The 72089-nt window shown below is 46.8% G+C and overlaps 2 protein-coding genes across 2 annotated transcripts; one reads left to right on the top strand and one right to left on the bottom strand.

Moving 5' to 3' along the window:
• The first annotated feature begins 7827 nt into the window (after positions 1-7827).
• On the top strand, positions 7828-8394 carry LOC135372470 (tigger transposable element-derived protein 6-like). Its single transcript, XM_064606078.1, has one exon. The coding sequence runs from the start codon at positions 7828-7830 to the stop codon at positions 8392-8394; it is 567 nt and encodes a 188-aa protein (XP_064462148.1).
• Positions 8395-13582: 5188 nt separating this feature from the next.
• Positions 13583-62171, bottom strand: LOC135372422 (uncharacterized). Its single transcript, XM_064606037.1, has 5 exons — positions 62064-62171; positions 50171-50458; positions 23825-23880; positions 22287-22432; positions 13583-13801 (listed from the first exon to the last, which is right to left on the bottom strand). The coding sequence occupies exons 2-5, from the start codon at positions 50292-50294 to the stop codon at positions 13696-13698; spliced, it is 432 nt and encodes a 143-aa protein (XP_064462107.1). The 5' UTR covers positions 50295-50458; positions 62064-62171; the 3' UTR covers positions 13583-13695.
• Between the last annotated feature and the right edge of the window lie 9918 nt (positions 62172-72089).

Below are 72089 nucleotides of genomic sequence, written 5' to 3'. Positions count from 1 at the left end.
CCCGAAAAGTGACCGGAAAACACCGAAAATTCGGTTTAAAAGTCACTACATCGTCAAAACAGTAGACTACCTCAGACAAGGCTTAACTGGATAGACTCATGCTGGAGTCACCCTCTACTAGAGTCAAAGCATAGATTCAAACCAGGAAAACAATCAAAAATGCCCAAGATCAAAGAGGATGATAAGGGAAGGAGGCAGGAGTCCGAGGAAGCAGGAAAAGAAGCCACGGGCACGGAGGTCGATGGAGACTCCAGTTCGGAGGAATCAGGAGAAGACCCGACCACGACCACGCACCAACCAAAGACTAGAAGCAAGAAGAAGAAGAAGCATAAGAAACAAAAAGCAGAATCAAAGGAGGAAAAGGAAGACCACTTCCCCCCTCTTACCCAAGACCATACTGAGGAAATAGAGCAAATAAGCCTAAACACGCAAGAGGAAAACACTAACTCTGCAATGGAAAATCGACCAGACATCAACGACACCCTAAGAGACCTCCGTGACAACTACATTGACGCGGAACATGAACTACCAAAGGAAAAAAGACCCGCCATGAGAGCAGTTTTTCATAAGTATGAGGCTCTTATACGCTCTCTGGATCTCCAGAGGGCAACAGAAAAAGCCAGACGCAAAGAGGTTGAAAGAGCAGCCCAGGCACTCAGCCAGACACTACAGAACCTAGAGTCCCAGGGCAGCAATGTACCAATCTCATATGCAGAAATAACCAAAGGAAACAACGACAACCAAAAGAATAAAATCTTCAAAATCTCATCAGCAACCATCAAACCTAAACCAGGGAAAAGTTTGAAAAACCTCTCCAACACGCTTAAACAAGAACTCACCGAGACAGAGGTTCTTCTAACTGATGCTATGATCCGACCAACAAAGGCAGGACTACTCATTGTCGCAAGTCGTAAAAAGAAGATATAAACAAGATAGAAAAGATCTTCAACGGCAGCGACAATCTGACAGAAAGCGGCAACTTTAAGGTCAACAGACCACCACAGCCAGAAGTTAAAATCAAATTCATAGAAGAATGCATGGAGAAAAAACACAAAGAACGAACTAGTCTACGGTAATGACCTCCAGGAATACTTGGACCAGATCGATGTTAAATATGTTCGATCTGAAAGAGATGGAACGCAGACTGTATTCATCTCACTACCCAAGGAAGCGTATGACACACTAACAAAGGAAGGAACCATTAAAATCGGTTGGTCTAGATGCATTGTAGAGGAACACTACAATGTAAAACTTGGCACCAAATGTCTAACATACGGACATGTGCCGAAGTACTGCAAAGCAACGCAAATATTCTGCCCATTTTGTGGTAACAACCACAAGGAAGAAGAGTGTAAATCAGAAGAACCTAGGTGTAGGGCCTGTTTACAAAGCAACATGAACAGCCAAACCCTAGTAGACTTTGACCACAAATACTATGACAGGAATTGTCCAACTTACATAGCTCAGGTACAACGTATTCAAGAACAATGGTAAAGACAGAATACCACAAACCCATCACTTCAATAACACTTCAATGGCTTTATCCATATTACAATCAAATCAAGCACACTCAAAAGCAGGGGCCTTTACTCTCATAAAGACCTTTGCACAGAAAAATCCCAACATTGTTTTAATTCAGGAACCATATTATCATGACACAAAAATCCTACAATTGCCAAAAAAATACATAATATTACAAACAACTGAAAAACCAAAAGTAACCACTCTAATAAACACAGACTTTTATGACATTTTACCAAGACAGTCCAAGACAGTCTAATAGCCATAAAATTAAAAAACAAAAATTGTTCTATAATTATTATAAACCTTTATCTTTCACCAAGTAAAGATATCAATGACTTACACACTGTCCAACAATTAATCTATAAGAATAAAAACACAGAAGTCTCAAGGTATACGAGCTGTTACAAAGTCCATTTTCATCAAAATTATAAAAAAAGAGCTTTTTCGTTATTCCAGAGCAAAATTCATTAATGCATCGTTTGCTGCAACTTTTATTCGAATGCACCCACCCGTTTAAATCCTACGCCCCCTTTTCTCACATCTGGCTGGGATTTAAATTTCCGGAAGTGATACCGTAAGTCGCCGTTTTCTTACCATATTTTAGAATTTCGGCAGCATTTTTTGTAATGCACGTTATTATGATAAAACGGAGCTTCATCTGGCAACACGCTTTCCTACCTAGGGGGCCACAAGTAGAACACATGGCGGTTTGTTTAGTCTTTGTGCTCGCTGCGTAGGTATCACGTTGTGACTGTTTTTCGTGCTTATCGTGTGTGTCTGCACATAGAGAAGTCTAATTCTTGCGAGATAGCAATGAAATACCGCTCAGGTAGACCCAAGAAAAGAAAATTTCATGGCAACAGGTTTGCGACTGCGAAGAAAGCACAGCGATGTGATCTGCTACTGCAAGATGATGCTTGTGCATCGACAGCAAGCATGCGCAAGCTTGGTGTTCCGCTTCAACCATCATCAAGACAAGGGGAAGAAAAGATTACCGGAAACCGAATTATGAATATGGAAATACTCGCAGACATCTTTGCTTCCTTGAGGTGTGCAGACTGCATGAGTTGTGATGTTGAGCTTTCGGAAATGGTGAGGCACGGTCTGTGTTCTCAGCTGTTGCTCGAACTGTGGCTTTGAGAAGCGATTCGACACCAGTGAGAAGATCGGGAGAGTTGCCGAAATAAACACACGATTTGTTTACGCACTGAGGCAAACAGGAAAAGGACGCAGTGCAGCCGTTCGTCTGTGTGCGACGATGAACATGCCCCCACCTCTGAATAAAGCTGGCTACCGACTTCATAAGCGCAAATTGGAAAAAGCGCTTTCAGAGGGAGCACAAGCCTCTATGAGGAGGGCTGCTGAAGAAGTGAAGCTGTCAAAGCAGCCAGATAATGACGGCTTTGTTGAATGTGGAGTTTCAGTCGATGGAACCTGGCAAAAACGAGGATATTCATCACTAAATGGTTGTGTTACAGCGCTGTCAATTGAAACAGGAAAGGTACTTGACTTGGAAGTTATGTCGTCCTTCTGTAATACATGCCGCAAGCTTGAAAGGCTTCCAGAGGACACCGAAGAGCGCCTTGAACTAGAACCTCATCAGTGCTCATCAAACTATAAAGGTTCTGCTCCAAACATGGAGCCTGTAGGAGCATACCGAATTTTTGAAAGAGCTCCCAGCAGGCACGGTATACGCTACACGGACTACTATGGTGACGGCGATTCGAAAAGCTTTCTTCGGGTGAAAGACGTATACGAATGGAAGGAGGTAAGATAGTTGGAGTGCATTGGGCATGTGCAGAAGAGAGTTGGATGCAGACTCCGCAAATTGAAGAAAGCCGTGAAAGGACTGGGGGGGAAAGGCAAACTGACTGACATGTTCATTGATCGGCTCCAAAACTATTATGGCATAGCGATAAGGAGTAATGTTGGAGATTTGAATGGAATGCGGCAGGCAGTAATTGCTGCATTTTTCCACTGTGTCTCAAGAAGAGACAAACCACTTCATGTACAGTGCCCTTCAACCACTTCAAGGACAGCTGGTGCAGTTATCAGAAGTGTAAGGCAGATGGGTGTCTTGAAATGTACAAGCCAAAAGCAGGACTGCCAGATGCAGTGATAAATAAGGTGAAGCCAGTATATATGGAGCTCTGCGAAGAAAAACTTCTAAGAAAATGTCTGCATGGCAAAACCCAAAATGCCAATGAAAGTTTCAACGGTGTATTGTGGCAGCGGCTCCCAAAGAGCAACTTCGTGGGGCTAAACACATTCATGAAAGGGGCATCTGATGCTGTGATGCAGTTCAACAAAGGTTTCATCGGCCTTCTGTGTGTGTTTAGGGGACTAGATATAGACCCAGGTTATTACACGGTGCAGGGTTACACCAAGCTAGACAACGAGCGAGTCACAGAGGAGAGAAGGCTGTCAACACCTGCTGCAAAGCGTCAAAGGAAAATTTGCCGGGCCCAGAGAAAGAAGAAAAATTGCACAAATGAGACTGAAGAAGGGTTGACCTACAAGAGTGGTGAATTCTGACTGTCTATTGTCAGTATTCTACAAGCACATTAGGAATAAATCTTTCAAATGCATTTTTCTCATTTCTAAGATTTGGCATCACCATGCACGCAACAAACATGATTACTCGAAAAGTATTAAATACATGCTGCCTATATTTTGCAGGTGTGTTACCATATGAGTGTAGCACGCAGTGAACTAATGATATTGTGCTGTCGGTAATATTTGTGAAGCAAACTTATATCAATTTCACAAGACACCAGTCAAAATTGCAATTTTTCTATCAATTCCAATTGAAAATTCATTTAAAAAGAACTGCTTTAGTTTTAGCAATTTCCCTAGTTCACTGCACAGTAGGTGGGTGAAGTAACAATTAAATAAAGGTTTCGTATGGTTCCGACAATTTGTTTCTGAGAAATCATGTTTGACATGGCACCCTGGTAAAACAACAAAAATGGTCATAAATTCGCTTTCTCAATGAATTTTTTTAAAAGAAAAAGCTTCTGACATCACGTAGATAGCCTACAATCATAGGAGTAGTGAAATTTCCTATCACAGAGTGTGAAGAAAATAGTTAGTGTTTTTCCAGCTCGATTTTAATGCCAAACATCCTCTATGGGGTGGTCTAGATGCAGATCAGCGAGGAGAGGATCTTATAGACTTCATTTTAGCGAACAATCTAGCTATTGTAAACAACCCACACTCTAACCCAACATTCTATGGACCAAGAGGCCAATCCTGGATAGACATCACCGTAACCACATAAAAAATATATGAACACGTTACAGATTGGACAGTACTTAATATAGAAACAGGAAGCGACCATAACTATATAACCTTTAAAATTTTCAAACAAGAAATATGCAAAATAAGAAAACTAACTAGAAAAGGACAAATCGAACTCAACAACATAATAAAAACAGACCCGTGGTTCCAACACATTTTAAATAAATACACAACCACTACCCTAAAGGTCAACAAAACAGTCACAGAATTAAACAAAAGAATTCAACACTGGACCAATCCCTGCAAAACAACTATAAACAATCAGCATCAAACCGTTCCCTGGTGGAACGAGAATTTAACTGAATCGAGGTCAGGAGTATGACTGCAACACTTTCTAGGCTACCACATGGTAATACCCGAATTTCATGACGTATGCTGGGTCTGATATGCCCCATGATGACGTACAATGTTTCTTCTATACGTACTTCCTCTTTGATTAAACTTCACTTAGTTGAGAGTCTGCAGGTGGTTTGTCCCTTTTATGTTCTAACTCCTTTGTTCGCATCTACTGCTGCAGTAAGCCGATATGAACTTGTAACAACTGCCCCGATTTGTCCCTCTTGTGAAACCGATATAGTATGGTTATTAACAATATCGGATTTATGGCTGTAAAACCTTTCCCTCATAGTGTTCAAGGTTTCTCCAATATACTACATACAGCATTTAGTGCACATAAAAAAGTAACATATATTAAAAGAGTTGCAGTGCAATCCCTGTCAGATTTCAAAAGTAAAAGAATTTGAGGTGCTAGAGATAAATGTACATGGACTGATGAAATGACATGTTTGACAGCGTTTGACACCACAATGGGAATAACCAGGATATGGTCGGAATAGATGGGATGAACCTAGTAAGATACGAACGTCACATGATCGGAATGTGATACTGTGGGCAGCAGGAAATATTAAGTCTTTCGTCACCGTGAAGTATGTTGAGATGGCAGGTGAAGATGGATCCTGTGCTACTCAGCGCTTTGTTACGAGCCGTAACAAAGGATAAAGCATTATGTTTCTGCCATGGAAGGCGAGACATGCCACGGTGGGAAGAGAAGCAAGGACCATCTGACACTGTTATGTGCGACCAACATGGATGGTTCCGACAAACGGAAGTTGGTCATCATAGGGAAGTCAAAGAATATGCGATGTTTCAAGGGGATTCAGAGGCTGCCAGTCCAGTAGTACAGCGCCAACAAGAAAACGCGGCTCGCATCACAGCTGTTTGAGCAGTGGGTGATCGCATTTGACCGCGACATGCAGAGACAACACAGGCAAGTGCTATTGCTCTTGGATAACTGCGCAGCCCACAAAATCGCAGCGCCGTTACTGTCTGTTTGGCTGCTGTTCCCTCCAATGAATTCCATGTTGTTGCTCCAGACTCTCAACCAGGGCATAATTTGGTCCCTAAAAGGCTTTTACCAGAAACGACTTGTCTCCAGGATTTGACATGTACCAGAAGCAGGTGTCTAAAGCCATAACAGTAAAAACAGTGATAGAGATGTTGTATGGAGCATGGAACGAGGTCACCACGGCTACAGTGAGGAACTGCTTTGTGAAAGCTGGTTTCGCACGTGACATAGCGGCTAGAGGAAGAAAACCAGCAGCAGCTTGAAATGGATGCGTGGAAACGTCTGCAAGTGGAGGACGTTGCCGTCGATGAGTTCGTGTCGGTTGATGCCACCGTCATGGTGGTGCCCGCACTGACGAACAGTGACGTTATTGCTGGCATCAGCACCAGCGGCGTTGAAACACAGTGTTGACGACGGAGGCGCCGACGACAAAGGTGTTGCCCAAATCATGCTCCGCATGAAAAACGAAGAAGTGCTCAACGTGGGGCACACACTGAAGGACTTTGTCTTGGTGCACCCGACAGCGTCGGCAGAAGCCGTTTGCGAAGCCTTTCATGCTGACAAGATCAGACTGTTTATTAGATGACTGTTAAACAGCAGAAAATAACAGATTTTTCACAGTTTGAAAAGGCCATCATGTACAAATTATCACATAAATATACCATCCATACAGCGGCACAGCATTCCTGAGTTCGATGGTCGTCTTTTGTCCTTCTTTTACAGTGAAGTTTGGATATAAAGAACAAAGTCGTAGTTCCCAAGACACTTCGTTATAACGAGGTTTGACTGTATATATGTGCCTGTACCATGTACATATTTTTGTGACCTGAAGAAGTGCAGTCTTGTGCACGAAAGTCTTGTTTACCATGTGTAAACAGATAAGTTGCTGCTACCATCTAATATCACTCTTTGATTTACTCACCACCTGCAACTTGACATCGCCCAGTTTTTTTTTTTTTTTTGCCTTCGCAATTTGTAGTACAGTCGAGCCCGATTATAACGGTCTTCAATATAACGATAACTCTGATAATACGATCCATTTCTCGGTTCCTGTCAGACCGCCCATTGAAACACATGTAAACAAAGCTTTGTTTTGACGACCATCGCGAAAGCGTCTGCTCGGGTACAACGTTCGGAATTCACTCGTGTCACTGATAACATCACTACAATCAAGAACCTGTTTTGTTCGGCAGTGACACCAGCGCAGCCTGGAACGCTTTTATGGTTCACCTTGGCCGCGCACAATGCATGAGTCGTTCACAGCACAGGAGATAAACCTTGCGCACGCGCTGCAAACCGTGCCAAGACGAGGAGAATCCTCCCTCCTCGCCCTCTTCCTCGAGAGTATGTACTGTACGTACCACTGCCACTTGTCGACCTGACCTGCCCCCACTGTTTTGGAGTACAGCTGTTGTGAGCAAAACATGTTGGCGGCAAATTCGGGGCATGTTGCGAAGAGGAAAGGCATCAGCTTGGAAACGAAGTTGTGCATCCTTGATGACCACCGATCCGGTGTTTCCGTGAAGCGCCTCGTGGAAAAGTACAGTTTGTGCCAGTCAACCGTCTCCACAATCATTAAGAGCGAGCAGAAACTTTAAGCCACAAGTGATGCAGCCTCCACGAAACGAAAGCGACTACGCGGTGCGGCATTGCTTGACATGGAAGAGGCCCTCTGCAAGCGGTTTGTGGATGTACGAGGCAGGAACATTCCGATAAGCGGCGCGGCGCTCACCTCGAAGGCAAGACAGCTGGCTTTTTTATTGGGGCACGAAGATTTTAATCCGGGAAACGGCTGGCTGCACCGCTTTAAAGCAAGGCATAACATCAAGTTCGAGAGGATAGTCGGTGAAGCTGAAGCGGCGGCGGACGATGCGAAGATCGAAGAATGGATGGACAACAGTGCCGCAAAGATTGGGTCGTACAGCAAGTGCAACATGTATAACGCAGACGAGACGGCGCTATTCTTTCAACTGTTGCCCTCACATACGGATGCAATGAAGGGCCAGACATGTGCCGGCAGAAAGCACAGCAAAGTGCGTGTGACGGTTTTGTTGTGCTGCAACATGGACGGAAGTGATCGTCGAAAACTTGTCGTCATTGGCAAGTCCGCAAAACCCCGGAGACTTTCGAAGCCTTTACAGCCTTCCAGTGCGGAATCGCAGCAATACGAAGACATGGATGACAAAGGCGTTGTTCGAAGAGTGGCTGCTCGAGCTCGACCATGAAATGGCTACAAAGCGGCGTAAGATCCTGCTCATACTGGATAACTGCAGCACGCATCGTGTTAACCCATGGTTAACAAACGTCGAACTGCTGTTTCTGCCAGCCAACAACACTTGCAAAATGCAGCCACTCGACATGGGCATCATCGCAAACTTCGAGTTGTGCTACAAGTGCAGGGTTATAGAAAGGATACTTCATGGTCTTGGACCCAACCCATTGTCAGCAGACGCATAGGTGTTAAAGATCGCACTTTCCATGGCAGTGCAAATGATGTACGCATTGTGGCACGAAGTAAAAGCCCAAACAGTGCAAAACTGCTCTGCAAAGGCAGGCATACTTGTTCCGCATGGAAACTCAAATCCGTGTGCCGATGCCGTGGACGCTGCTTCGACAGAACATGTGAAAGCAGTGTGGAAACAGTTAGCGACAAGTGAACGAGTTCACAGTGAAAATGACTCTCTTGAGGACTTCTGATGGCAGACGGTTGTCCCCTGACTCGTGAAGAGCTGTCTGATTCAGCGCTTGTCGACGAGGTGCGCCATCATGAACCAGGATCTGAGGCTTCCGACAACAGCAGTGATGACGAGGACGAAAATGGCAACCAAGTGACTCTACAACGTGCTATGAGCGCGATCACTGACCTCAAGCGATTCGTCGCATCTCATGGCCTCGGGGAAGAGCTCGTTCTCTCATTGGACGCACTTGAAAACGCCTCTTTGCAAAGCAATCCACAACTGAAACAAGCTAAGATATCTTCGTTTTTTTAAATAAACATGCGTGTTCTGTTCTACTGTGCTTGTTGCTGTGTGATTCCTCGATAATGGTGATGTCGATCGCCGATTTTGCTCGAACTTCAGTATAACGATAACTCTGATATAACGATAGAATTTTGCGTTCCCGTCAATATCAAACAGGCTCGACTGTACATTGATGTTCCATCACCGGCTGTGGTGCGCAGCTACAATAGTTGCATGGGTGGGGTGTGGTCAACTAATTGACTACCACAGAATTTCACTGAAAACAAGAAAATAGACATTGAAAGTTATGCTACATCTGTTACACTTGGCAGCTGTCAATGCCTGGCTGACATACAGAAATGACACCAGGGAAAACAGCATGAAGTTCTTGAGTCACCTCAATTTCAAGTTGAGCATCGGAGAAGCCCTGACAGCTTTTCTCAAGAATAAAAGGGTACCCTTACAGCATGGTGAAAACGTCCCAAGCCCTTACAAGCCTGCAAAAGTACCATGCGTATATAAGCGCCTGTATGGATATGACCACTTGTTAACCTTGTTAACCTTGTTAAACTTGTTAAACTTGTTGGCCTGTGGCCGACAACATACCGAGTGCACGGTTTCGCAGACTGGAAGTCTGCAAGGGAAGAACCCACACAAGATGTGAGAAATGCAATGTGTCCCCTTGTTTGAAAAAAAAAAAAACGCACGTGCGATGCACGATTTTCGTATTTTTCCGATTTTGTGGGTCCGTGCTACCTTCAAGCAACGCTGTGGTGCCATCTAAACACGCCTTATTGAAGCCTTTGAGAAAAGGAAGTGGAGATAAGCCATGCTTACTGAACAGCCTCTACTTCAGGTACAACCATCCAAAATATGCACGTAAGATATAGATTTTCACACGGCATTACTAATGTGGATTACCGTACATCAGTTATAATCGTTCAGTAGTGGTATGCTAATGTTCTGAACGTTACACTGCGCACTACACGTTGTAATTGGTTGGTACCAACTTTCGCGCCCCGTGTGACTACACCATTTTCTTTGTTGCTTTCAGTGGAATGCATCGTTCGATGTTTTACTCGCGACATCGAACTGCTGTTGTGAAACTACCACCGGATAAAAGTGATGACTTGAACTTGGATGATTCCGACGCGATGATGTGGACTGTAAGTGAATGAGCACGTTGTTTACAAATTATGCGATAGTTTGTTGATTATTTACTGCAAAAATGTTGGCATAGGACAAGAGCACATTGTGTTCCCTGTACCTATCATGATTGATTTTGTTTGATTTCTTCCACGTTGTTTCATACGTGGTATTCATTACACGTGTTACAGATGTACCCAAGCCCTCTGCAGCACGCAGTGTTCCCGCTGCTCACGATTTGTCATCATCGGATACGGAAGCACATGACTGCGACGAAGAGCAACCCGCAAGTCAGGCTACATCATCCACAAAAGCCATGCCAGAAAAGAGGAGGTTGCAATGGAAGCACAAACATTTATGTGTGCCACCACAGCAGACACAATTCACAGGATACTCTGAACTGCTAGCTTTGGTGAAAGACCTGAAGACACCATTGCAGTTCTTCAACTACCTGTTTCCTCCCCCACTTCAGAGTGAAATTACTCTGCAGACAAACCTGTATGCCACACAGAGCTGCATGGAAAGGCAAGCTTCAGGGAGCCAGAAATCAAGGCATTCATCGGATCTCTCATGTGGATGTCACTGATAAAACTTCCACGCACACGACTGTACTGGAATGCAAAGTTCTTTGTTCCACAGATTGGTAACCTGATGACCCTCAAGAAGTGGGAACAGATACAGAAATATATACATTTCAACAACAACGAAAGCCAAGCAGCAAGAGACACCACAGTATGACAGTCTCTTCAAGATACGACCTTTGCTCAACTCTGTGCAGGGGCGCACGCTTGGGGCACACATGAAGGAGAGGGAGGGGTGTAAAAAAAAGACAAAATAGAAGTTACCGAATCTCGTCACTAAACTCAGGTGATGCACTGTTGATAGAAATAGACTTCGTTTAGCATGACCTAAGAAACCATGCTTTAACATATTGAACATATGCATCAATTCTTTTCTCTTCATTTATCTGCTTTCATGTTTAGAGGTAATTTGCTCAGCAGAGCTTGAAACCCCTGAGTTGAGACAGCATGGCCAAGAGCTGCAACCCACTATTCAGAGTAGACAAATGCTGTGCAGCCTCCTTCTGGATTCCTCTTTGCAGCATTATCTTGCCTACCATTCAGGCTCTGTATATTGTTCACAGTTTTTCTTTAATTTTGCAATTTGATTTCAGTTTACCTTATTATATGCACAAATATGATATTCAGGGGGACATTTTCTTGCTGACACCTGAATAAGCTAGGTTGCTTTTAAGAGGTACAGTAAACTTCCGTTAATTCGACCCTGACGGGAACGCGAAATTTGATCGAATTATCCGAAGGTCGAATTAAAGAATAGGCAGAAAAATTGTAGAGGTCAATGTCACCTTTGTGCATTCCTCTGCTGTCGCTCACGCTTGAAACGCGCATCTCGACACATTGCACATAGAGCGCTCTCGCGCGCGCTACAACATCGGTGCCAGGCGTTTCCTGCCCGCGCAAGATGGCGGAAGCGAAACTGTAGACGATTTCGCGGAAAGCTCGCAGTGTGCGTGCGTGCACGCACCCACCCACTGAATGCGCTCGGTGACATCGTCTTCCGTTTCGCTTCCGCCATCTTGCCCGGCAGGACACGTCTGACGACGACGATGTCCACTTCCACGAAGTCATCGAAATTCGAAACTCGTCGAGCGCACGTTGTGTATCGGACTCTTGTTGCACGAACAGTTTCCGAACGAAAGCCCGGTGAAACGTAGAACAATAAACGGAAAGCAAAAACGAGAAAAAGACGTCTCCTCCTCGCACGGCACGAACCACCACCCACCACCACCAAATGAATTCGAGTTTTAGTGCATCGTACGCCATTGGCTTTGCGTACGCAAGAGATGCGTGGTGGTTCTGCACAATGCGCGAAGCTCTATGTTTTGCGCGTGCGCAGAACCACAAACGCTATCGCTTACGTACGCAAATACGATAGCGTTCGGTGCACAAAAACTCGCGGTTATCGGAACGGATCGGTACTGTTCAATCGTCGTCTGCCGATCTGCCACCTGAACTTCAGGGCGAACTTTATCTTGTATGTGCGGTGCGGGCGACGCGGATGCCTGGTTCGCGGACGCATCGATCGAATTACACGATGTGCACTGATTTCACGTTCGAAATAACGAACTTTTTTATGAGGAGGAGGAGGAGGAGTGTCGTTGGGAGGAACCCGAGAGGTCTGCCTGCCTGATTAGGCGGCATGTTTCTCGGGAAGGGAAAGGTGGTGGAGAGGAGGAGAGGAACGGGTGATGTGGAAGACCGAGCGGAATCCGCTCGGGGGAGGATAGCGTCCATGGGCCGACTTCAGGGGAACTGTGCCGGCATACGCCTATTACACATCTGAGGGAAACCCAGGAAAAACCCCAGACGGCACAGCCGGCCCGCGGATTCGAACCGCGGACCTCCCAGTCTCCAAGCGCACGCGTTACCGCTGCGCCACCGGAGCTGGTAACTTTTTTATCAATAGAGGCATACGGGCATTTGACGGGACCTTCGAATTCGATCGAATTAAGCGGAAAATCGAATTATCGGAAGTCGTATTAACGGAAGTCTACTGTACAGACTTTTGTTCCTTATCTTATAATCATTACTCAGGTGGACTACATCCATTTGCATTCACTGGAACTGGAGTTGCATACTGTGTTATTCATTTTCTTCTCTCAAACCAGGGAGGCCCATGTGTATGGCAGTTAAAGTCTTTCACCAGGGTAACAACGCCAGAACAACTCCAGCAATTGCTCTGCAGGTCACCTCTAATTAAAGAAACTTAGGTTTGATGCACTATGTCCTCAGGAGATTTTGTTCCTGCTACAACTCTGCACTTTGTTTCATGTTACCAAAAACTAACCTTACCAACCATTACCATATCAGTAGTGTACTGCTGTGTTCAACCAGTTCAACTTATTCTGGGCATCCTGTAAAGCCTGTGCAGCTACTCCAGCCCTTCTTTGCTGGTAACACTAGTGCCAATACGGTTGTTAGATGAGCTGTGTGACAGTGTATAAAAGAATACATCCAATGTTTGCATATGAATAAAAATTATGCATGTGTAGCATATAATGTGTATATGTAGATGTTAGGTCTTATATATGTTAGTTATTGTATTATTTGAGCTAAATGTCGACATTTCAGCTGTTTGAGCCTAGTGCGCTCATCCTTGACAAACATACAAGTGTGCCCACACCCTCGGTGGAGCCCGTACAGCTGAGGACTCTCTGTCCAGGTGGCAAATGGAAGAGTTATTTCACGAAGAAAGCAGATTTCCGCCAGAAGACTAAAAAGCAGTTTATTTGAAATAGTACCAATTACTTGTCGTTTTTGTAATTGCAAAACATAGGGCATGCTACGTGACTACTGGGGCTTCTTGATTCTTCAGTTACCTGAACTCATGACTTCAGACTTATGTAAGAGAATAATATAAGGTGACAGTGACGCAGGCGAACTGGTGTCGTTGGATTGTGTCCCTCAGTCTCAGGGTTTTGGATGTATTGCACAGTATTGGAAACCTGGTTGAACAATAAATGTCTTAAGCAAACAGTTATTAGAAATATATACAATGTGCAGAATACTCTTACAGAATACGCTGAAGTTGAGTTTCTGTAGGCATGCTGGTGTTAATGCTAAATGTTCAGATTTACGACAAGCTTGACATTGAATACCTCATAAAACATAAATTCTTGCGTGAAACATATTCTTAGGCAAACAACAGGTCCTTAGGAAAGAAAGGAAATACAACCAGCCGGTCCCGTCTGTAGACCAAGCAATGCAGAGTAAATCAGAATCACTTGAAGAGGCGAAGCTGCTCTGAATAATAATAGTAATGATGACGAAGAACACGGGTTGAAACAAAGTAAAACAAAACATTAGGCCACCCGGTCTTTTACAACAATTTGTGCAAACAAATTGAGCAACAAAGGGGGACGCCTTCCAAATATCACAGTCTCACTTCACAACGCACTTGTTGTCACATTGCCAACATGTAGATATAACTGCAACGCCAAGCAACCACCAGACAGTTTCCACTGGTGACGACGATACAACCAATACAACGTTACGGTGAATCGCTAGAGGCCCACGTAACGAGTCAACAAAAATCTCATAGCCACAGAGATGGGTGCCTGGGTTCCTTATTGTGAACAGCCGCCGAGCAGAAGACGATTTCACTGATTGAAAAAGTACAGCTCACATGCCATACCTGCCAGCGCAAGTGTAGCACACGATTCACACACAAAAAGCTGGTCATTATCATATGTTATCCGAACGCTTTCAACAAATGAGGAGAAACTTCAGTTCTCAGACGCGACCAGAGACCTTGTGACCTTGTAGGTACGACCAGTAGGCACCAACGCCACGAACGGGTGAGCATTACTTGGCCTTACGCAACACCGGTGACGTAACGGGAGCCAAAAAGAGAGCCCAGGACAATGTGCAGGACAATGCGCGCGGGAGAGGAGGAATGCGAAACAGACACTTCAAATGCGCGCTTCTCACAGAGTGGAGCGATCTCGCCCGGAAAAATTTTTGGCATACAGTTAAACCTCGATGTAACGAAGTGCAGTGAATTTCTCCATGTAGCGAAGTTTCTTGAAGCCCGCGTTTAGCTTCCATACGGTGCAGTGTATTCGGGTGACCTGTATAACGAAGGTACTTGACCCAAGCTCTCCATGTTACGAAACCTCCCGCGCGGAGAATAAAGAACAAGAGTGCGCCTTTGTACAGCGGATACGACGCCTCTTATCATCCAAGGCGAAAGGCAGAGGAGGAAAGGGCGCTGCACTCTGTCCTGCTTCCCCGTCCCCGCTCTCCCATCTCCCCCATGTGCATTCTTTCTTCTGGTGTGACTTACTCCACATCGTGAGATAGCTCCCGGAGACGCTAGCAACGTGCGCAAGCGGAAGACGCTTTCAATGGATGCGAAGGTGGAAATCATCAACGCTGTGGCCAACGGGAAAAGGAAGAAGGATGTCGCTGTCAGGTATGGCATTCCAGCGAATTTGTTGTCTACGATTTTGAAATCCAAGGACGGCAACTTTGCGGCTGTTGCTTCGGGAACCAGCAGTTCACGGAAGAGACTGAAGCTTGCAACGTATGAAGACGTAGACAAGGCAACCTTCGCGTGGTTTATGGAGATGTTGGCGAAAGGGGTTCCACTTACAGGAGCCATTGTGCAGCATCAAGCTATAAATTTTGCGAACATGCTCGGCTCCGATAACTTTAAGGCTAGCAGCGGTTGGCTGGAAAAGTTCAAGAGGAGGCACGCGATAGTGTCAAGGGTTTTGTGTGGTGAGGCTGCGTCCGCTGACGCCTCGGGGCCGCATCGTGGCTCGAAGAGCACCTGACTACTATCCTAGGAAAATACGCCCCGGAGCACGTCTACAACGCTGATGAAGCAGCATTGTTTTACCAAATGCTACCAAAGCGTACCCTCATGCTCAAGGGGGAGCGTTGCGAAGGCGGAAAACACAGCAAGCAACGCTTTTCTGTTTTGCTCTGTGTGAACATGGACGGAACAGACAAGCGTGCTCCTCTGGTTATAGGGAAAAGCAAAAACCCGCACTGCTTCAAAGGAAAAAGAATCCCGGTGAAGTATACTTCCAACAGTAAAGCATGGATGTCTCAACGATTTTTCGGGAGTGGGTGACGGACTTCAACCGAGACATGGCTAAGAAAGGCAAGTATGTCTGTCTGTTGCTTGACAACTGCTCCGCGCATCGAGGACGTGAGTCTCACGCACGTGGATATCCGTTTCCTTCCCCCGAACTGCACTTCCCTTATCCAGCCCTTGGACCAAGGAATAATAAACAGTATGAAGTGCGGATACCTTGCGCGAGTCCTCGATAAACTCCTGTTGGACATTCGCCGTGAAAGGGAAACGAAAGTGAATGCGATCCAGGCCCTTGAGATGCTCGCAGTAGCGTGGCAGAGCGTGAAACGCGAGGTAGTCGTCAATTCCTTCCGCAAGGCTGGATTCTACCACAGATTCAGTGAAGAAAATAGGGGCTCCGACGAGTTGGAAGAATGCGAAGACGCCGCGCCTGCCCTTGTGCACCAGTGGCAGGCACTGAGAGAAGGCGGCGGCGTACCCCTAGACATCGAGCTACACGACTTCCTGACCGCAGATTCGTCCGAGGTGTGTACAGAAGAGTTGCGGGATGAAGACATCGTCCCAGGCCTGCGTGGTACGGCAGATGACGGGAGCGACAACGGTGGCAGAAACACCAAGGAAGTGCTGTCCGTGCCGACGGCGCGCGAAGTGCTAGACGCTATAGATGTGCTACGTCAGTACGCGGGGTGCAAAGACAATCAAGAGGCAGCACTGGAGGCTCTGTCAACTTATGAAAGGAGCATTGTGCCGACGTTCTGCAGTGTTCAAAAAAAGCTCACAGACTTTTTTGCGAAAAAATAAAGTCATTTCCACAAGCGGTAAGCGACATTTCTTTGGCGATCTATATAACGAAGTTCTCCATGTAGCGAACTTTAGCCATGGGTTTATCGACTCTCGGCAGGAAGAACAGTTTCCAGCAAAAAAAAGATATGGGGGTTCGGGAAATTTCTTAGTCCCTTTAATCATTGTACAATGTGGTAAGCGGCGTCCGCTCATTGGTGGTAACCAAGGTCGTGTTGAAGAATGGGAGGTGGTGGGTTCGAATCCTACCGCCGGCTGTGCTGTTTGAAGTTTTCCCTGGGTTTTCCGAGGACTTTCCAGACGAATGTCGGTACAGATCCCCCTGAAGTCAGCCCAGGACGCATACTAATTCCCCTGTCCCCCACTCCTTCCTGCTGTTGTGGTTGTGAATCGGGATATCCCGAATCCCGAAATCCGGGGATCCCGGCCAATTTTTGACATCCCTTCTTCCAAAAAATCCTGGGATTTCGTGAGAGCAATTATGACAAAAAAAATCCAACACCTGTAGGCCATCAGGGACAGACTCACTCTTCGTAAGCAAATGACGCTTTTTAGGACTGGAGGTGCCACAGGACCTCTTCCTACACGTGCGTACAGATATTTGCTGACTGTCGTTTCCTCTGGTGCAAAAGTTGAACGGACCTTCAGTTTGGCAGCCAATATTTGCACAAAAGTTGGCTCCGAACTCAGAGCCGCCACCCTCAACGCTCCGTGCTTTCTGAGGACGTGTGTTGATTAATGTACAATATGATAAGCACGCAGCGACAGTGTTGTAAATGTTTAGGTTTCGTATCTTTCCAATCGTTTGTATTTTTATTTTTCATTTTCTCTTTTCTTTTTTTGCTGTTCCTCATTCAAGTGGAATGTCACACCACTTGAGGTAATTATAAAGTGATATTTCCTGGTACTTCAAGGGTAGCGGGACTTGCCTTCTTTTCACGTGCAACAGTGAAGTGCACATGAATAGGAAAGGAGTGGCATTGTCATAGTAGAAAAAAATAAGAATAAAATGGGAGAATTTTGCCGTCACTATTTTACCGATGTGGTTATGCTGCAAATTTTCGACTGCTTACCTTCAGGAAAAGGTAGAATCGACAAAGCGCACATCAACTGCGCACAACACGCCGATATAGTCACCGGAGTTAAATGGACTTGGTGAGATATTGGCGAGTTAGATAATTCGACCCGCGCAGGACTATACTTCGAAGCACCACCTGAACTCATCACAATCCCGAAATCCCGTCCCAGGATCCCGGGATTGACACCAAAACATCTCATAATCCTGAGACAGCAAAAATGGCTCGAGATTGACACCGCATCTGTACGCCGCTCATAGCCACAGTTGCTTCGCAGAGCTAGCACACAATAAAAAATAAAAAAATAACAATGTAGTAAGCACCTAGTGACTGTCTTGTAAACCGTTTAGTGTTCGTTTCTTTCCATCATTATTATTTGTTGTTGTTGCTGCTGCTGTTCTTGCTGTTCGTCATTCATGTGGAATGTTATACTGTTTGAGGAAATTATAGAGTAATATTTCCGGTTACGTCAAGTGTAGCGGGACTCCCCTTCCTTTCGATTGCAACAGTGAAATGCAGAAAATTAAAAATAGGGTGGCATTATCATAGCAGAAAAGAAAAAATTTAACAAGATGTAACCATTTTGCCATCACTTATTTATCAATGTGGTTACACTGGGAACTTTCGACTGCTTCCCTTGAGTGAAAGGTAGAATAGACAAAGCGCACATGAACCACACACAACACGCCGATATAGTCACTTGACATAAATGGATTTGGAAGTAGAGTCCTGCACGGCCTGCTGACCTGCACGTCCTTGCGGGAGGCAGGTCTATGCTTTCAGTGTGGTGCAGGTAGTGGGTCGGGTGTAGGCATCACTGTTGACAGCGGAGCGGGCAGTGGGTCGGGTGTGGTCGGTGCATTTTACCAAAAAACTATTAGAAAGCGCACCGAGTTGCTCAATTTCTTAGGTGTCTGTACTGCGGTCGCTCGAAATATGACGTAAGACGTTGCTTTTTTATTTTTTTTAAATAATAGGGTGTTTACGTCGTGAGACAATTGAGATCATGAGCGACGCCACAGCGGTCGGTCTGTGGATTGCTTTTGCCCACCTGAGGGTTCTTTAACATGCGATGAAACCTCATCACACGGCACCCCGTATTTAACGTCCCTCGCGGAAGACGGCGTGTCTAAGCAACTTGTACCCTGCCACAAAATTGCTGGCGTCCTCGGCCGGGTTTCAACCCGTGATCTCGTGATCAGAAGGCGAACATGCTACCGACTGAGCCACCGAGGCCGTAAGACGTTGCTGACAAGGGCGAAAGAAATGCTCACACCATTAGGGTGCAACAGTGCCTGTGGGTCCTTCTTTATCCATGTCGCTTTTCGTATCATCTTGCCTCAAGTCACAAAGCAACACGCATTTGCACCTTTTTGCCCCCTGCGCTAATGTCGTGCAAGAAGCCATTCACATCGACACATCTAATCATCGGGCGTAGACCAGGGAGTACCCTCATTTTACTCGTCAACATTCATCACGTTGCAGGCAGCAGGTCGGGTGAGCTTTTCGAAAAAATATGTGCGCTGCGAGCGGATACAGGTCTCAATTTGTAAAGAGGCGCGGGATGCGTGTCGGGTGCGGATTTGGACCTGAGGGTACAGGGCGGACGTGGGTGAGATAATGCTGACCCACGCAGGGCTATACTTGGAAGCACCATCTGAATTCGTCACAATCCCTAAATCCCGTCCTGGGATCCCGGGATCGATAGCAAAAAATTCCAAAATCCTGGGACCGCAAATATGGCTCAGGATCGACAACCCTACGTGCAACCTACTGCAACATTACACATGGAAGCTCTGCTCCGCTGCACTCATTTATAGTCAAACTCTTTTAAATGGAAACTCAAGGAACAGCAGAAAAAATTCTCAGTAAAGGTATTTTCGTTAAAAGGGATGTCCATTATTGGACCTGTAGGGCTACAGTGGGACCGCAAAAAAATTGCTGTAATGGTATTTTCGTTAAAAAGGTGTTCACTGTATTTTATGCCACACCTGTCATTGCAAAACTTTAACCTTCAAGCAAAATGTCATCTGGATCAGTCCTATAATTCGTGTACAGTTTGCGGTGGTCAGTTCAATACATGTTTTCTTTTGTGACATCACATGGTGATACTTCTTCGCTGGGAGCCTCCCATTTATTAAAGTAAAAATCATGTGACGGGCAGAACACCAAACAGGATCAGCGGTAAGACACACAGTGAGTCTGTGCATTTTATATCACCAAACATAACTGTCGCGATGTCTGCTGTCACCTGCACAAGACACTGTTATGGTAGTGAGGTGAAACTATTGGTAAACTAACTACAGTCGAACCTCGTTAAAACGAAGTCGGTTATAGCGAATTTTCGCTTATTACGAAATTTTTTCTTTACTTGGTTGGCCATGCTTTGGTTCTATGGGGATTTTTCTTTCTACAACGAAGTAATCTCCTCTATTTCAACGCATCTTCGGTTATTGCGAAGTTTTTGCCCCCGAATTTCTTATCGCGGAATGACTTATCCACGGAGATTAGAGACGCCGCGTACGTGTCACCAATGAGACGAATGATCCCAATGAGCGATCGCGTCCTGGCCTGGCGGTCCGCCAGCATTCTCTAGCTTCCTCGTCGCCACATCTCCACCTCCGCGCCTAGTCCTCCTCCACCCACGTGACCACGCGTAACGTGATTCATCCCCTTCTGGCATTGTGGACGGTGTGGACAACGTGGGTGCACTTTCGGCTGGTACGCCATATCTCGCAAACGGAAAGTGTTGTCTTTGGAAATGAAAATGCGATTGAGACGTTGTTTGATTGATTGAGGCGTGGAACGACGTCACGCACACCACAATCCGAAACTGCTTTGCGAAGGGAGGGTTCGCGGCCATCGCGGAGGAAGTTGACACGGAGGCGACATCGGTAACAAACGAGGCAGGCACCAAGTGGAAGCCACCGTGTGGAAGCGTCTGCAAATGGTGAAGCAGGTGCGATTTTGTGTCGGCCGACGACGAGCTCGTGGTGGCAGCTGAGCTATCAGACAGTGACATAATCGCTGCCGTCACCGCGCAAGCACGATAGGTTGGAGCTGACGCAATCAGTGATGACGACTGCTGTGACAGCGAAAACGAAGGCACGGAAAACTCTCACGTCACCAGTGCAGAGGCGCTTAGCATGGTGCGAACAATAAAGGACTTCCTCTTGGAACATCCGACGGCGTCAGAAGCACATGTTTGCAACGGACTTCGTTGTCTCGATAAGGTGAGCGACATCGTCGTGCGCAATGCTATCGCGACGAGGCAACAAGTGATTACAGATTTTTTCAAATAAATATGCTTTTTTGAGTGCTCATTTTGTGTTGTAGCCTCACTGTATCATACCACAACGTGGTGTACGCACTGTTAGCAGCTTAGTGGCAATCTCCTACAATTTCTGGAGGTATTCTTTTAGTACGAATTTCGGATACAACGAACAAATTCGCGGTTCCCGTGAGACTTCGCTATAACGAGGTTCGACTGTATAGCTATAGCACGAGAGGTGTAAGGAACGGCCAACAGCGGCTTTTTTCTCTAGCCTTGGCTAGGCACACTACAAACTACAGATAGTTTTACGGTAGCAGACTATGGATAGTAATGTCAAATTTTTGTTTTCTTTTTTTTTTGCAAGATTTGGTTTTCACTATCGTCGGTTTTGTACCTTTCTTCATTTTTCTACTCTCGCATCAGCCATCTGTCCTAACACAAGTGCAAAGCAGAAACTTACAGAATGACTGAGAGACCAGGTCCTGACCTGATACTTTGTTTGGACGAGAGTTGGCATACTTCTTCATCACTTCTTATTAGTTGCACTAAATTATGATAGTTCTGTCGCAAGTTTCCAATTATTTTGATTTATAACTTAATGGTAGTTGCTTTTTGTAATGCTTTCTTCGGATTGCCTTGCGACAGGTACTGTCGGAGACAACTGGTATATAGCTCTGCGATATTCCACTGGCGATAGTACTACACCAATAGTCTTACGATAGTGGACTATTGATAGTACTATAGATAGTTTTTTGCAACTACTGAACATGTAATGAACTCTCTTTGCCAGTCGACTTCCCTTTGTTTGTGCAGAGCTACGCTTTCCTCGAACGTGAGATTTTTGCGAGGACCCATTTGACAGTTTTCGAAGGCGTACACAAAGAAAAAAAGGAGCGGTGTCCCTCGTATGTATTGCGCTTTCAAACGTGCACCAGCATGCACCTGTCTTTGCAATCGTATGGCAGGAGAGACAACGAGAGGAACAGAAGAGGCATTTTCTTGAAGGCTCCCCCGAGACGGGGAACAGACACGCAGGTCCCGAGTACGTCACTTCCTCCCAGCGCAGGAGGAAACCAAAACAAATAAATTTTTCGGACTGTGCTGCCACGCCTTCTCGGGAGCTAATGTAGCTTGATCGCGTGAGTCCGCCTTAAACACATGCGTGCTTAAATTTCTTATGTTTTGGAGACCCAAAAAAGAAACCTTGAAGAAATCTTACATGAATTTGAACTTACCTCAATTCCACATTATGTCTCAGTGGCACAAAACATGCATGACTCTCCAACGTCTTGGCATGCTCTTCCAAAAATACTCTAGGATGGTTGTCCATCCAAGGCAGCACAACAGATAAAGTCCATGCTAAACTGCACATTGTAACAGACTGAAAAAGACAAATTTTGAAAAACAACAGATAGTCGATCTCACAGCAAAAAGCTACAACCTCTGCATCTTTCGAGACTCCATCATTTATGATACTAGTCACTGGTATATATATATATATATATACAGGATGTTTACAGGAACATGTCCTCCTCTCCGCGCATCTTTGGGACTGGTTGGCTCGCCGTTGAATACCCGAAACTTTGAAGCCTCAATTTCGGGACTTTTTTGGGGCAGTTCCATTTGCAATATTGAGCGGATTTCTTGGTTGATCTGACTAAGTTCGCTACTGGTTCTCTAATTCTGTAAAAAAAAACGTTGGGTTGACTTGGGAAATTTTGGAGTTTAATTAAAAAATTCAATTTATTTTAATTAAAATCAAATGAAAATATTTTTGCAAGATGGCAAATTCAGTTGCTACACAAATGCTGTTTACCCCGTATTTTTCGGTCGCCCCATTTTTTCGAAGTCCGAATGACACGTTTTTTGAAACACCCTGTATATATATATATATATATATGTACCATGCATTATATATACATATATATATATTACATGTGCATGCTCATGAAACAACAGTAGTCAGCAAATGCTTGAAATCGTCACTTTCCAGACGAGGCGATAGAGAACAACTGTGGACCACAAGGAAACATTCTTTAGGAACATCTCACGAAGTTGCTGAATTGTTCTTCTTATGATTAATTTTCGTCCAGTAAGGAATGGAAAACATTTGAATGTTTACTAGACTTTGTTCAGGGATAATACCCTTTAGCAACTCATACGAAGAAAAATGTCAGGAACGTGCATCAGCCACGCATCTATCAGAACTGCACACTTTGGAAAAACTCGAACAAATGCGGGGATGTTTCCCCACTCCTGGTAGCAAACCAGATATGCAACCTATAGAGTACTGCGCATAAAAGTGTCCCCGCAAGTAATCTCACCAACTGAAGGTTTGAGGATTTAAGCCAATATCTACCAGCCAACCCAGCTACATTTCAGTTTTAGACAAATTTAGACAGTTTTAGACTTTGCCAATGCCACTTCAACAGCTACCTTCACTAGTAACTTCTGCCACTTCATGAGCTACAAACATTGAGAAAAGCATATGAGGGTGCAAGACTAATTTTACCAGTTGTTCCCAATCTGAAAACTCAAACGGCTTACTAAAAAAGGTTCTCTGTTCATTTACATGCAAGACTAGAATAAATGACTTCACTTAGTAAGTATGTTAAACGGTTTAAGTAGTGATGACAAAAAATGACAAGTTAACCGCAATAGAATACATACAGTATCTACCAGATGTCAACACATACAAATAAAATAGAAAACCAATCTCTAAATCTGACAAATGCTTGCATGTCTTAAAGGAACTATGAAGTGAATGGCAAACCTGTAGAAACTGTATGCTTTTCTGAAAGCTTCTAACTTCATGGTTCCCACTGAATTCTGGAACGAAAATTGAAGGATCTTTCAAAGACCTTTCAAGGTTAAGCCATACGTTTGCCTGAGATATAAAACATACGTTATGGCAGGGTTAAACATTCCACAAAAATACGTAAAAAAAGGAACATTACAAATATGTATCACAGGAAAGGATCAGTTTCTGAACGGACAAACTTGACTGCTAAGTCCTGAGTATATATATATATATATATATAAAGAAGGGGGAAAAGCCATTAAAAAAATAAGTAAATGATGCTAGACGTGTTTGAAATTCAAACTTACAGATTAAAATGGCTTCTATGGCTGCACGTAGAGAAACAGATACTCATTGAACGATGCGACAGCACCAGAGGACACGTGTTTCGCCGTGTTTGCGGCTCGTCGGCCCTGGGTAGCTGCGCATCGTTCGGGATTGGCAAACCAGGGGTCACTCAGCGAGCGATATACACCTGGGAGGGTGACTGAGCACTCCTCAATGCCACAGTGCAAGCCAGTGAATTACAAAGAAGGGGGAAAAGCCATTAAAAAAATAAGTAAATGATGCTAGACGTGTTTGAAATTCAAACTTACAGATTAAAATGGCTTCTATGGCTGCACGTAGAGAAACAGATACTCATTGAACGATGCGACAGCACCAGAGGACACGTGTTTCGCCGTGTTTGCGGCTCGTCGGCCCTGGGTAGCTGCGCATCGTTCGGGATTGGCAAACCAGGGGTCACTCAGCGAGCGATATACACCTGGGAGGGTGACTGAGCACTCCTCAATGCCACAGTGCAAGCCAGTGAATTACAAAGAAGGGGGAAAAGCCATTAAAAAAATAAGTAAATGATGCTAGACGTGTTTGAAATTCAAACTTACAGATTAAAATGGCTTCTATGGCTGCATGTAGAGAAACAGATACTCATTGAACGATGCGACAGCACCAGAGGACACGTGTTTCGCCGTGTTTGCGGCTCGTCGGCCCTGGGTAGCTGCGCATCGTTCGGGATTGGCAAACCAGGGGTCACTCAGCGAGCGATATACACCTGGGAGGGTGACTGAGCACTCCTCAATGCCACAGTGCAAGTCTAGCATCATTTACTTATTTTTTTAATGGCTTTTCCCCCTTCTTTGTAATTCACTGGCTTGCACTGTGGCATTGAGGAGTGCTCAGTCACCCTCCCAGGTGTATATCGCTCGCTGAGTGACCCCTGGTTTGCCAATCCCGAACGATGCGCAGCTACCCAGGGCCGACGAGCCGCAAACACGGCGAAACACGTGACCTCTGGTGCTGTCGCATCGTTCAATGAGTATCTGTTTCTCTACGTGCAGCCATAGAAGCCATTTTAATCTGTAAGTTTGAATTTCAAACACGTCTAGCATCATTTACTTATTTTTTTAATGGCTTTTCCCCCTTCTTTGTAATTCACTGGCTTGCACTGTGGCATTGAGGAGTGCTCAGTCACCCTCCCAGGTGTATATCGCTCGCTGAGTGACCCCTGGTTTGCCAATCCCGAACGATGCGCAGCTACCCAGGGCCGACGAGCCGCAAACACGGCGAAACACGTGTCCTCTGGTGCTGTCGCATCGTTCAATGAGTATCTGTTTCTCTACGTGCAGCCATAGAAGCCATTTTAATCTGTAAGTTTGAATTTCAAACACGTCTAGCATCATTTACTTATTTTTTTAATGGCTTTTCCCCCTTCTTTGTAATTCACTGGCTTGCACTGTGGCATTGAGGAGTGCTCAGTCACCCTCCCAGGTGTATATCGCTCGCTGAGTGACCCCTGGTTTGCCAATCCCGAACGATGCGCAGCTACCCAGGGCCGACGAGCCGCAAACACGGCGAAACACGTGTCCTCTGGTGCTGTCGCATCGTTCAATGAGTATCTGTTTCTCTACGTGCAGCCATAGAAGCCATTTTAATCTGTAAGTTTGAATTTCAAACACGTCTAGCATCATTTACTTATTTTTTTAATGGCTTTTCCCCCTTCTTTGTAATTCACTGGCTTGCACTGTGGCACTGAGGAGTGCTCAGTCACCCTCCCAGGTGTATATCGCTCGCTGAGTGACCCCTGGTTTGCCAATCCCGAACGATGCGCAGCTACCCAGGGCCGACGAGCCGCAAACACGGCGAAACACGTGTCCTCTGGTGCTGTCGCATCGTTCAATGAGTATCTGTTTCTCTACGTGCAGCCATAGAAGCCATTTTAATCTGTAAGTTTGAATTTCAAACACGTCTAGCATCATTTACTTATTTTTTTAATGGCTTTTCCCCTTCTTTGTAATTCACTGGCTTGCACTGTGGCATTGAGGAGTGCTCAGTCACCCTCCCAGGTGTATATCGCTCGCTGAGTGACCCCTGGTTTGCCAATCCCGAACGATGCGCAGCTACCCAGGGCCGACGAGCCGCAAACACGGCGAAACACGTGTCCTCTGGTGCTGTCGCATCGTTCAATGAGTATCTATATATATATATATATATATATATATATATTTAAAAAATTATAGGATTGAAAAGGAAGGCCGATAAATACAATGGAAGGTGATGTTCATTTCTTGTGTTTCTGTTTTCTACTGCTGATTCCTATTGCGCTGAGTGCTAACTCCTCCAAGTGTTTGTGTCGTCCCTAATTGTGGTCTGCCTCGGCCAAATCTCGTTGTTTACGTTGCTAACTCCTGCAGTTTCAGAGCTACCCCAGCCCCAGGAAAGGCCCCAGGTGAAAAGAGTCACCTTGCACCCTAACCTTGTGGGATTTCGAGGCTGGGCCTAGTCCCAGTCTGACATCTTACCAGAAAAAGGACATCTGTTGAAGAAAATTTATTGTTGCGAGGCATGAAATATTGATAATAATCGGGGGTTTACGTCGCGAGACAACTGAGATCATGAAATGTTGCGAAAGTACCAATGCTTCTAGAGTTATGTTCAATGAATGGAATGCAAAGACACACACACACACTACAGTCACTATATAAGCTTCGCTTACAGTATCGGCACGCTTTTCCCCCATTCAGGAAGCCGGCGGCGGCGTTCATTTGCTCCGGCGTGTCACGTGTTCTGGAAAGTGCCGTGCGCACGAGAGCGCGCGCAGACATCTTGGGGCCTTCGTTTGGCGTTGCGTTCGAAGTTGTGTTTTGCACCTAGAAAGCCGCGAAATCAGTGATATGCCGTGCTGTGCGGCACTGTATTGCAGTAACAGAAACATCGGGGAAAATAAACTCTACAGATTTCCCCTCGGAAAGAAAGACGAGCTTCGTCTCCAGGCTTGGTTGCGTGTCGTCAATCGCAAGGGATTCAGAGTGACCGAACATTCACCACTATGCCAGGTACGTGGTACTGCATCACGCTAGCAACGTTGCGGCAAAGTCTAAGTTAATTAGTTTGTCATTTTTGGACCACTTTGAACCCAGCCAGTTTGAGTGCAACAGGGTTGACGGGAGACGGCTCCTAAAATGGGACGCTGTGCCCACGATACCGGGAAGAGAGAAGAGCGGAAGCAAACCCCGCAAGAAGCTGCTGAAGGCGCTCCCTGTGACATCCACCCAAGAACCAGGAAACAAAGGTTAGCTAATGTACTAACAAATGGTGTAGAAAACGACGGCAAATCTGTATGAGCTGTCACATTTACGTGGCTGTTCAAGGACAGTCGACCATGCGTAATTATGATTCAGTTGACAAAATGAAAGCCATAATAATAATAATAATCTGCTCCATTCCTATGCACAGAAATCCCACTGCCAACTGAAAGTGTTGAGCTCTTGCCTCGTACTACACAGGAGTGCGTTGTGGTGGACAAGTCGACACCACATCCTGGTAAGAATACTGCCATCATGGTTGCATTCGTTCGCGAACATGCTCTTATAATGCAAAGCGTAAAAGTCAGTCACTCAGTTAACTCGTTCGATTCCTCCACACAGAAGTCCCTCTGTCTGAAAGTGCAGATGTCGAGCCCTCCGCTGTGCACGAATTAATGGTGATAGATCCGTCATTGTCAAATCCTGGTACATCATCATCTTACTTTCTATCTATAGATGGCTAAGAGATTGCAGTGGAATACGACACATGAAATATGTTTTTCATTAGGTCATGTGGTAATCGGTGAGCCCGCTGAAATGCAGGATATCACAGTCTGTACAAGTGGTATGTATTAAAGATGTTGAGGTGTAAGAAACAAGTTGAGTTTGTTCCTCACAGAGCTCTCATAACACGAAAAGAAAAAAAGAAAGATAGCCATTTGGTAAAATTGCTTTATTCCTCCACACAGAAACTCCACTGGAAAATGGAACTGTTAAATTTGAACCTTATGTTGCACAGGAGTGCATTTTGGTCAACCTGGTCAATCCACCAGTGCCGCTGTTTGGTAAGGGAACTAAAAGCTACAGATTAAGTAGTTTATCCTCTCTGAACTGTCTTGACCTGAATCAGAGTAGGTAGCAGGGATGGGTAGTATTTAAATACATTTTCATTAAAATACTATTTAAAATATAAATAAATGCATTTATATTTTGTATTTAAATACAGACTCAAAAATATATTTATAATTATATTTAAATACCAATTTCCGGGTACTTATTCTTGTAAATACTTTATAAATACCTCTAAATACCGAATATACTGACTCATGTCTTAAAGTTGCCGTGCATTTGACCTTCCGGGAAGAAGGGAGAGTTTGGGACGCAGTGTTTGAACTAGCTAACATATAAATGCTATTGTCCCTTGCCGATTTATTTTTACGATCATCGTTATTTCTGTAATTCCAGATGACATCCTCCTCACAGTATTTATGGTAGAAGTTACGGTAGTTAAGTACTCATATTGTAAAGTATGTTATGAAGAATATTTAAATACCCCTTTCAATAACGTATTTTGTATTCATATTTAAATACTCAAAAAATGTACTTATGCCCATCCCTGGTAGGTAGAACAGGTGATTATAGGATTGAAAAAAGAGAAAACACTTGACAAGATGACATGAATGTGCCTTTTATGTTAGATTACGCAGTAGTCAATGACGCAATTTGGCAGTTGGGATTATGCCTGTGATAGTTCCTTACTTAATTTTCATGAATTTTGAGACTCATGTTTCTCCACAGCACATCCACAGTTCGAAAATGAACTTCAGGGGTATGCTGACATTTCATCATTCTCATCAGTTCATTGTAAGCCTAGTTCTCAATAGCAAGCTATTTTGATTTCTTGTCATCTCATGAATGGTTCATATTGTTTTTGAAGTTGAACACCATGAAGCTGACAGTTCCCTGGAAATGCCGTCCAGCTCTGTGCTTGTTGACAGCGGTAAGAATCAAATCTTGTAGATGTGGATGTGAATTATAGGAAACAAAATGCTATAGAACATCAGGAAAGAGTCCCAAGAAGCCTTGCAACACACTCACATAGCTTACTTTCTTCAGAAGAAATGCTACCAGGTTGCAGCAACGCAAGTGATATTCCACCGTCTCAGAAGCGCCTGTACTGTGGTGGCAAACCTTGTGAGCACGAGTTCCTGATTGCTGATCTAAAACGCCGACAGAATGTTTCACAGAAAAGAGTCCGGCAATTGGAGCAGAAGCTGGGGGCTCTTGAAAGTGAGTGCTGTATTTTGCAAATGATAGTTTCTGTAAAGGACGCAGTGCATGACAAAGACGCATTTTTTTTTAGAAGACCCACGAACGTGCCTGGCACCTGACCAGCTCCGAAGTATGGAGAACAGTGATGCACGTGCTAATAGGTAGGACTTATTCCCTCTTTCTTTTTGCTGGAACAGTCCACGACAAGTCCAGTAAAACTGCTGCAGACTAACTGTTTCGTAGCTGCAGGGTTCATTATTTTCATGGAGCCTTCCTTTATTTAGGTGGGATGATGCAACCATCCTCAAAGCGTTGAAGACACGACTGGCGTGCGGCAGGGGGGGTTATGAATTTGTGAAGGATAGACTTTTGCCACTACCGTCAGAAAGGACCTTGCAAAGAAAGATCGAAAATGTGAAATTCGGACCAGGTAAAGTTGTTAAGCTTATCCACGTGCACAGTGAAGGCACGGCCATGTTGATAAGAGCAACACATTTTTGTGTGAGATCAGCGGTGATGAATACGTGTTACATGTTACTAGGTATTCTCGAGGAGCTGCTGCCAGCACTCAGAGTAAAGCTGGAGCAAATGCGCCCAGAGGAACGACACTGTGCCATTCTGGTTGACGAAATGCAGTTGACACCTGGCTTAGATTTCGACTCCACGCAGAAGGCCATAATAGGACAGGCAACTGCACCACTCTCGAGACACACTGCTAAAGACCCGTGCTTGGCGACACACGGACTTGTCGTCATGCTGGCTGGCCTGTCATCCAGGTGGAAACAAGTGATGGCGTACCACTTTTCAGGTCTGCCATCAATCAATGCTGTTCTCATGGTACAGCTTTCGAAAAGTAAAAGCATATCACAATACTTTTGTATTTTACAGGAGACTCTGTTGATGGATCCTTCCTGAAGGATTTCATCTTCGAAGTCATCAAGAAGTGTGAGGCTGTTGGAGCTCAGATTGATGCTGTCATCTCTGACATGGGTCCCAGCAACAAAGCCCTATGGAAACTTTGTGGGATTGGGGCTACTAGGGCTTCTGGAGCAAGTGTTTCTTGCAGCCACCCATGCAACGTGGAGCGGAGGTTGTACTTCCTTGCTGATCCTCCACACATTCTCAAGAATCTCCGTGGCCATCTTGTGAGAGGTCAATCCATTCGTCTCCCCCCGGATGTTGTCAAAGCACAGAATCTCCCATGTGATGAGGTAGGATATACAACGTAGCATTTCATTGGTGTTCATATAATTAAATTTTTATTCACTGGTGAATAAAGAACAAAAACATCTGGAAAATTCTAGGTGGACAAAATGCAAAAAAATCCAGTGAATAAAATCTAGGTGGATTAAATCCAAATAACTGTGGTTGTAATTGTCATGTAATAATATAATGCTGTATAGTTGTATCACACCTTTCATTCACTCATTCATCTTAACAGGTGTCAGTGCGCCACATTAGGAAAGTCGCAGAAATTGATGCTGACCATGACTTGAAACTTGCGCCCCACCTTAAGCTGAGATATCTAGATCCGAGCCACTATGAAAAGATGAATGTGTCGTCTGCTGTGGCAGTTCTCAACCATGCTGTCGCTACTGCCATCAGGGTTCTGGTACAGCTTGAGAAGCTTGAGAAGCAATCCCTCACCACAGCCTGGTTTCTTGAACAGGTGGACAAGTGGTTCTGCCTCATGTCATCGAGGTCAGTTTCGACAGGTCTGAGCCACTTCAAGGAGAACAAGCACCAAGATGCCATGGGCTTCCTTGACGGATTTGCACGCTTAATGTCGACGGTGACGATAAAAAAAGAAGCTCAGAATGAATGTTTTAAGCCTGTCCAGGCGGGCATCATGGTCTCATCTGTGAGTGCAGTGCAGCTGCAGGAGTTTCTCTTGAAGAAGCAGAAGTTCAAGTTTGTTATGTTGGGCAGACTGAGCCAGGATGCACTGGAGAACTTATTTTCATGTGTACGTGCAAAAAACCCGATGCCTCGGGCACTCGAATTCAAGCTGACATTGCGACTCATCATGTTGTCACAGTATTTTCGCCCAAGCCGTAAAGGAAGCTACCAGATCAGTGACCGCTCCGACCTGTTGGAATTTGTGGAGCTGACAAGAGGGCTTTCGCAAGAGGACAGCCATGGCACACAAGACGATGCTACAAGTGCGGAAGCTGAGCTGCTGGATGCTACATGGGATGAGAGCATGTCACTCGACAGCACTGAGGCACAGTCACTAAGCTATGTAGCAGGCTATGCCACCAAAAGTGTTTCCAAGTTACACAAGCTCTGTGCAATATGCAAGTCCTTTTTGGGAGATGATCTCGTTGACAAAGATGACGAATTGTTACAATTCAAGTCGTATTGCGGCACTACTGAAAAGAACCCACTCTGCCGGCCTGCCAAGAAAGTTCTGAGCTTGCTGCAGCACACAGAGAAGGTCTTCCGGCAGCACGAAGACAAGATCTTGGATGTGTCGCTACCAGCACTTGCTGAAATTGTTCTGCAGTCCACTTCTTCTCACGAGTATCCCTCCTGCCACGGAATTGCTAAGAAGCTAGTGGACAAGTTCCTGAGCCTACGGATGCGCATAGCACTCAGAAAAATAAATAGTGCACCACGGGCTGTCTCGTCAAAATGTGGCAGTAAGAGTGCGGCTATGAGAGTGCTCGCAGAGCGCATAAAGTAATCAACAGGCCACCACTCCGGAAGAGGCATAACCGCAAGTTTCCACAACTTCAAGATTTCGCAGATGAAAAAAGGCCCTTTTCAGGGCCACCCCCTTGCCTTATACAGAGCCCGTGCCGTGTGTTATGAAAACCCTTATGAAACGCCTCAGACATACACATTTCATACGAAGTTTCGAAAATAAAGTTTCCGCAGTTTAGAATTAAGTAGCCACACAACACTCTGAAGTGCTAATTGAAATCAATGTAGTGAAATGAGTCATATGTAATTTTTGATGCATCAAATGATCTGTTGGTTTCATTGGCCTTTCAGAAATGCTGTGTGACTACTGCAAGTGGTCAGTTCTCAAGAGAGAAAAAAAAAAAAACAGTTAAGAAAGTTGCAGATTAACCATGAATAGTACCTGTAAGAACAAGGTAGGGCACCTGAGTACATGAATTGAGATTGGGACATAACATCATATACAAAATATAGCCCAAAACACGTTTGTTAATGTGAAGTCACTGGCATTGTGATGTTGCCCTATGATTTAACAGCTTCGTTTATCATTACGCTTTCGTGTCATGTGCCGAATCGACAAACGGTTATACAAAGCTAGACAACGCTCCTGATAACAGCGTCACTGAGTCCCGTAATATTTCCACAAATATCATTTTCGCCACACATAGTGATTACAGAGATTTCCTACGGCGATCGTCGACGTACGTTTCCCAATGCGCATTTTCAGATGGAATGAAAAATTCCGTTTCCTCATTCAAGAATTCAGAAAAAAAAACTCTGCACAAGTTGTAGAGCAGCCCACATGGGTGAGGAGCTTCCTAAAAACAACCGCGAGAAAGTATCACCACCGACCAACCAAACCAAAACAAACTTCGCCGTGGAGGAAAAGAGAGGCAGGCCCCAAGATAGCCGCCGCACTTGGCTGCGTAGCTCAGTGTCGATACTGTAAGCGAAGCTTATACAGTGACTGTAACACACACCATACTGCTGCTGAGCGCTAAAAAGACAGACATAAGAGAGGGACACAACACAGGCACTAACTTCCAACACTTTAATGAAACTTGTCGCTTCGGCTCAGCAGCAATATGGTCTCGTACCAACAACCCCAAATTTCGTCACACTCACACACATTATGACACTGCAACTGGCAGCACAATGACTTGGTCAATCGTCATTTCAGTTCTCCCAATGCATGGTTTTAGTGCTTTTTTTTTTATATTGTTTCCTTCACTGGCAATAAATAACCATTCTATATCATACCGTAAAGCAGACCAGGTATGTAGTTTTACAGCTTGTTGCCTCTAAACACAGCACAACAACAACAACTTTATTTTCGACCTTGGAGAGTGGGGAGTTTCATCGCCACAGGCGATACTCTACCCCATTGCTGGATGGAATGGGGGGAATAAAATAACGAGCCCCTTCACAATAACGATCGAAGTCCGATGGTGTCCAGAAATGTCAGAAGAGCTTTGAGCGCAGAGCGTTGCTGGGCTGGATTGGGCCAGGGACCAAGCAATTTCGAGAGGGAGAAAGGGCGAGAGTCCTGCTGACGAAGAGACTCGGAGAGTGTGGTTCGGGAAGGTTCGTAGTGAGGGCAATGAAGAAGAATGTGCTCCAGATCCTCAAGAGCACCACAGTGGCAGCAGGTGGGAGAGTCAACTTGCCTCAAGCGGTAACGCCACTGAGCTGTAAAGGCCACATCGAGGCGCATTCGGTGGATTAATGCAGCATCTTGACGAGAGGTGTTTCGTGGCATGCGGAAAGCGAGCGTGGGATCAACTCTGTTCAACATAGAGGGGGGAAGAATGTCGGTTGTCCGTTGGCGGGAAGCCAGGGGTGTCACTAGGCGTCGCAGAATGGAACGGCGGTCTCCTCTCAGCAGAACAATACGGGTCCGTTTCCGATACGAGAGTGCTGCTTCTGCGGCGCTGTCGGCTTGCTCGTTCCCCACGACACCACAGTGGGCTGGAACCCACTGGAGAACTAGCATGTGGCCTGCGGCGTAGATAGTGTGGTAAGCCATTAGCACGTCTGTGACTAGGGGTGCGGATGGGCCTCGTATGCCGGAATTTTCAATTGCTTGAAGGGCAGATTTGGAGTCTGTAAAGACTGCCCATTCCCGGGGTGGAAAATCAGCGATGTGTTGTAGAAAGAAAAGAATGTCATAGAGTTCCACAGCTGTGGAGGAGGTTGGATGTGAGAGGCGTCTTCCGTGCACGATGCCTTCGGATGGAATGACGAAGGCTGAGGCGGACTTGTTGTTTCGGGATGCGCCATCAGTATATGCTGCCGTAAACGTAGAAAACTTCGCGTCTACCAGAGCATGAAAATGGGCTCGGAGGACTTGAGGGGGGATGTGATCTCTTCTTTCCAGAAGGTTTGGGAGGCGTACAAAAGTGGGCGGTACCGGTAGAGACCAGGGGGCTTCCGGCAGTATAGTGTCCTTAGTTATGAAGCCAGTGAGAGTCTGGCGTGTCCTCTTTGCTACTCGATAGAAGTCGCTTTCAGGGCGGTATCGAATTTTCCTGAGTAGCGGGTGGCGGGGAATGTGAGCACGCAAACGGAGGTAGTGCCGAGCCGTTTCCCGTTCACGGAGAACTTCAGTCGGGAGCTCACCAGTTTCAGCCAGTACTTGCCGTGTTTCAGCCATTCTGGGAACTCCGAGGCATCGACGAAGGCTTCGAGCAAACAGGGACCGAAGTGTATTTAATGAAGTTGTTGATATCCTGTGCAGAATAGGAAGGCTGTAAAGCACAGTTGCCCTCACCAATGCCGCGTGAACCGCGAGCAGGGAACGCTGATCACAGCCCCATCCTGAGCCAGAAAGATGTTGAATTGCGGGGAGCCATCGCTGCACTTTAGTTTCAAGATGTTTAATGTGCCGAGCCCAGCGCAAGTCCGAGTCGATTACCACGCCAAGGAAGCGGTGAAAGCGTACCAGGTCAAGCTTCTTTAAGCCAAGCCAAAGAGGGAAATTGGCCATAGCTTTACGCGTGAAAGGGAGCTCGACACACTTTTTGGGTGAAAGGTCCATCCCGAGGTGCGTGAGGTATGTATGGATATTGTTTAAAGCGAGCTGCAGGCGGCGCTGGAGAGCCGGGCGTGATTTTCCTACTGTCCAAAGGGCGACGTCATCTGCATAGACGGAGAACGACACTTTGCGAGGAATTACTGATTGTAGGCCGGCCATCACAACGTGAAAGAGTGTCAGGCTGAGAATGCTTCCTTGGGGGACTCCTTGAGGAACAGGATGCTGAGGGCTTTGGCCTTGGGACGTACGGACAGCGACAGTTCGGTCCGTAAGGAAGTCTTGGAGCCAGATGAAGAGCCGACCGGATACTCCAAACGAGCGCAAGGCGTGCAGCACACAAATGTGTGAGACGGTATCATATGCGCGCTTGATGTCGAGGAAGACCGATCGGACGATCCGTCGATGGGCTCGAGCATGTTCAACTGTGGAGACTAGGTCGAGAACTGGATCCATGGAGCTTCGGTGGCGATGAAATCCAGCCATTTCGTGAGGGAACGCATGTTGTTTTTCAAGCCACCAGTCGAGGCGATGCAAAACCATTCTCTCCATCAGTTTCCCCATACAGCTTGTTAGGCTCACCGGGCGAAAGGAGGATAGGGAATTTGGGGGCTTGCCTGGTTTCAGGATGGGAACAACCAATGCCTCTTTCCATGTATGTGGTAAAGATCCTTGTTGCCAAGACGTATTATAGACATGAAGGAGAGCTACCGCCCGTCAAGGTTTCGTAGGGCGGCATAGGTGATTTTATCGGGCCCAGGGGACGAGGCGGCGTTCACAAGCTTCAACGCTGCCTTTAGCTCGATTAGTGTGAAGTCGCTGTCCATAACTTCCGTGGGACGGGGCCAGTCGTGGTGAAGTTCAGCCGTCAAACTGTGGACAAAACTGCGGTGTAGGGGCGTGGTCGAGGCAGCCGCCGGAGTCGTTAGTACCACACAGAAGTCCGTCGCAAGCGTGTTTTCGTCTACACGCTGAACGATAGCCAAGGCCGTGAGAGGATTCTTTTGAGGGGGCGCCTCCTTCAGAGATCGGATTGTCCGCCAGATCTTCGTGGCCGGATCAAACGGTGAAAGGTGGTTGCAAAACTTACGCCAACGCTTCCTGTCCTCGTTTTTAAGTTCTCGTGTTACTTTAGCTTTCATCCGGCGGTATTCCACAATGTCCGTAAGTTGCCCTGTCCGACGAGCCGTTCTTTCTGCTCGGCGACGTAATGCTCTAAGGTGATTAATGGCTGGGGAATGGCCGACATGGCCTGTTACCCTTTTAGACATGACCACCGCGTCCTGAATACCGCGGGTAATTGCTTGAGAGAGAGCCTCTGGGGACATACCGGTGTGCACAGATGTTCTGAGGCCCGCACGAAAACGTCTCCAGTTTGTGAAAGAAATCAGTCCAGCAGTGGCTGAGAGGGGCAGTCTGTCGTGCGAAATATATAGAGGAAAATGATCGCTACCTCTAGTGTCGACGTCCGTAGCGCACAACAAGTGGCGAATTATGTCGCTTGAGCACCACGAGAGGTCCAATACATCAAGTGATGTTGGGGATCGCATGTAAGTGGGCTCACGGTTGTTCAGCAGGCACATGTTATTATTCTCCATTGCCTCCAACAACCTCCTTCCCCTACTGTCCGTCCTTCGGCTTCCCCAGGCCGAGTGATGTGCATTGAAGTCCCCTAGCACAAGCACTGGGGATTCCAGAGAACCAAGTAAGCGTTCGAAGTCACTCCACGGGACCTGTACCGCGGGACGGATATAGATACTGAAGACCGTTAGCAGCATGGGGCCAAGGCGGATCCTGCAGGTGACGTAATCATAAGAGCGATGACAAACTGAGCCGATGGGTGCAGCAACGAGGTCATTGCGAACGTATAGCGCTGCTCTGCTCTCAGGGGAATCATGAGAGCGATAGATTCTGTATCCATTAACACGATGTGTACAATCCATGCCGTGTTCGCATATAGCTATGAAAGGGAACTTGTACTGTTGTAGATGTAATTTAAAATCTGGGAGCTTGTTACGCAGGCTTCGAGGATTCCACTGCATAGCCAGGGCCTTTTTATACAATTCCGTCATGCTGATGCGAAGATAATGCCTCCAGTGCCAGAAGCGCTTGAACCTCGGGCAGTTGCGACGCACCAGGAAAAGCAGAGACAATGGCCTTAAGGGCAGCGAGTACCGCTGAGAAGAGTGCCAGAGAAGGCATATATTGAGAGGCTGATGAGGGTAACTGTCGCCTCGAGCGTGCTGGTTCCGTCACACTGGCGTAAGTGTTTGTAATCAGTCTTGTTGGACAAGGAGGCGGTGGGCTTGTGATAGGCGTAGCCGCGACTGTGTTCAGCGACCCTCGTTCAGCTGGTGCAGATCGAGGGGGTAGTGGAGGAAATTCTTGTGCATTTGTACGAGACGGGACTGTGGCACTAGCATCCCTAGGAGCGTCAGACGGAAGTCGTAGGGTCCGGTCTTGGTTACAGCACAAGTTACACATGGAACAAGGAAAACTTAATATTTTTAATTTGCAAGTAAAACTGCAGTAAAACGACTAACAGTGACATGTGGTAGCAAAAAGCCCCCAACTTGTCAAGCAACAGTGTATGTTTCTGCATGGCTTATTGCTTCTGACGGCTACGTAGCTGACATATAGCATACTTCTTTTGTTTTAGACACAGTGTTACGTGCATGAAATTATCTTTACTGCCGTACTTGATGAGCGATGCACTGTTGCTGCAGTCTTCAACACATTGTTGCTTGCAATTTTCAATTTTAATTTTCTAAAGGAAACCTACGAGTGCAATTGGGACAAAAGTTGTGATGCAAGGCTACTGAGGGCCTAGGAAGTTGAATAGATAAATTTTCTCAGATTGCGTCTGTACTGCTTTACAGTAGTACTTTTAACTATTATTAGTAGTAGTACTATTAACATCCTCTAGGCATCATTGTAGGAGTGGATGCGCTAAAGGGCCCGTAAACAGGTACACAACGTGCGCATTTATTTGTGTTATATTATTGCAACTTAGGCAGTGAAAACTCTTTGCAATTCCTAGCGCTCAAAACCAAAAGGCACATGCATACGGATGAAATATTCACTGCACTCTTTCGCATTTTAGCTCCGCCTCGCGGTCTAACTTTACGTCATGTTGACGTAGCGCTTTCCTCACCTCGAGATCCTCACGATCGAGTGTTCCACGTATGATTTTATTTCAAATGCGGAATTGGACTAGATGAACATGAATCCTCTTCTATTCAAAATCCAAACAGTTACAACCTCAAACTGAAAAAGGAATGCGTTTAATTTAGGTACCACATGCGCACTACGTTTTCTGGGCAGTAGCACGCAGCACACCGCGAGCCGTTCCGTAATCTTAGGTAGGTGCGCGGTAGGACATCCTCATCATCTTCGAATGGTTCCGACAACTGGGATGCCATGGTTTGGTTTGAGCCATGCGGCATTGCGTCACCAGCTCGCAGGCACAGTGGATAGCGTGCTGGCCATGTCACGTCGTGACTGGGAGGAACCCGGGTTCGATTCGCGTCATGCGATAGCAGCCCAACTGTTGACGTCTGCGCCAGCCGGAGATGTTGAAGATTGGAATTTCGGAACCACGGAACGCAAAATGTAGTTTCACACAAACTGAGCGCCCCACCTCACAGCTGATAATGAAGTATGTTTATCGGCTGGCAATTTGAAACGTCATGTGCGCAGCTCGGCACTCCGATTGGATGGCAAAACGCTACGTAGCCATGTGACATATGTGTGGTGGAGAGAGGCTGATGATGATGATGATTGCAGTTTTTATGGCGCATGAGCAACTAGACAGGCTCTAGACAGGAGAGAGGCTCGCTGGTAACTCATCTTTGAAAGCAGTTATATGAGTCAATGAGCTGGCACGAGCCAAACAAAATGTATATTTGGGTATAATGATCTGCGTTCTTTCGTCGGGTATCATTACTTATGAAATGTTCGGTGGCCTGTTCATGGCCCCTTTAAGAGACAACATGTGTCAGCATACAAAACAAAAACAAACACTGGACATGAAAATAAACACATTACACTTGGCTAAAATAGTTATTCACAGATTACAGGCATAAGACTGGATGCTCGAATCGGAAGAGGATACCGTTCTGGACGTGACAGTACTATCTGGTAACTCATTCTATTTTTTATCAACTCATATAAAATAAGAATACATCAAGAATCATTGCGATAACATCTGGGCGTAGTATGCATGGGATGCTTGTTTCTTTGAACTCTTGTCGAATGATATGACATGTATTGGTGCATGTCAAGTTTAGTGTTTCCTCCCAACAACACGAAAAAAAATCACTTTAATCTAGCAATTTTCTATGTCTCTGACAGAAGGGGAAGTTGTGAGCACTCCAAGATGTCGGTTGTAGTTATTGTGGATAAACCTGACAGCGCACTTCTGAACCTGCTCCAACCTGCAACAATGTTCATGAGTGAACAGAAACCATACTATACTAGCATATTCCACGATGGGGTGCACTAATGTTGTGTAGGCTGTAAGCCTAGTACCTTGCATGGTGCACCAAGAGTTCTTTTAGACCCCACAGCCTTTGGTTTGCCCTAGCTGTTACCATTGTGATGTGCTTGCTCCAATGCAATTCTTTTGTGCGTAATAACCCAAGATACCAATGCTCACCAACTGCTTCCAGTCCAGCACATCCGAAGGTATAGTGAAGGTGATAGGGTACTTTTTTGCGAATATATGCGTTACAACAGTTTTATAGATGCTAATTCAATCAGACACCTTTCACACCAGTCAACAATGTTGTGAAGTGCATCATTGAGCTCTATTTGGTTGTGGATGGAAACAATTTTTTATAAACTGTACAATAGTCAGAAAACAGTTTTACCGGCACATCAATGTTGCAGACTGCAACGCTGATGTGTAACAAAAGCAGTAGACGACCAAACGTTGCGGTACCCCGGAATAAGTGGAGCGTACTGAAGATGTTTCGCCACCGAAACACGCAAACTGCGGACATGAAAGGAGGTATGAAGTTAACCAGGTATACAGTTGGGTGCTCTTGCATATGCAATTGGTTTTATATAATAGTTTAGGGTGAGGAACTTTGTTGACTCTTTTGCATAGTCAGGAAACACCACATCTGCCTGTGTTCTGTTACTGATAGCCCTGGAAAGGTTGTGTACTATCTCCGCAAGTTGATCTACAGTAGGCAGCCCTTGTCGAAAGCCATGTTGTGCAGGTGATATCACATTATGCTCTTCCAAGATATTGTATCGTATCAGGTGTTTACATATATGTTCCAAAAGTTTAGACGCTGTACAAGTCAGCCCAATGGGCTTATAATTGCTGACCTTCACCCACAAGGCATACACACATACACTGTGTTTCAGCTATTGCACTATGTGATTATTATTTGTACAGCGCTGGACCAAAATTTACAGAACATGCTGCCAGCTGTGTATTTTCTCAGGGCAGAGACACCCTAGCGGCTGCTGCTGCTGATGATTCAGGTTTTCTTGGTGCATAAGCAACGAAGGTCATAATGCGCCAAGACAATGATAAGGAAAGTACTAGTTAAAAGTATAGTGATTCAGTTAAGATAAAACTGTACAGTTAGAGAATCAAAGGACATAAATATCAGATAGCTAAAACTACAATGCGTTCAAAAGACCCGTGTCTTGAAAGAAGCTAAAAACTCGTTCAAATGGCAGAAGAGCCTCATCCGTCAGCAAAAGGGATGGATGTAGAGGTGTGTGGTATGTGTAGAGCTCGTGAAAATGGTGAAGTCGGTGTGTTTCATGTGATGGACATGTAATAAGCATGTGAAGGACAGACTTCATCTCGTCGCATTGAGTGCAATGCGGAGCCTCTTCATTGCAGAGGTGACTGTCGGTCAAATGAGTGTGCCCTATCCTCAACCTGGAAGGAACAACTTCATGAAGACGACTGTTAAAAATCTGTGTCTGTTTTACAATGGTGGGCTTAACCAGGTGAAGTTTGTTGGTGTGTAGTGTATCCCAGTGCTGCTGCCATCTGCTATTTATGGCCCTCATAATTGGAGGTCGGAGGTCTTGGGACAGTACATCAAAAGGATTCACCTCAGATGAAAGAGCAGCTGTAGCAGCTGCATCAGTGAGTTCATTCCCGGGTATACCCACATGACTGGGTACCCAGCATAATGTTAAAGAGAGACCCTTTTTAATTACCTCACCAGCAAGGCACTGCGCCTTCTGCACAAAGAGGTTTTTCGACATCACTATGTCGCCTGTTGCTTGAAAAGAGCTCAGAGAATCTGTGTAAATGACTGACGACTTGGTGTGACTTTCTAAGATGTAGTTCAGTGCAAGGATTATTCTGTATACTTTGGCATTAAAAACTGAGAGCATGTGAACAAGAGAGGAACTGATGTTGAGAGCATGTGATGAAGACGATATGATTGTGTGAGTCCATCGGTTACTATTGCACATGATACTGAGGTGTGTGTTTTGGAACAGTCAGTGCTCTATATTGCTGTCAGTGCTCTGTAAAAAGCTCTGTATTGCCCAATACTTTCTTTAAGGGACTCAAACTCCTGCTGGAGCACAACAGGTGGTGTGTTCTGTTTCTTAAACATGGTCAGGGAGCTATTCAAACATGGAGGTGATTGCCACAGCGGGACCCGAGGACTAGCCTCTACTATGGTGAAATCATCATGTGGGAAACTGTAATCCTCACATCCCCGAAGAACACGCATGCTAAATGGGGGAACAACGCTGGGCTTATTAAGAAACAGCTGCTTGAAGCGCATGCCTCCAACGCAGGTAATAGCGGATAACCTCTTACCCTCAAAGAGTACGAAACAGATATGTGAAATCTCTTTCTTTCGAGTGACCACTCGTTGCTCTTAACATAGAGGCTTTCCACTGGCGGCGTGCGGAAAGCACCAGTTATCAAACGCAGTCCCTGGTGATGTACTGGGTCTAAAATCTTCAGGACAGATTTCCGAGCAGACCCAAAAACAACACATCCATAGTCCAATCTAGACAGCACTGTGGACACATAGACCCTGTGCAGAGTGTCACGATCTGCTCCCCAAAATTTGTGGGACAGCACCTTCGACGGGTTAAGGGACTTAATGCATTTTGTTTTAAGGCTCTTGATGTGGGGGTAAGAAAGTGAGCGTGCTATCAAAGGTGACCCCAAGAAATCTGTGTTCACCCCTAACAGCAAGGTCCTGAACATTCAGCTTAAGAGTAGGTGAAGGAAACAGCCCTCTGATCCTCAAGAAGTGAACACATACGGTTTTGTCATGTGAGAACTTGAACCCATTCTCGAGAGGCCATTTGGAAAGTTTATTTAAAGCTAGCTGCACCTGTCGTTCACATGTTGCTAGATTTGTGAAAGAGAAGGAAATCTGAATGTCATCCACGTACAAGGAATAAGACACGAAAGGTGGGATTATGCTAGCTACTGAATTGATTTTCACGAGAAACAGAGTGACGCTAAGGACAGATCCCTGCGGCACACCGTTCTCTTGGATGAAAGCACGGGATAGTGTCATTCCGAGACTTACTCGGAACGTCCTGCTTTGAAGGAAGTTTGTTATACACCTAAGAAGGCGCCCCTTGATCTCGATGCAAAAATATTCCAGAAGCCAGGAGAAGTCATGATAGAAAACAACGAAATTGCACACCGGCTTGACGCAACAAATAACAATTTTAATGCAGACGTTTCGTCTCCCATGCGGGGGACATCATCAGTGAAAGCAAAATGAGAGGCGACCGCAACCAGCGGATTACTTAACCAGGTCGGCGAACACTTCGGGGAGGGGGCCGCGATTGGTATTACACACTGAAGGTTCTCCTCGCAGGTGCCATGACTCAAGCAGTTTCCTGGGGCCCCACCTTTGTTCCCTAGCTAAGGTCACAGCATTCGCGTAGTCAAAAGAGTGATCTGTGTTCCAACAATGTTCGGTGAGCTCTGTCTTAGATCGCGTTGCGTTTGTTGAGTTGCGGACATCTCGCTCGTGCTCTTTTAGTCTTGTACTGCGCTTGCGGCCCGTCTCTCCAATGTAGGACACCTCGCAACCGAGACACTGTACTTTATACACAACACCCGTCTGGGACTCAGGGGGAATATGGTCTTTTGGCTTAGAAATCAGTGAACGAAGTTTCAGGCAGGGCTTGAATGCAGTCTTGATTTTTAACGGGAGGAGGGCTCGCCGAATGGATTCTGATACACCTTTGACGTATGGGATGGTGACGATGCCGTGTCGGAAATCGTCTTTCCTTCGGGTCCTGGGTTCGTGCATGCGTTTTCGTGTGTTCTCAAAGAAACGTAGCGGGTATCCTCGTTTCATGAGTGACTCCTTGATTATCATCTCCTCGGACGTACGTTATTCCGGGCAAGAGGCGAAATCTTCAGAGCGTTGAAGCAGGGTTCTCACTACACTGCGTTTGTGTTCAATCGGATGGTAGGATTCGAAATTTAGGAAATTATCGGTATCACAGGGCTTGCGGTAGACGGAAGTTTGAATCAGGCCGGTGGTGAGCCTGCGTACGGACACGTCCAGGAAGGGGAGCCGGTTCTCCTGTTCAAGTTCGCAAGTGAACTGAATGGACGGTTCAATGCTGTTCAGGGTCGAATGGAATTCGTCTAGGAGGTTGCGATTTAGGATCACGAAAGTGTCGTCGACATACCGTCGGTAGAACTTGATGTTGTGGGTAAATCGTTGGAAGGCAGATTCTTCAACATATTCCATGACGAGATTAGCCATTGTCACGGACACCGGGCTGCCCATCGGACAACCTTCAATCTGATGGTAGACCTGCCCCCGAAACGAAAAATGGGATTGGTTCAGACAGAAGCGTAGCAGGATGATAATGTCCTCCACTGTGAGAGACGTACGTGTGGGAAGGGTGCTGTCGTCACGTAGTCGTGCTTCAGCCACTTTCACTGCTAACGCTGTGGGGACGTTAGTGAAAAGGGAGACAACATCAAAAGAGACCATGATGTCGTTGTCATCGACGACTTGATCTTGAATCAAACGAACGAACTCCTTGGAGTTAGACAGTGTCAGACCATTCCGTCCGGTGACTGGGGTGATTAAATTCACAAGGTGTTTTGACAGGTTGTATGTTGGGGATCCAATAAAAGAAACGATGGGTCGTAAGGGGCAATCAGGCTTGTGAATTTTGGGGAGGCCGTAGAGTCTGGGTGTAAAGCCATCCGACGAGAACAGGCGTCGATACGTCACTTCATCGAGGCGTTCCTTTTTCTTGAGGTCACGGAGGTGATCGACAAGACGGCGTTCAGATTTCTGGGTAGGATCATTCGGCAGCGTGATGAAATGGGAAGCATCATCGAGAATCTTCTGCATTTTAGCGTAGTAATGGTCTTTATCCAGTACAACGGTGCCTTTCCCCTTATCCGCCGGAAGGATTATGATAGAGTCGTCTGACCGGAGATCGCGTAGTGCTGCATGTTCCTTCCGCGTGAGGTTCGTTGGAATCGTCGTAGAGTTTTCTTTCGTTAGAGTTTTTTTTTCGTAGAGCTTTCTCGGATCCTGCCCAAAAAACCGACCGTGTACACTTCCGACAACGTTTTCAATCTGTCGTCGAAGCTACTCTCCGATGGTCACCTCAGCCTTCTTTCTAGAGGCCTTGACTTTGCCCTGGCCCCCCGCGCAGTACCCAAGCGAGACATCGTCGTAGAAATTGAGGATAAACTACGGCACCTAAAGAACACGACCGGGGTCAACCTGGCTCGTAGTCGCATCGCTACTACGTTACTAACTCTACGACGATTCCAACGAACCTCACGCGGAAGGAACATGCAGCACTACGCGATCTCCGGTCAGACGACTCTATCATAATCCTTCCGGCGGATAAGGGGAAAGGCACCGTTGTACTGGAAGCACGACTACGTGACGACAGCACCCTTCCCACACGTACGTCTCTCACAGTGGAGGACATTATCATCCTGCTACGCTTCTGTCTGAACCAATCCCATTTTTCGTTTCGGGGGCAGGTCTACCATCAGATTGAAGGTTGTCCGATGGGCAGCCCGGTGTCCGTGACAATGGCTAATCTCGTCATGGAATATGTTGAAGAATCTGCCTTCCAACGATTTACCCACAACATCAAGTTCTACCGACGGTATGTCGACGACACTTTCGTGATCCTAAATCGCAACCTCCTAGACGAATTCCATTCGACCCTGAACAGCATTGAACCGTCCATTCAGTTCACTTGCGAACTTGAACAGGAGAACCGGCTCCCCTTCCTGGACGTGTCCGTACGCAGGCTCACCACCGGCCTGATTCAAACTTCCGTCTACCGCAAGCCCTGTGATACCGGTAATTTCCTAAATTTCGAATCCTACCATCCGATTGAACACAAACGCAGTGTAGTGAGAACCCTGCTTCAACGCTCTGAACATTTCGCCTCTTGCCCGGAATAACGTACGTCCGAGGAGATGATAATCAAGGAGTCACTCATGAAACGAGGATACCCGCTACGTTTCTTTGAGAACACACGAAAACGCATGCACGAACCCAGGACCCGAAGGAAAGACGATTTCCGACACGGCATCGTCACCATCCCATACGTCAAAGGTGTATCAGAATCCATTCGGCGAGCCCTCCTCCCGTTAAAAATCAAGACTGCATTCAAGCCCTGCCTGAAACTTCGTTCACTGATTTCTAAGCCAAAAGACCATATTCCCCCTGAGTCCCAGACGGGTGTTGTGTATAAAGTACAGTGTCTCGGTTGCGAGGTGTCCTACATTGGAGAGACGGGCCGCAAGCGCAGTACAAGACTAAAAGAGCACGAACGAGATGTCCGCAACTCAACAAACGCAACGCGATCTAAGACAGAGCTCACCGAACATTGTTGGAACACAGATCACTCTTTTGACTACGCGAATGCTGTGACCTTAGCTAGGGAACAAAGGTGGGGCCCCAGGAAACTGCTTGAGTCATGGCACCTGCGAGGAGAACCTTCAGTGTGTAATACCAATCGCGGCCCCCTCCCCGAAGTGTTCGCCGACCTGGTTAAGTAATCCGCTGGTTGCGGTCGCCTCTCATTTTGCTTTCACTGATGATGTCCCCCGCATGGGAGACGAAACGTCTGCATTAAAATTGTTATTTGTTGCGTCAAGCCGGTGTGCAATTTCGTTGTTTTCTACCCTTGATCTCAAAAGAGTACATGACTTGCAGGATGTCGTACTGCCAAGCGGTGTCATATGCCCTTTCAAAATCAAAGAACACCTATAGGCAGTGTCACCTTCGGATGAAAACTTCACGAATCATTGTTTCTACCCGAACGAGGTGGTCCGTTGTCTAACGTCCAGCGCGAAAATCACACTGCAGTTCAGAAAGACAGTTGTTTTCCTCTAGGAAATGGACTAGTCGAGCATTGACCATACGCTCAAACGTTTTACCAACGCAGCGCGTGAGAGCGATGGGTCGATAACTGGCCTGCCTTGAAGGTTCCCTTCCGGGTTTCAATAGGGGAACTACAGTGGAAATTTTCCAGGCTGAGGGTAATGTACACTGAATCCATTCCTGGTTGAAAAATTTGAGTAAAACCACTTTGGATGCCTCAGACAGATGACTCAACATTGAATACATCACCCTGTCTGAGCCTGGTGAAGTTGCTTTTGTACACTTTTAAGGAACGATGAAGCTCTACTTTCATGAAAGGTTGGTTATACATCAGATTGTCTCCAGAATGCATTGGAATTTTCTTCTTCTCTGCCCTACTCTTTAATTTAAGGAACTCATTAGTGTAGCTGGAGGAAGAGCTTTCAAAATGCTCACCTCGAACGTCTGCTTGTTCCTGTAGGCTTTCACATGGCTGACCATTTACTACTAAAAGAGGGGCACAGCATGGCTCCTGTGTACACCTCTGATCTTATGAAGGCGATCCCAAAAAAGTTTAGAAGGAGAATGGGAAGACAGAGATGATATAAAACCGTGCCAAGAGGACCGCTTGGCTTGCTTGCGCATTCACCTGGCTTTGGCTTTTGCCTTTTAAAAAGAAAACAAAGTTTTCACTGGTGGGGTATCTTCGAAATCCACCCAACGCGCGATTTTGGGCTTTTTGTGTTACTTCACACTCCTTGTTCCACCAGGGTTTTGGTCATTTAGGCAAATGACCTGAAGTTTCAGGAATACATTGTGTTGCTGTGTCAAGGATTACATTAGTTATGACATGGTTTGCTTCGTCAATTGTCATCCTATCAACAGGGATTAAAGACAGGTCGCATTTTTCAGAAAAAGTGTTCCAGTTGGCTTGTTGAAGTTTCCACCTCTGGGGACATGTGATCAAGATATCTACTTGAGGCAGATACTTCGATACCACTGGAAAATGATCACTTCCCATTGGATTCTCTTTTATTGACCACTCTAAAACTCCGAAAAGAGATGGACTACACAGAGACAGATCTAATGCCGAGAAAGATTGTGTAGCGGAATGTACATACCTACGTGACCCTGTACTCAAAAGACAGACGGAAGATGATAGCAAGAATTTGGATTGTGCGCATTAAAATCGCCCAGAAGAATGAAAGGAATTCTAAGTTTGTTGCTAAGATGTTCTATGTCGTTTTGTGTGATGGCTGCTGTTGGCGGCAGATAGACGGAGCAGACAGTGGCTACTCTGTCCAGGCACACCTGAACTGCTACAGTCTCCAACTGTGTATTGAGGTTTACTGCCTTGCCTGGAACAGACGCCGCATCAGGGGTGCTACGGGCAAAACTGATTTTGGTGCACTTTTTGGAGCAGTTAAATTTGACTTTTGGAGCTCCTTGGAGCAGTAATTTTGCATACTTTGGAGCATACTGGAGCACAAAAATGTCATGTCCTGGATCAACTTGGAGCACAGCATTTCACATCTTTAATGGCACCAAGGAAAATAACCACATCTGAAGAAGAATAGGTTTAAAGATAGCCTTAGTCCGTGTGAACAAGAAAGGACTCTGCTAATACATTTCCCCCGTGTATTACGATCATGAGTGTGTCCGACACAAAGTAGAAAGCATAACTGGGTGAAGAAAGTTAGGAAACGTTGTTAAGTTATTAGCAGACAAATGCACACACCAACATCAATCCTTAAGTGGGTCTGTACCTCCAGAAAGTTTCTACGAACCATTTCGCTTTTTTGCGTGGGTGTTTGTCCAACTGTCCAAGTCTCTGAAGTGCACATTCAAGACTAGCATTTCCTTCTCGAAGTACATGACCACTTTACACCTCGTGCAAGTCATTTTCTTTAACACCTGAGCTTATTAGCTGCTCTGCACTCAGGAGAAGTGCTTTACTTCATGCCACCTTCTCTTCCAAAGCCTTCCTCTCCTGTTTCTGAGTGGGTTGATCATGTCCATTTACACCCTCTGCAGCCTTTCTCTTGTTGTTTTGTTCCTCAATACTGAGCCTCTGCTCATACTTGGCACGTGACAGCTTTACACTTTTCAGCAGGTCTAACGTAAGGGGCACTTTCGTCGCATCTCCATCAAACCGGTGAAGGTAACTTTTGATGTGACGCATTCCATTAACGCTAGCGATGCTCAAGGAGCTACGACCATCAAGAAGATGCTTATTCTCCCTAAAACCCCTTTCGCAATCCGCGTTGCCATGTGGCAAGCAAAGGAGTCCCTTGACCACCTTGGAGAGCAGGGGGTATTTCTGTACTCCTGTTGTTGACTTCAAAGAAAATATTTTTGCCCAGTGGATATCGATCCTTTCTTGCAAGCACAGAGCATCCCAGTCATTGCTGCACTTGAGCATGTGCCACTGGTCGACAAGCGACGATACCCGATCGTCACCCAGAATCGCCCTTCACGATGTTCAATGTACAATGTGTCCTCACATTCACAGGAGTATTCCCAATGATGTTCAGTGTTTGCATTGCAGTGCTTTGTTGGTTACTTTGTACTTCACCCTGGATGTCTCCATTGTTTCAGTTTTTTTTGCGCTGTATGCTTTACCAATGACTCTTTCCAGCTTCTTCGCCGCGGCGAAAGGAGAGATTTTTGCCAGTGATTTTCCATCTTCGCTTGACTGGATTACAAGAAACTTGGGAAACCAGGGATCTGGAGTTAGATCAAGAAGATTTAGTTCAGTTCTTTCAGCGCCGCTCCTTTTCAGGCGCCGATCGGTTTTTTTTAGTGCTGATTATCCATAAACAGAAAAAATATTATTCGGTACAGCAGGTGCGTCGCCCACCATCGAGCCCAACTGGGGATGTGCCAAGCAAACTAACACTTTCCTCTGCACAATACCCTAGCACAGGTTTCAAGAGAGTGAAAAGAGTGCACAAGGTTGGCCCTCGCCACCAAAGAAGGTGACAGGGGAAGGATTAGAACGAAGGACACAAAGGAAGAAAGTAATGAGCGTGGGAGATGGCGACTAAGGTGAATGGTCGTGGCCGGGCCTTCCAGGACCACCCGTCTATGAGAAGCAGGGGCCAAAACAACATCTGGGTCCACTCAACCACCAGGATCCCCCTCTCCCCAGACACGGGAAAGCCACGCACAGCTATATGTGAGGGTCTCCCTCCTGCGGTGACCCAACCATGAGTGCAGTAGGGGGCTACTGCGGCTGCTGCCGGGCGATGGGGGCGCCACTTTCTAGACGCTGGCGGATGCGGGAGGGTTAATTCGTTCACAGCGATGGAAGAGTGCACTTGTGACGACCCGTTGTGGTAGTAGTGGTAATCTTGCTTTCGAGTGTGAGGAATGGCAAAATGGTATTGTTTTCGCTCTACTGCACCGAGCACGAGCAGCTATCGCGGGAAGGTAATCTCTCCGCTGTCATTGAGATAACGGCGATGAATCGATGTGACACCCAACTGTCGTGCCCAGCTTTATTTTCATCTTTTTTTGTCCGACAAAAAAAGAAGAAAAGGGCATGCACCCTTGAGCAGAAACACACAAACAAAAAGAAAAAGTGGGAGACAATACACTTTCAATGCTTTGTCACCCCTTACGCAGCAATCACGGAGGCTATGCGCTCAGGAAGGGAAGCATATAGCGTCCTTATACTTTCTCTACCTTTGCTACATACCTGCTCCAGTACGTCCACAGAATGTTGTCCAGTGCCCGGCACATGGTGAGTGTCTGGTGCACCCTGTTGTACGAGGGACTCTGGCCACGGACTCGAGTGGACATTGCCTACGCTTCAATTCCATGGCGTACCCTGCACAGAGGTTATCGAGAGGGCACTGCTTCCCATGCTCTGGATGGATCGTTCCTGAATGGGTGCTATAATTTTCAGCACGATGGCAGCTCCGTCCATTGAAGCAAAACTGTCCAGCGCATTCTCGACGTCCTCGGCTAAATGCAACTGACAGGCCTGCGCAGAGCCAGGACATAAACATTATCAAAAACATCTGGGATATCCTGAAGAAGAGGATGAGCAAGATACGGATGCCTACAAGGAGCAAAGATGCTCTCTAGGAATTATAGAAGTCGTCCTTACTATGTGGAGACATGGACCTTGTCCACTGGCCATGCACTTCCTTACCTGAGCACATGGCCTCCTTATTGCTGCGAAGGGAGGGGGGGGATGACAAAGTATTAAAGGAGTGTTGTGTCCCCCTCTTCCTTTTTATTTATGTGTTTGAGCTCAAGGGTACACCCTCTTTTCTTTTGTTTGTGAAACAAAACAAAAAAGATACAGAAGCTAGTCATTACAACTGGTTGTTGCCTCGATTCATCGTCGCTGATCAGAATGATAGCAGAGAGATTCGTTCCGCGATAGCCACTCGCGCTCAGAGGAGTTGAGCAAAACCGATACCATTTCGCTGTGCCTCACATTAAAAAGCAAAGTTACTACTACTATCACAGCGGGTCACCACTAACGCACTCTTCTATCCCTGTGAACGAAGAAAAGAGAAGAGCTGAAACAGAAGGGCGTCGGACCTGGACCTGAGTTGACCAACGACAAAACACAGGTGCGTCCCTCTATATTCAAGCCAAATTTCTCTGCGGGGGACTGTGTAGGCCTAGCCCCATCGCCACTGACCCAGTTTCGAAAGCTCCAAGAGTCCAGACTAATCCCCCCTCAATGTCGAAAGAGGTGAAAACCGGCGAGAGTATGGCGAAGAAAGGAAGGGGAGCGAAAACAAAAACGGACCCAGACAAAGAGGACCCCGACGTGCAGTGCGATAAGTGCCACTGGTGGCTGTTTCTCCTAGAGACGGATTTCCAAACCATCGAAGAGGCACAGGATAACAGCTATCAATGCAGGCTCTGCGACCAGATCGAACAGGGAATTAGCGAACTAAGACAGGACTTTTTAGAGAACCAAGAAACAACAGGAGCGGAACAGAGTCGCATCAACGAAGGGCTTACCTCGACACTTATGAAAGCTATAAAGGACCTCCAGGAAGAATGCGAACAACTACGCACACAACTCACAGAAGTGACTAGCCAGTCAGAAGACATCAATAGAGAACTGAGTCAACTAAAGGAGCGTGTGAATGACATCCCGCCAACACCAAGCGAGTCCTCAACGGCCCCAAAAAATGACAGTCCAGAAGAGACAACCCATGGGGACGACACACGCGGTCCCTCCGAGCAAATGACCCGACCAGCGACAGTGGGACAGGTCCAAGTCTAGACCAGAGGAGTAGTGGAACGGAAGGTGACCACAGCCTGTCGGGTTTGGAGATAGTGACTTATCTCGCGGCCGGTGCAGCCAGTTATCGCCCGCTGATATCGTACACGTGCAGTAGTAGGGGGCGCTGAAGACTGTCATCGATACCCTTAAAAAGGCGGGCGTGTTTGTATTGGGGCACTTCCCGGGGGATCCTCGAGCTGGTCACGGATCGTTGGCATCGCAGGGTATGCAAGTATGGTAATAAATTGTTGTTTCTCTGCTATGTGAATGGTTGTTTCGTACTACCTCCGGCGAGGCAAACGGATGCGGAAGGCCCCGAGAGTGGGAGCCCTGTGCCCAGTTGGGCAGGGGCGGTAGTTTTCCCACAATGGCGCCCAACGTGGGGCCCGAGTCCGTTCGGTGGAGGGTTCCCGTATGTCATGTGCCACGTATGTTGGCGGTTTGGGCCGGCAAGTTGTTTTCGGCGTTGCTAATTGTTTTATGTTTGTTCTCCGTGAGCTCGTCGCTCCCGGTCAGTTGTAAGCTGCTACGTGGCTGCGACTCTGGAGCAAGACTGAGGCACTCGCAGTTCCCCGGCCCTCCTCTAGTAGGATGCCTGACTTGGTCGCAGTAGTACCCGCAGGGCTCGCGCGGCAGTCTGACGTATCGATGGCGTCTCATCCACGACTCCGCACAGGTTAACGTCCGCAGTGCACGCGCTACTGCTACCTGACGCCGCGTCAGCTGCGCTGGCGGCACGCTCGGAGAGGCCGTTCGCGGGCATCGGCTGCAGCCGAGTTACACGTCATTCCATGACTCCCAGCACGGTTCATGAACGAATTTCTCCTGCCGGATTACGAACGCCGTTTCCGAAAGGAGCTGCATAAGCGTACTCATCCTTGCGACGAGAGCCATGTAGAATTCGTTCGGGCTTCACTTCGGCCGTTCAGTAGGGTTGTTTCCTCTGCGACTGAAGCGCGGAAGGTCGCATCGGCTATCCGTCAGTGCCACTCACGCGTTCGCCCAATTTTCGAGCCCGTCACTTCACCAGCCGGGAAGGATGCCGTAGGAGGTTCGTGCTATACAAGGCGACCTCTTAGCTGAACTCGAATACCATCCTCGCCTACGCCGGATCAGGCGTTAGAACCGCGTTGCACGTGTTCGACGGGGATTAATTTCGGTTGAGCGCCGACATGCAGACGGACTCACGACCGATACAGTACTGCCTACAGTATGCGACCTTACAGGCCGTGTAGGTGGCCGCCGAAACGTCGGTCACTAGGACCTAGTGCCCCTGACTCGTCCTGGCATTCAGTTCGCTGTCATTCACACGACCGCGACTTCATAGTGATTAGAGGGTCCAACAATGCCTCTTCGCCAGGAGATTCCTTCTGGTCACTTTCCTGTACTACCTTTCCTTTTTTTATTTTAGGCGTCCCAGCAAACTCGAAATCCAGCAAGTTCTCGCCGCAGGAGGCCCCTACCTCCACGTTCCTCCACCGCGCCAGGGCAGAGGCCGCCCGGGCTTCGAGGGTTCGAGATGCCGATGTGGTAGCAGCCCTTGCGATCATCCAAAGACATACCGGAAACGTTACTTGACACCAAGCAGCAACCTGCAGAGCCGCCAAGAGGAAATGACGTCATAATCGACATCCCCGACGACGAGATGGACGACCTTCTCTGAAAATATGAACTGAATTGCGTGTGTGATCGCGCCTTGGGATCTCTTTTGTTTTTCAGTGCCGTGACGGCACGTCGAGTTTTTTGGTCGGGGGAGTGTCGGGTTTGGAGATAGTGACTTATCTCGCGGCCGGTGCAGCCGGTTATCGCCCGCTGATATCGTACACGTGCAGTAGTAGGGGGTGCTGAAGACTGTCATCGATACCCTTAAAAAGGCGGGCGTGTTTGTATTGGGGCACTTCCCGGGGGATCCTCGAGCTGGTCACGGATCGTTGGCATCGCAGGGTATGCAAGTATGGTAATAAATTGTTGTTTCTCTGCTATTTGAATGGTTGTTTCGTACTACCTCCGGCGAGGCAAACGGATGCGGAAGGCCCCGAGAGTGGGAGCCCTGTGCCCAGTTGGGCAGGGGCGGTAGTTTTCCCACAAGCCAAAGATCCGTCCTAATAATCGGTGACTCGAATGTGCGACGAATGTCCAGAAGTATTGGTGAACACATTCAACAAGGAGAAAACATAATGGTAATTGCCCTCCCAGGAAAGGGGCATCAAAGATATACGAGAAACGATGAACCGGGAAAACATCCAGGACCGCGGTGAGAAAACGTCAGTGATCATTCATGCCGGATTGAATGACGTCCTGAACATGTGCGATTGGAACTTCATCGAACATGAAATCAAGGCCATTGCTGCCACCTACCCAAACGCAGCCCTCCAAATCTGCACACTACCAGAGATAGGGCACCTTGGAATGGAGGTACTAAGAGACATCCAGGCCTACAACGAGAACCTCGAAATCCTATGCGGATCCACCGGGCTAGAGTTTGTAGACCTACGAGCAGACCCGCATGAGTTCATCAACCCTTTCTGGCAGGTACATTACTCCCCATTGGTGAGCAAGGTTATTGCCGCAAGACTGGTAAAGAGGGCGAGAGCTTTTTTAAGGAAGGGAAAGCGGACACCACCCCCAAGAAGAACACGATACGAGGGCGGAAGGAGTGGACACCGACAAAGAAGAGCGATGTGGCCCCGACGCGGCTACTCTCAAGAGCCGATGGAACAACCACAACGAATGAGAACGTACAGGGGAAATTACTGGACGAACGTCCCGAACGACATAACCCCCCGACAGAATGGGAGAGGACAGCAACAGTCCTACCCACACTGGAACCAGGCACACACCGTACACCACACCCGTACACAAGAGTACCCGTACCACCACCGCCCCTATCTCTGCAACCAAGATCCCAATCCAAAGGAGCAACATATAATGCCACCAGAAGCGACCCTGACCCAGCGGGACCGTTTCCGCCACCCAACGACACAATAAGCCCAACGACCGGGTATACCGCCGCACCTCTGGCAAGATATAGAACAGTGGCCACCAATCGACTCGGCAAGCGGACGCCTAGACCAGCCCACCACATCCAACCAAACATGGGGATGGAACGATCAGACATACTTGGAAGCCCAATCACACCATCCAAATGCAGAGTCGCACAGTTGGACACACAACGTAGGTGCCCCATAGTTTCCCCACCCGGCCCAACAAACAACTGTCTAGAGCTACTCGAGGACCGCGCATTGCACAGAGCAAACAAGAACGGTAGAAGGAGAAACCGCTACAGAAGGAACAAACAAGGAAGCCACAAGGAAATAAACCTGGTCGCCCTTAACATCCAGGGAGGCTCAAGATTGAAATGGGAGGAGCTGCAGGTAAATGCGATCCAACAAGACACGCTTGTATGCGCACTTACGGAGACCCACCTACGAAACCAAGAGACCCCGCTCCTAAGTGCAGCCTGGGGCTGGATAGGACAAAATAGAAATACAGGAGACAAGAAAGGAGGAGGCGTTGGCTTGATGTACAGACGACAACTTGTGAAACCAGTAAACACAAAGAGCTGTAGAGAACACATGTGGGCGTCTTTCCAGACGAACGATGGCGCAGCTTTCACACTTGGAGTGGCGTATATGGCAACAGGGCCCGGGAACGCTGCGTGGAACGAGCCGCTGTTCAACTGCCTTCAACAAGACCTAGCTGAATTCGAACACAGCCAACCGGGAGATCGCGTCATTCTAATGGGCGACTTCAACTGCCACCTCTTTGAACTAGATGGACATGAATCAGCATCCCAACTCAGAACTTTGGCGGAAGGGAATGATTTATCAATCCTAAACCTCGATCCAGAATGCAGTGGCCAAGCAACGTGGTCAAGGGGAACCCAATCGTCCACCATCGACTACGTTCTAGTAAATAAAGCCTGCCGGACGGCCCCTAATATGGTCCAGCTGACAATACAGGAAGACGGCACTTTTAACTGTGGCAGCGACCACAATCAACTACAGCTCTCAATGTCCAAGAGAACTCCATCAGACAACCTACCACGCGGACGGAACCTATATGGGGTACCCAAAAAACAAAGATGGAAGACAATGGACGAAGCAGCACTGGAAAAATTCGCGGACGCGCTCGAACACCAAATAGCAGAATTGACAGATGTGAAATACAAAAACGTCATAAACCAAATCGAAATAACCGCGTCCCGTACAGTGGGGAAAACCTCGTGCAAAAGGCCTGTCAGGAAAAGGAGGAACCAACCCTGGTTTGATGGAGAGATCAAATCGGCCATCAGACTGCGACAAGAACTTAACAGAGTCCGAAGACATACAGCCAAAACAAAGGTTGGATACCTGGAGGCAGACCGAGCATACAAGGAACAAAAGACGAGAGTGAAGGCCTTGGTATCCGAGAAAATTGAAAAGTTCCAGAAACAAGTCTCAACAAAAATAACTGAAAGCGGGAGAAGAGTGGGAGCAGCGTTGTGGAGGTACATAGCTAACATCGAACCACAAGAACAAGAGGACAGAATTATGTCACTACGAGACGAAGCTAACAACATCCTCACATCACGTAGTCAAATTGAAGAACACATGACGAATTACTACATCACCCTACAGAACAACCTCCTAGGAAGGCGAGCATCACCAGGTCCCGCCTCCGACACGCGAAATCGACAACATCCGGCCCCCTTACCTGAAATCACAGCAAGAGAACTGGAGATGGGCATAAAGCGTCTAGCCGCAGGGAAAGCAACAGGGCCGGACGACATCCCTAATGAGTTCTTGAGGTCCCTCAAAGACAAGGCACGGGAGGTGATCAGGACATGCTTCAATCACGTCATCTGCACTGGAGAAATCCCACCCCCTTGGAAGGAGGCCGACATAACCCTAATATACAAAGGGAACAATAAGCCCAAGCAAGAGCTCAATTCATACAGACCAATTGCAATCCAGAGCAATATATACAAGCTATTCGCATCAATTATCACTTCGAGACTACAGAAAGAATGCGACGTATATCTCTCTGAATCACAGAACGGTTTCCGCACCAATCGAAGAGCATCAGATAACATCATCATCCTAACTCAACTGATTGAAGCCTACCAACTACAGGAGAAGGACCTATATCTAGCGTTCCTGGACTTGGAAAAAGCCTATGATGCAGTACCACATAACCTACTAGGAGAGCGAATGCAGGCAGCCGAAATACCTGAAGGTCTGATCACCCTCATACAGAACCTATACAGAGAGATATTCAGTCAATACAATTTGGGCACATTTCGCTCAAACAGGATCGAGCAGGTTGTAGGCCTACGGCAGGGCTGCCCTCTCTCTCCGGCCCTCTTCAACATCTGCATAAATGATCTCCTAAAAGAACTTGAAGATACCAAGAAAGGAGTCAGCTTCCAAAACCAGAAGACCAATGGAGAAATCGAAACGACCAATCTATCCTGCTTAGCCTTCGCATATGACATAGTACTAATATCAGATGACCCTGCCCACATCCAGGACCTCCTAAACATCTGCTCACGTACAGCTGACAGGGATGGCATGCGGTTCAGTCGCGAGAAATCTAACATAATGAAGTTCGGCGACATCTCAGCCATGCCAGTTTTCTATCTGCAAGAAACAGAAATACAGCCCACATCCTTATATACCTACCTCGGAATACGGATACAAAACGAGAAAGACTTCCTACACTAACCTGAAGAGCAGCTCCTCCGGAAGATGAACCGGAAAAAAGGACACACATGGCACATAGCGAGACACTCGTTCAACCCGTATGACATAGGCAGACTTCATTGGAAGACCACTGCCGTTCCTGTTGCAACGTACGCCAACGACGTAATTTGCCTCCGCAAGAACACGGCTGACCAACTGGAGCGCCAACAAAGGGAAGTGGATAGATGGCTCCTCCAAGGATCTTTCGCCACACCCAACCCAGCCGTTGAAGGGGAACTAGGCCTGTCCACGTTCTCGTATCGCGAAGCCCGTGCCCCCTAGTGCATGGACCAGACCTGGCGTACACCACTCGCCTCTTTCGCTACCTCCGCTTCAGTGGCGTCCGCACTAACTGGATAAAAAAAATGAACCAACTAGACAGGATCTACAGCATCAATACGAAACGGCACACAACAAAGACTGGACGGGAGTGGGATAACATCATCAGGAAGGAGATGAGACTGATAGAGGAGGAGAGATGGCACACATCCACAGCTAAAAAGAAGAGCATGAACCTCTACAGTTACAACAAGTGCACACCAGCACCAGAAAGATTCTACCGAGGGGACAGGGCCAGCGGCCTCCGCTTTCAGGCTCGAACTGGTTCCCTCCTGACAAGGAAGAGACAAAGCGAGCTCTTTGACACAGACAACGCCCACTGTCTTCTATGCGATACTGGTCAGGACGAAGACATACGACACATATTCTTGGTTTGCCCGGCGCTACAGGAGACGAGAGACCGCCTACCAGAGGCCCTTGAAACAGCACTGGGTTTTACTCCCGAGTGTGCAATGGAAACAATCACCGCCACAAAAAGACATCTCATCGCGTGGGAGAAGGCAACGGCCAAGACCAATGAACGGACCAGAACACACGACCAGACCAACACTAACCCCGAAGATGACCAAACAAACGCGGACCAACACACCATCTCAGTCAATCCACAGCGGCAGAGGGAAACTGCGACGACAGGCAACGCCCCAAGCGACCAGAACGAAAAGGAATCCCACAACGCGCCGATAACGCTCACCCAGCCCAGGAGCGACAAACGATCAGAGCCAATGACATCTATCGACGGAGCCTCGAAACACAACGCACAACGACGCCTAGAAGACGAAGGATGTTTACCAGCTAGGTGGAATCCTGTGGAACAATGACTCCATTTTTTGTGTTGTTTCTGTGTTGTCCTTTGCCTGTGGCTCGTGTGCGGAGCCCGCCCTGATTCCAAAGGGTTTAGGCAACCTGAACCTGAATGGTTCAGGTTCAGGTTCAGGTTCAGGCTCGCCTAATCCCTTTTGCATCAGGGCAGAAAATATTTTTCACAGGCGATGGAAGTAAAAGAGCGAGAAAGAAAGAAAAGACAGAAGAGAAGGAGAGAAAATGTAGCTGTAGTGACTTCGTCTTGGGCACTGGCTAGATCTATGTGCTTGGCTCCTCAGGTGGATGTTTCGGTTTCAGTTCCTTGAGCTTCCGCTCGGTCGCTGCTTCCCATCTCTGCAGGAGTCGTTTAGTTTCCAGGATGATGGGTTCGTTGTCCTTCGAGGGTTAAAAGCCCAGGATGACCTCGATCGGTTGCGAGGGTCGTATGTCGTGAAGCGCTTGGCAAGATAATAGTATGTGTTCTAGGTCTTCGTTTTCTCCGGTGTCGCAGAGGATGCACTTCGCGCTTTCTTTGCCAAAGAGCTCTGCGAGTCTTTGCCTTGTTAGCAGAGATCCACTGCGGGCTTGAAAGAATAGTCCACTGTTTCTATCGCCCTGATAGAAGCGTTCCGGTGCTGGGGCGAGTTTGTTTCTGTTATATATATACATGCTCTTCCTTTTTGCTGTTTCGGCGATCCACTTGTCTTCTTCGATTACATTCATTTCTTTCGATATTATTCTGTTCCAGCTCCGTTCACTTGTGGCTGTGTGACGAGCTGTGTTCATGCTGTATGTGCGGTCTATCTGATTGATTCTTTTTATCCAATTTGTGCGTGACCCAGCGTAGCGGAGGTGTCGGAAGATGCGCGTGATCAGTGTGTCTTCTGGTCTGTGTATTAATCTTCCGAGATATCGCGTTTTGGACCGGGCTTCTCGGAAAGCGTACGTCGACCATCCCATTTCTCCTTGGATTGCGGGGTTTGGTGTGGCAAATGATCCGTGCAGTATCCACTTTCCTATCTCCCGTTGTTGTCGTTCTAGCTGTTCCAGGGTCTCTTTCTTGGGGCATATGACATCATTCGCGTAGGTGGCCACAGGGACAGCACATGTCTTCCACACGAGTCTGCCTACTTCGTAGGGTTGATAGGAATGTCGCGCGATGTGCCACGTTTGGCCTTTCTTCTTGTTGAGGTTTCGAACAAGGTTCATGTATCTGGAGGTAGTCTTTCTCATTTTGAATCGTTACGCCCAGGTATTTGTAGGAGCTGGTATACGGAACGTCAAAATTTTGTAGGCTGAGTGGTTCTGTGGTGGGTGGTCCGAATTTCATGATCTTAGTTTTTTCTTTGCTGAAACACATTCCTTCTGTGGATCCCTTGTTTGTACAGATGTTCAGAAGATCTTGCATGTTTTGGCGGTTGGTAGTCACAAGGACAATATCGTCTGCGAAGGCGAGGTTCGTGATGCACGTCTCTTCTACTTTTCCGTTTGCATGCTGCGTGCGGATGTGGACCCCTTTTTTTGATGATTCCAGGTCGACGAGGAGATCATTTATGAATATATTGAATAGTGTTGGTGAGAGAGGGCAGCCCTGACGTAGACCCACAACTTGACGGATATTTTTCGATGTGAATTCGCCGATGCGGTACTTACTCGTGCAGTCTTCATAGATTGCATGGACCATTGCTGTTATGTATCCCGATATCTTCATGGTGTTCATTTTCTTTGTTAGTAAATGATGTGGGACAGCATCATAAGCTTTCTCTAGGTCCAGGAAACCGATGAACAGGTCGCTGCTGTCGAGTTGTGACATTTCTATGAGCTGAGTTAGAATGAATAGGTTGTCGCTCGTCCTCCTGTTCTTCCGGAAGCCATTTTGTGTGTCGGATAGCTTTGAGTCGCACTCGATTTGTATGATGTCTGCCAGGAGCATTGCGAACAGCTTGTAGACACAGCTCTGGAGGGCGATGGGTCTATAGGAGTTTAGATCGTCCGTTGGTTTTCCCTTGCCTTTGTGTATCAACTGAACGTTTGCCTCTTTCCATTTTCTGGGAATAGTCTTGGTGCGCAGTATCTCATTAAAGCATGCTGTCAGAGACTGCACTGTTTTGGGCTTCAGAATCTTCAAAAGTTCATTGGGGATGCCGTCGGGTCCTGTCGACTTTCCTGGTGGGAGCCGGTTAATACATTTTTGTACCTGTGTTGTACTAAAGTATGACGTAGGAACAACATCGTCGTTATGTAGTTTGCTATGTTGCTGTTCTAACGTGTCTCCTCTTCGCTGATGTTGCTGTTTTTCAAAGAAGGAGGTGACGTATTCCTCTGCTTCTGTTCGTGTGGTTAGTTGGTTACCTGCTTCATCGCAGAGTGTGTGCGTAGGTTGCTTTACCTCGCTGCGCGTCAGGGTCTGCAGGTATTTCCATAGTTCCGCACCTGCTCTTTGTCCTTTGCCCTTGATCTGGGCGGCAATCTGCTCGTGGAACTTTCGTATTTTCTCACTCACGATTTGCCTTACTTTGTTTTTCTGCTCTTGATATAGACGTGTTGATATAGACGTGTTGAATGAACTCACCCGCCGCTAGGGTGTCTCTGCCCAGAGAAAATGCACTGCTTGCACATTCCGTAAACTTTTGTCCAGCACTGTACCATACTGAACTAATTTCCGCGGTTTTTAATGCTAATAGTCCTCTAAATAGCATATGGCAGGGAACGAAAACCAGAACCAAAAACTTCGGGTGACTTACATCATGGCTGAGATTTCGCATTTTCGGAGCTGGTGCCCTTTGGAGGGGTGACGTCAGTTAATAAACTCTCCACATCTGGCTTTTGATCTAGTTGTCTCGCGACGTAAACACCTAATTATTTAAACATCTGGCTTTGTTCTTAGCATCATGGAAAGTGGACGGAACTCGGATATGACAGATTGCACAGCAAGGTAACAAATCTCTAAATTTGAAGTTATACTAATTCGGGCTTTCACATCCCTGGTTTTTGCTGCCTGTTCGACGCTATCCGAACCTATCTTGGTTAGCAGGCACAGTTTTGCTTTCACAGTTCAATACAATTCAAACTTAAGACGAGACGCACAAGTTCGGGCGTGTGAAAACACAGCCTCAACGTGTGGGAAATCATTCCAGCTAGTCCCCAGCACGTATGTGCTTCCTCGAATCTTTTGAGGTGCACGTTTTACGAATCTTCTTCCGTAACACGAAATTATAGTCGCTACTCTTGAGAATCTTCTCCGTTCCTTAGACCTTAACACATTGAAAATGCCGGTTGTATCTATTCTACGCGATTTGCAGCTCTATTTTGAAGATGTAGTTACACCGTAGCCTGTCCAGATGCTAAAATGAAGCGCATCCACTTTTCGCGAGACAACTACAACAAGCACTGAAACAAGCAAGGACCACGCCGATGCAGCGACAAACACCACGCGAAACCCGCTAAAGAAACAATGTCACAAGGCTACTTACACACAGAAAAGATCCGAATGATTGCTTCTGCCTAAAAGCATGACACGTTATGTGAATGATACATTCCGCACCACTTTCACAGCAAAGTCGCTGAACAAAACAACCCGCACAATCACAAAAACACCAACCACGTGACGGCACACGGCTTGGATTGGATTCGCCACAAAAAATGTACACCGTGCCGCTGTCGGTTAGTGGCTCTGCCGCCGCCGAGATTCGATCGCCGCACGTCGTGAGAATGAACTTCGCATGGTTTGTTTGTGTGATTGTTCAACAGTCCTTCGGAAAGAAGGAATATGAATATTTGGATTTTTTTTTCTGTTACTGCTGTTATTTCCTTTTTGTCCATGCCTCTCAGTGTTCCTGCATCAACATGTGCATCACACTTGGCCTTCGGGCCTTCGGGATAGGAAAATGAATTGCGCTGCGCATGCGCTAGAAGTGATGTCACGTGTCTTTTTTGGCACCGCCTTGCCGTCTGCTCGCTTCGAGTACGCATGCGCTAGCAGACAGCAGTTTGTTTGCTTGAGCGGCTTGAGCATGGCTTGAGGATGAGATTTGTGGTAGTGGTGAAGCAGCTTTGCCAAATATTCCGTTCAAGTTCCCCGCTGGATGTCCCGCTCGTCCGTCGATGTTCAACAGGTGAGGGACATTTCAGCAACGCCTGCGAGTTTCATGCTCGCGGTTCAAAAGGTGAGGGCGTCTGTACAAAATTCTAAAATGGGCCACTCTGTTACTACAGATGCCACAAGTGCCAGTCCACTTTTTCTCAGTCCAGGCAGCAGCAGCACAAGGTGAATGCACACAACTTCCAAGTGAATGAAGACTCACGAGTGCAATAAACCTCCCCGACAAACGTCATCATGACGTTGGTAGACAGACCGAAACCAAAACAGATCGGAAGGGGAAAGCTGGGTTCCACGAATGAGCAATTGTTCGGCTGAAAGAAAGTAGGACCGAAGGTCGCGTCCCTTTCAGAGACCATCGTAATCCCCGCAAGACCGTGGCTTTCAGGCGCGACCTTGTTCGCCACTAGCTTTGTACAGGTCCCGACAAAAGTTTACGGAACACGCGAGCGGTGTATTTTCTCCTCGGTACGACACCCTAGCGGCAAGCGGAAGCTGGCGAAATCAGGCCAGTTCACTGCTTCGGAGGGGTGGACGACTGCGCTCTTTGCGACACACAACGGTAGTTTCGGTATGATTACTGTTGCATATGCCCGCGAAGTGAGTTGGATTTTACTGTTGTGCTCGCCAACAACATGTAATTCAACGATTGTCGAGACAGCCGCTATCATCGTGATAAGGATGAATCATGGTGTCAACACTTTACAGTGTATTGCTTTTATTGGAAAGCTATGATATGTACAGGGTGTGTGCAGAAAAACGTGACCCGCATTTAGGCACATAGCTTGTTGCCTACCTAACTAACGAACTTCCGGTGGAGCATTTATGCGTGCGAAATCTGCAGAAAAATTGTGGAAGCCATACACAGCTTAAAAAATAAACGGAACAACGAAAACGTCGGCTTCCGTGCATCAAAATAGGGCAACATGGTGGACAACAGGGTATGAAAGGGCAACATGGTGGACGTAGGAGAGTTGTGTTCAAGTATCGCTAGGGGAGCTATCGGTGCATAAATCGAAACGATGTCCCACATGGATGCTCATCGGCAGTACCCCTAGCGGTGCCTGCACATAACTCTCCTGAGACCGAAATACACTACCATGCACTGTCATGACCGCCCTATTCTAATGCATGGAAGCGCATGTTTTCGCGGTCTGTTTATTTTTTTACACTGAGTATGGCTTCCAGGATTTTTTGTAGCTTTCACACGCATAAATACGCCGTCGTGCGCCACCGAAAGTTCCTCGGCTAAGTAGACCAAGTAGACAACGAGTTACATGTAAAAATGCGGGTCACGTTTTTCTGCACACACCCTGTAGACAAGAGAAAGAAAGGTATCTTGTAAACAGTTGCTTTATTATGGACGACGCGTGACGAGCTGATAAACAATTGACGCTGACATTGATAAACAACTGACGTTAGTCACGAGTTGTTGACGAGCACAACAGTTGAATCCAACTCACATCGCGGGCACATACAACAGTAATCATACCGCTGTGTGTCGCTAAGAGCGCAGTCGTCCACCACTCTGAGGAAGTGAACTGGCCTGATTTCGCCAGCTTCCGCTTGCCGCTAGGGTGTCGTACCGAGGAAAAAATACACCGCTCGCGTGTTCCGTAAACTTTTGTCGGGACCTGTACGTAGTTCAACTCTACCAAACTCGTGGCGCTGTCGAACATTATGACGTCATTTGTTTACAAACAGGTAGAGGTCTATTCTGAAGCTGGTAAGTATACGTCTCATGCTCTGTTACACTAGTACACACATACCATTCGCGTTCAACGCACTTATTTTGCATGGTTGTAGCAAATGATTCAGTGGCATAAACCGGCAAACTGGTGCGTAATGTACACCCTGTGGGGGAAATCTTGTGACAGCTTATCGCTATCTCGGTACGTTCGCCACCGACGCCGTACGGGGGCGTGTTTTGTTGTTTGGACTTGTTTTGTGTGCGCGAAGCCAGCGCCCTCGAATTGCTTAAAAGGGGATGCTGCGTGTGAGATAGGGGCTTTTCCCTGTTTGCAGGCTAGGCGGTGCGGAACGGGACATTCTGTTTGGTATGTAATAAACCGTTGTTTGCATTGTATTTCTTGTGCGGCACCTCTTTGGCCGGGAAACCGGCGGTGGTCCTGGTGAATGGGTCTCGCCTGCCCTGAGAGGGCAGTAGGATTCCCACAAACTGGCGCCCAACGTGGGGCCCACCGCCCCTTGGCTAAAGAGTTGTGCGGTTTTAGGTTAGGCGCGTACTGCCGGCATTCTAAGCGACGTTCTGATTTTGGTAGTAGTGTCTGTTGTAGTGTTCTGGGGTACTTTTTTGTCTTTTGTACTTCCCTAGTTTCCCGCCCGCCTAGCCGAGGACTCCACATACGCCACCGTGGGGGTTGGCAGTGCGACTATGATTGAGGGCTTCTCAGACCCTGTTCCAGGAAAAGCCGGGTGCTGCCATTGTAGACATGGCAGGACGCCCTGACAGTGCCTTTTCGACACCTTCACTACCCAGTAAAGGATCCCTTCTGGCCCACAGCCGTAAGGCAGAATTACCTCTCAGGATGCAAATTCTGAACGCACGTCCACGTGCCGGCTTCTCGCTTACTTCGCTCGAGGCCTTCCCTTCCCGTGAGGGCTCGGAGTCTTTGCTCTTTTTCTTTGCGACTTGCTCGCACTGCTGGAGCGCCCACCGGCGCCGTCATCATATATAGCGGGAGTTGCGACCGCTGGACGCAGTTAGACTCTGCTGCATGCGTCACTAGGAAATATCATTCTCAGATATGAACTGAAGATATGAACAGAACCCAAACCACCCAAGGATGGACAATCCTTATGAAGATAATGACTTGTTTCAGGGTGTAATCGCCGATACAGACGATTTTACATCCTGGGATTATGAGGATGAATCTTATGTACCTAGACACAGATCGTTTGAGAAAGAAGCATTTCCATTGCTCGAATATGACTACAATCTGGACTCTCCCCTGATAGCTGATCGATTGAAAGCTACTTTGGATGCACTTAGTAAACACCAAGTTGAGGAGAGATTTCTTAATGACCCTAGACATAAGGAGAGAGTCTCTATTCTCGAGAAGTTTCACAAGGCCTCTACTTATCTGCTATCCACGGATGACATACACAAATGGATTGCTACTGTCCCATTTCAAAAACGGCTAAAATACCATCCCTTTCATGGCTATCTCAGCCAGTTTGCCTCATTGAACCATGTTGCCAGCTCAGTAACTAGATCTTTCTGGAAAGGCTTAACTGGTCTACAATTTGCAGCAGAAGAGTATTTGTTGAAAGAAGATTGGCTTAACATCAACACTAGCTTGCCAGAGAAGAAAAGACTTCTGGACGGTGGGGAAATGTTTTGGAAATTTCATATGCTCACCCTCTGGATGAACAGTACCAGTATGGAAGAACGGCAGGAACTTCATAACTCAACAGCAGATTTTTGGATGAGCACAACAGAAGAACTACCCAACAACGGATTCTTGGTTAGCATGCCTTTACCAGACATGGGCTTGACCTATGTCGGCCCAGGATTTGTCTATATGCAGGATCAAAAAGTGCTGCTTGACAGGAATTTAACTCTCATGATAAAGGATGTGTGTGTCGCGAGGTACTGCGGGAAGCTAAGTGTTCTAGGATTTGGGACAACGGAGGAGGACTTTCGACTACTCAACACATTTACAAGATTCTACGAGAAGGGTGATGAGCTGATGAGCCAGATTGGGAACAACACATACCATGCTCTAAAGTATCTGGAGCCATTTTGTAATCTCAAATTGGCCACACTTGCACATGGATATCGACCATTGATACCCTAACACCCAGAATTCCAAACATTTCTTGAACAGGAGCAAGAGGAACTCGTTCACAAATTTGGAAGACAAGTACGAGACTTCTTTGACGTAGTTCTTGTGGAAGAGAATCCGCATATAGTGCTCTACTTCTATGGATCCTTCCGCCATTGGGGTCATCCATTCATCGATTACTTAGCGGGTTTCAAGACACTTCACGACCAGGTACACCTCCCCAAGGTTATAGACACCATATATGCGAAAGCACTAGCTAGTGATCTAGCATATATAGTGTTAAAGTCCCAATTTGACAAGAGAAAAGAATGGTTTGTGGATGTTTCCAAATTGGAACCACAACATGTGCTAGTAGAACACATCCACAATCGAACATGGCCTACTCCAGCCCAAATTCAAGATCTGGGCGACACATGGGCTGACCTTCCACTTAAACAGTGCTTTGAGGTTCCAGATGTTATAGATCCAGCCACCCTCTATGCAGACAAAAGTTATTCAATGAACCGGAGTGATGTTTTGAGACACGTAAAGCAAAACCCAATGAAGCCGATTCCCTCTAAGAGAGTGCTCCAGACTGCCCTATCAACTCCAGCACTGCAAGTTCCTGAGTTCTTAAAAGAAATCGACAAAAATGGACTCGACAAAGAGGATCTAGTCATAGGACTCAGAGGAAAAGAGACAGAGATAGAATGAAGGTCGGTTCTTCTCTCTGATGAGCTGGAAGCTTCGTATGTATTTCGTCATCACTGAGTATTTAATGAAAACCTACTATGTACCCTTGTTTTCTGGATTGACTATGGCTGATTCACTGACATCCGTGATAAAGAAGATGATGGACAGTTCAACCGGGCAAGGAACAAATGATTACAAGCAAGTATCCATGTCAAACCATCTGGACTACACCAAATGGAACAACCACCAACGATTGGAGTCTACCAGCCCTGTCTTCACGGTAATGGGAAAGTTCCTTGGACTGCCCAACCTATTTGCGAGGACTCATGAGTTCTTCCAACAGAGTATGGTATATTACAGCGACCGAACAGATCTCATGGAAGTCAAAGTTGACGAGACAACCGGTGAAGAAATTCTCGCAAACAGAACAGACAAGGTTGATTGCTGGATGGGCCAGGATGGGGGGTTTGAAGGACTTAGACAGAAAGGATGGAGCGTGCTTAATCTCCTTGTCATCCTTAGGGAAGCAAAAGTCAGAAATGCCAAAGTCCGCACATTGGCTCAAGGTGATAATCAGGTCATTTGTACTCAGTATCGTGTTCCAGACTGTGAGAATGATGAGCAACTCACAAGATGCTTACAACAAGTGAGTCACAACAACAAAGCCATCATGAAAGCCATAATTCAAGGGACAGAAAAGTTGGGCCTTATCATCAACAGGAAAGAGACTCTGGTATCATCCGACTACTTGACCTATGGCAAAATCCCAGTGTTTCGAGGTAATCTCCTCTTACCGATGTCTAAGAGGTGGGCCAGAGTGACATGTCTGTCCAATGACCAAATCCCATCTCTCGCTACAATCCTCTCTTCAGTGGCCACCAGTGCTCTAACAGTAGCACAGTTTAGCCCCTCAATACTTCCCTCTCTAGTGAACTACACCTTTTTTGGTTGCTTTGCCTTAGCGGTTGTAAGAGTGCACGACCCCTGCTGGGACGAAGCATCACTCCAGAACTGAACAGAATCTCTCTTGATAGACAAACTGGGTTCTATGTACAAGCATTGTACCTTGATCCATCACTCGGGGGCATCTCTGGCACTGCTCCAACTAGATTCTTAATCAGACAATTTCCTGATCCTGTAACAGAGGCACTTGCATTTTGGAAAGTCCTCTACAACAACTCTGCAGATTCCATCGTCAACAAGTTGAGTCTTCAGGCCGGCGAACCCACACTTGGTAGTACATCGATTGAGGCTTGGCAAAAACTTGTCGAGAAACCAAGCTCCATTAACATCCCAACAGGACGCTCTGCTGCTACCATGGTTAGACCCGAAATCAGATATGCACTCTATGAGAACATGCACTTAATTAAGAATGAGGTCTTTTTCCATGCAGTCCAGTACATGCGTGACAACGAAGTCTCGGTCTTGTTGTTTTTGAAGAGCATAAGTCCCCTGTTTCCCCGATTCCTCAGCGAGTTTTATGGGGCAACATTCCTAGGGCTCACAGAATCATTGGTTGGCTTGTTCCAAAACTCTCGCACCATCCGACGTGCTTTCACTGTAAGACTAGCAAAGAAAGTGACAAAGACACTAAGAGACTCAGAAACTCTTGGATTAAAGGTGTTGACAGCAGCAGTAAACCCAGTCCGAGAAGAAATCTGGGCTTGCTCCTCATCCCTGGCAGATGGGCTGCGAGAGAGGCCTTGGGACAATGAGGTTTTTGGAACCACTGTCCCTCACCCTGTTGAGTACTTGAGCAGAATTACTCATGGGACCTCGTTATGCGATGCTTGTCAGGATAAAGTGCCCAAAAGCCAATGTGTCTCTATCTATTATCCAGAAGGTCTCTCATCTGACATTGGCCGACGTGGTCCTTTACCTGCCTACCTAGGATCTAGGACATCAGAGACAACATCTTTATTTCAACCATGGGAGAAAGAAACCCACATACCGCTGATCGAACAGGCATCTAACCTGATGATAGCACTTCAATGGTTCGTTAAACAAGCATCCAATCTCGGGCGAAGCATCATTAACAACTTATACCTCTGTCAGACGGGCACATATACGGCCCTTAAAGTTACGGCATTAAGGAATGGCCGTAAGTTACATACGGCCCTAAGCTCTGGGGTGCTGCCAGACGGTATCCGTGAAGGCATTTTGTCGATGATGTCCACGTCGATAAACGAGTCTGTGAACGTTGAATGTAACGTAGCGAAATCACGCTTTTTCATACTGAAAGTACACGAAAACAACGTTTTTTTGGTATTTTCACAATACAACAGCAAACTATATTTGCTTTTAAGTGCTTTGGATATTTTTTTGAGTGGCGTCTGACTTTTTGGATGCAGACGACAGGATGCGATGTCGCGTGCAGTGGTTCGAGGGTGTAACTACAAACGTAGCACTTGTACAGATGGGATAAAAAGCGAAGCAAAGTGCAAAAACGCCAGAAAAACACACACACAAAAAAGATGACAATATTACGTCGGGTAAAAAGCATTTTATTTCGAATTGAATTAAATGTGCTAAATCCTGTTTATGGTGTGCTTGGTAACGAGGCTTGGGCAGTTTCGATGGAATGCCGTAGACTGTCTTGCGGGAACGCCGTTGCCCTTCTACCTCAGTTTTGTCGCAAAGACCTTATTGCTGACCGTCTGGCAGGAAGTTAATGACAGTATGCATTTACGGCCGTGACCGTTAAGGCCGTATATGTGCCCGTCTGACAGGGGTATTAAACAGTCTCACTGGGTTGGACTGGGCAGAAGAAGACACATTGTTCTCACGCACTGGATCGGCACTTCACAGATTCCATTCTTCCAGGCAAAGCAATGGTGGATTTGCTTCAGTCAGTCCAGCCTTACTTTCTTACACCTCCGTAACAACTGACACCATGGGATACTTGAATCAAGGGAACTATGATTTCATGTATCAATCCTCCATGCTGCATGCTCAACTGACTAGTACTGAAATCAACCTGGGTTCCTATGGGCCGACAAGGAATCATCACTTTTATATCAGTTGCAAATATTGTATCAGAGAGGTAAAAGACATCACTCTAGAAAGTGAATGGGAGTACCAACCAGAATCTTGTGCTGAGGTGATAGAACGTATGGTAGGAACTGCACCTTCAGACTTCAGACTAGCCGAAGGGGTCCAAATCCCCCACGGGAACTGGGGAAAACTGAAGAGGTACGAGAAGTCATTTTACATCGGGGCTTGTCAAGGTGCACTGTATGGAATGCTACGACTAGACAATGACTCACAATCAGAGGACTCATCTCTATTCCCAGTTGTACTGATCTCAAAGGTCGACCCGAAATGGTATCTAATTGGATTGCTCAAGGGGCTACTCTGTGCAGCTTCTTACGGGGTGTCCTTTAGACGTAAGATTATGGTTAACATGAGACCTGAGAGTCTAGTCAAAGGAGCTTGTATATACCTGGTTTGCCAAATGTGCACACACCCTGGAGTTTTGAGCTATCTGAGTTCGGAACATTTTGACTTGGAAATCACCTCAGTATGCCACAGGATCCCTCCATCTTACCCTTCGTCGGCAGCAGATCTAGGTTCCCTTGGGAGGACATATTTGATTTTCTGGTTGGTGAGAGGAGTACATGCGCAGAGGACGTTTTATGCTTACAGTCGACAACTGTGGATCTTTGCAGATTTTAAAACTCCTCGCTTATCTGGGCTGCGGATCTTGTCACATAAGCTATGGATACTCCTCCGACACGAGGTACTTGGCAAGAGCCAGATCCAACACATTTTACATGTCAAGAAAGCCATCTCATACTACTCGAGACTAGAGGGAGAAGTGTGCACAGACACTAAAGAGAGACATCAAGAAAATTTTGAACAAGACAATGAAAGGACACCAGAAATGGGCCAAATGGTGTGCTCAAGAGATTCGACATGCCATATCGACAGATGCTCCATTGCCGATTCCAAAGCATAGCCAGGGAGGATGGGGTAAAGAGTACGTAGGAACAATCGAACGAGTAGAGATTATTGTTACCTCTACTCCATGTGCACCGCCTTTCCCTCCAACTACACGTCGGATCACAGATTCACTCATATCTGGTCTAAGGACAGGACAACTGGCTACTGGCGCTCATTACAAGTTAAGGTGTATTTTGAACACATTGGGACCTCAGAATGATTTCATCTGCTGCGGAGATGGATCGGGGGGAATGACGGCTGCCATACTTCGATACTATCCTTCCCCTCGAGGCATCTTCAACAGCTTAATCATGCTATCAGATCGGAACCTGAGGGGTGTTGCACCAAGTCCACCAAGTGCACTCTCCTGTCTCCCAGACTCCGCAAAGAGTAGATGCGTCAACTATGACACATGTTGGCAAGACCCAAATGACTTGCGGGAGATTGACACATGGGATCATTTTATCAATTTAACAGCAAAGCATAATCTTGCCGTGAGTCTCATCGTGCTTGACATGGAAGTGAACTCATTTGACGATCGGGACAAGACAGAAGCTCACTTGAGACATTCCATTAACTCTTTGCTTTTGCCTGGAGGAACATTGATTTTGAAGATGTATGGATATGATCCAACTGGGAGACTCCCCCGTGTACTTGGGATGTTTGCAAGTATGTTTAATGTCGCTTATGCAGTGACAACTATGATGACAAGATTTCCCCACAACCCATAGTGCCGAGTTGGACTAATTCGGGTGGCGTGTTCGTACAGTCTGTGCAATCGGACTGTCTAATTATCACCTGGGGAGCTATTCTCGTCAAAGTAAGCTACCTGCTTACTTTCTTTGCAAGGATGTTATTGGTCACCGGATAAAGAAGGCGTGAACAATGGGAATGTCATTGGGAATGGTTTTCACGAGCCGTTAGCCAATTGTCGAGCATTTGATTGTCCAGGCTTGCTGCTGTGTTGGCGCTTTCAC

The sequence above is a fragment of the Ornithodoros turicata genome, unplaced genomic scaffold (genome assembly GCF_037126465.1).
Source record: "Ornithodoros turicata isolate Travis unplaced genomic scaffold, ASM3712646v1 Chromosome15, whole genome shotgun sequence".
In the NCBI taxonomy this organism is placed as follows: domain Eukaryota; kingdom Metazoa; phylum Arthropoda; class Arachnida; order Ixodida; family Argasidae; genus Ornithodoros; species Ornithodoros turicata.
The sequence above is the reverse complement of the archived record's forward strand: the minus strand, read 5'-3'. Positions and strand labels throughout refer to the sequence as shown.

What these genes read in the sequence shown, in the direction of transcription:
- LOC135372470 (XM_064606078.1), top strand. Translation starts at nt 7,828, where the DNA reads ATGGAAGAGGCCCTCTGCAAGCGGTTTGTGGATGTACGAGGCAGGAAC.
- LOC135372422 (XM_064606037.1), bottom strand. Translation starts at nt 50,294, where the DNA reads ATGGAATTGAAGCGTAGGCAATGTCCACTCGAGTCCGTGGCCAGAGTC. An exon ending in CTGTGGACGTACTGGAGCAG is followed by an intron (nt 23,881 to 50,170) that starts GTATGTAGCAAA and finishes TTTTCGTTCCAG; the next exon opens with AATTCAGTGGGAACCATGAA. An exon ending in AGACATAATGTGGAATTGAG is followed by an intron (nt 13,802 to 22,286) that starts GTAAGTTCAAAT and finishes TTGTTCAACCAG; the next exon opens with GTTTCCAATACTGTGCAATA.